The sequence below is a fragment of the Dromiciops gliroides genome, chromosome 3 (genome assembly GCF_019393635.1).
Source record: "Dromiciops gliroides isolate mDroGli1 chromosome 3, mDroGli1.pri, whole genome shotgun sequence".
NCBI lineage: Eukaryota > Metazoa > Chordata > Mammalia > Microbiotheria > Microbiotheriidae > Dromiciops > Dromiciops gliroides.
In genome coordinates, this window is record NC_057863.1 from 31,265,008 (window position 1) to 31,337,096 (window position 72,089).

At 42.9% G+C, this 72,089-nt stretch overlaps 1 protein-coding gene across 1 annotated transcript; it reads left to right on the forward strand.

Moving 5' to 3' along the window:
• Positions 1–1,698: 1,698 nt before the first annotated feature.
• On the forward strand, positions 1,699–43,015 carry SEC62 (SEC62 homolog, preprotein translocation factor). Its single transcript, XM_043991756.1, has 8 exons — positions 1,699–1,817; positions 21,863–21,971; positions 24,304–24,409; positions 27,909–28,119; positions 31,876–31,968; positions 32,594–32,654; positions 34,059–34,178; positions 41,378–43,015. Exons 1-8 carry the CDS (start codon positions 1,782–1,784, stop codon positions 41,860–41,862), a joined length of 1,221 nt encoding a protein of 406 aa, XP_043847691.1. The 5' UTR covers positions 1,699–1,781; the 3' UTR covers positions 41,863–43,015.
• The last annotated feature ends 29,074 nt before the right edge of the window (positions 43,016–72,089 follow it).

Consider the following 72,089-nt stretch of genomic DNA (forward strand, 5'->3'; position numbering starts at 1 on the left):
GAGAGACTAATGAGAGAGGGTGTCATTAGAGGTTTGAGGATAGATGAGAAGGTTGGAAGAGCCACTGTGGAGTGGGACAGTTGCCTAGCAGCCAAGAGAGCCCCAGTAGAAGTTGTATAGCATACATTTGTAGTAGACAGATGGAATGGTTAAGTAATTTTCAACACCTTCCTTAAGGAAGAGGTGTAGGAACAAAGGTGATGCACAGGTGGAAATGATACAAGGCTGAGGATTTAACTCACAGGGCAGATGTAAGACTCAAGATAATATGTGTAAAATACTTTGCGAACTTTATCGCCATACACATGTAGTAGTAGTAGTAGTAGTAGCAGCAGCAGCAGCAGTAGTAGCAGCAGCAGTAGTAGTAGTAGCAGCAGCAACAGCAATGCAGCAACACTAGTACTAGTAGTACCAGCAGTACTAGCAACAGCAGCAGTACTAGTAGTACTAGCAGTACCAGCACTAGCAATACTAGTACTTCTACTATTAGTACTAGTGGTGGTAGTAGTAGTAGTAGCAGCAGCAGCAGCAGCAGTAGTAGTAGTAGCAGCAGTAGTAGTAGTAGCAGTAGCAGCAGCAGTAGTAGTAGTAGTAGCAGCAGCAGCAACGCAGCAACACTAGTACTAGTAGTACCAGCAGTACTAGCAACAGCAGCAGTACTAGTAGTACTAGCACTAGCAATACTAGTACTACTACTATTAGTACTAGTGGTGGTAGTAGTAGTAGTAGTAGCAGCAGCAGTAGTAGTAGTAGCAGCAGCAGCAGCAACACTAGTACTAGTAGTACCAGCAGTACTAGCAACAGCAGCAGTACTAGTAGTACGAGCACTAGCAGTACTAGCACTAGCAATACTAGTACTACTACTATTAGTACTAGTGGCAGTAGTAGTAGTAGTAGCAGCAGCAGCAGCAGTAGTAGTAGTAGCAGCAGCAGTAGTAGTAGTAGCAGCAGCAGCAGCAATGCAGCAATACTAGCAACAGCAGCAGTACTAGTAGTACTAGCAGTACTAGCAGTACTAGCACTAGCAATGCTAGTACTACTACTATTAGTACTGGTGGCGGTAGTGGTGGTAGTAGTAGCAGCAGCAGCAGTAGCAGCAGTAGTAGCAGTAGCAGCAGTAGCAGTAGTAGTAGTAGCAGCAGTAGCAGCAGCAGTAGTAGTAGTAGTAGTAGTAGTAGTAGTAGTAGTAGTAGTAGTAGTAGTAGTAGTAGTAGTAGTAATTGCTGTTGTAGCCAGCCCGGGGACCTTTCCTTCCTGGCCTTTTCCTGACCCTACGGTTTAAGGTGGGGAGCCACGTCGGGGTCCAAAGCCCGCTCCTCCTCCCTCAGGCCTTTCCCTGTGGGGGCCCTGTCCAAGGTCTTTCAGTCCATAGCGCACGCCCCCGAGGGGCTCTGGCTTCATATTCTGGCCCAGCCACACAGGGCACTCTGGGCACGTGACTTTCCCGGCCTCAGTTTCCACCTCTGTAAAAGGAGGGGGCTGGGATGGACGGCCTCTAAGGGCTCCAGAGCCCGGGATGGGAAGCCGGGAGGGCTGCGGAGCCCGCGTCTGGCCGGACTACAGACGGCCATTGTCCGTACTATGGTACCCCGGCCCGCCCCTCCCCTCTGTTCTCTCCCTCCTTGCTCCTCCCCACTCCGACCCCTCCCCTCGCCTCCCTCCCTCCTCGCAGGTTACATAACCGGGCTCTCGGAGGAGCCGAGCTCTCGCGAGATCAATAGACTCGCCCCGCCCCCCTCTTCTCTCTCTCCACGTCAGAGGGAGCCGGAGGAGCGGCGAACATGGCGGAGCGCAGGAGGCACAAGAAGCGGATCCAGGTAGTGAGGCCGAGCCTTGGGCCGGGGCGGGGGCCGCGGGCTGGCCCGGGTGTCCGGGCGCTCGGGGGGGGATGAGGAGCGGGGGGAGGCCGGAGCCGGCGGGCGGGGCTGGGGGCCCGAGCGGGCTTCGGCCCGGGGCTGGGGGGGGCGGCTCTGTCTGTGTGTTGGGGGTGGGGGGGCGTGGGAGGGGGGCTGCGGGGGGGGGGGGCTGATGTGTGTATGGGGGGGCTGCAGGGTCGCGCCGGGGTGTGAGTGTAGTGCGCGGGCTGCGTCGGCCGGGCCCGGGGGTGGGGGGCTGCCCTGCGGGGGGGGGCAGCCTGCGGGGGGGCGCCGAGCCCCTCCAGCCCGGCGGGGGGCGGGTTTGGCGCCGCGGGGCGCCCTCTCTCCCCGCCACTGCCTGTCAGTCGCGGCATCCCCCCCAAACAATGAAAAGCACCCAGTGTGTGCGGGGCCGGGGCCGGGGCCGGGGCGCAGGAGCCGCGGAGCCCCCGCTTCGGACGCCTCCTGCCCGGGGCCGCCGGCTCGGGGCTTGCGGACGGTCACCGGGCTAGGAAGAGGGGCAGGCAGGACTGGAACCCAGGCCCTCGGGGTCCGCAGCCGCCTCGGGCCCTGGGCCTCCTTGGCCTTGGTCCGAGGAGTGCCTGGGCTTCAGCTCTGGCCCGAGGGGCTGGGGGGCGGCCAGACACCTGCCCGGCCCTTCGGCCCTCCGAGTGCCCCCCCCCACGCCCGGCCTCCTCCCTGGCGCCCCGCGGCGAAAAAGGAGAGCGGCGCCCCCCCCCCCCCCCCCGTGTTAGCGAAGCTGGCCCAGGCTCCGTCAGACGCTCGGGGATCAGCCTTGTTCTCTCTGACATGGAAAGCGGGTCTGTGCCAGCGACGAGTGCGACATTAACGGCCAGGGTCGCCCCTCGGCCCCGGGTCTCCATCTTCCCCTGGCTTTTAGAGGGACTAAAAGCGCTCTGTAACCAGATTAATTTGGAAATGAGTTCCTATTCAGCTGTGTTCATAGTATCAACCGGTGTGTAATGTATGTTGCTAGAGCCATCGGTATATATGCGGTAGTGTGTGCTTGTCTGTACATATCACAGAAATAGATGGGATTTCAGTTACAGGAGATTTGGTGGTCCGGAATTTTTTCCTTTTCGTTTTTATCTACTCCTTTTTGACATCGTGCCTTTTTCCGAATGGTTTGTTTGCAATTTTATTGCTCTATCTTCCTATCTGTGTGAAATATGCACATCATGAACTAAAATGGACTTTTTGATTTGATTTTTTTTTTGAATCACTAAAAAAAACTATGCAGATTGAAGACTGAGAAAAGCTTCTTGCAAAAAGTGAGACTTGAAGGAAAGCAATAGATGGAGAGAATTCCCTGCATGAGGGGCAGAGAGTGAAAATGCTGGAGGCCAGTGTGGCTGGGGCATAGAGTAGGTGGAGAGGAATAAGGTGCGACAAGACTGGAAAGTAGGAAGGATCCACATTATGGAAGGGGTGTCTGTGTGTGTGTGTGTGTGTGTATGTATGTGTATGTATTGGGGGGGAGTGAAGGAAAATGAATTTGACTTCTGAGTTGAGGATAAACTGGAGTGGGTGAGTTGAGCCTGGAAGATCACGCAGCCAACTATTACAATAGTTAGCAGAGGAGGGGGGGGTAATATATGAAAGATTAGGAAGGTAGAAATCTAACATAGGTAAAAACCTAACAAAGTTACAATAGGGGCCAGTAAAACGGTGGTGAAGTATGTTTATGTCGTCTCAACTTTGTCACAAAATGTTTGGTTGAGGCAGTGTTCTGTAAGATATGCCTGTATGTTTTTTTCTCAGGACTTAAGTGACATCTTCAGAAACTTGGGGAGGGAGTTTGTGGTTGGGGTTTTTCGTTGGTCTTGTCGAAAAGAGAAAAACAGCACAACTTTAAAAATTCATGTTTATTCCCGTGTGGGTGCTCAGAGCTGTTGTTTTGTGCTCCTAAATAAGTAGAATTATTTTTACAATTTCTTCTGTAGTAGCTCTTAATATTTTCAAATAATAGTCCTTTTTAAAATAGTTGCGGCTAGGTGGCGCAGTGGATAAAGCACCGGCCCTGGATTCAGGAGTTCCTGAGTTCAAATCCGGCCTCAAACACTTGACACTTACTAGCTGTGTGACCTTGGGCAAGTCACTTAACCCCCACTGTCCCGCAAAACAAAACAAAAACAAAATAAAATAGTTGTCCCAATAAGTTATCATCATTCCTACAGAACCCTGATATAAGGGCTTGTTCAGTTTCTCTGAACTTTGGCCATTTTAGTGATTATGTTCTTTTTATATAAAAGTCTTCCTTTTTACTTAAGTTTGGTTGTGCCAGCATGGTCATAAATTGTGCCAGTGTTTACTTTTTGGTTACCTTAACTGAGTGTTTTCTTTTTCTTTTTTAAACATAAAGAATCTAACAGCAGACAATTCAGTAAACAAACCATTAAATTTAAAACAAGTGTTAACACAGGTGTGGTGTAGGCAGTTTGCTTTGTACCCACTTTTTCACTTAGTAGTTCAGAGAAGAAGCAAGTAAATGTGTAGATGAAGTGATTACAAGTGTATGTAGCATACTGGCAAATGAAAACACATATATTAAGGTGGTAGCTCTCCTGGAAATTTTCTCCAACTGAGTTTCCCTTTCATCATCTGTAAAATGAAGTCAGGGTAAATTGTATTTTTTCTAGCTTTGAGATTCTGTTCATCTAAATTTCATTCCTGTGAGAATTAACTCAGTTTTCCAGATTCATAGGACCTTGAAGTCTTACCATCTTCATACACCATGGGCTTATGATTCCACAGCGGTTGTGTTGTTTGGAGATTTTAGAACTGGAACCACTGTGTCCTGCATATGGTGGGTGTGTGGTTGATAGATATGGTGAAATGAATTGGGGTTGTCATTATCTTCCCCACTCCACATTGAAAGAGTTGGCTGTAGTCAGAGACTTGAATTCAAATCCCACCTTTGATTCTTCATTAGCTCCAGTTCTCTCCTTAAACATCTTCCATTTCCTCATCTGTAAAATGGGATAATTATGCCTTTGTTACCTACCTCATGGGGTTATTATAAATCTCTAATAAGACAATGTTTGTAACATACTTTGCCACCCTAAAAGGACCACATAAATGTCAGTTGTTGTCATTGTTGTTACTGTTGTTGTTATTACTTTGTTTGGACCTATAATTTCATTAGTGTGGAAAGCTCCGAGGGAGGAAATTCCCTCTTAGAAGATTGGCGGTGTTTTGGAATTTTTTTGTCTTAAAGAGCTCCCTGGGGCACTGGGAGATTAAATGATTTGCCTTGGGTCACATATCCAATATGTGTTAGAGGCTGCTCTTCCTGATTTTATCTTTTTAATTTATGAACTTAATGGTCATCAGCAAACATGGATATTTCTGCCTACAAAGACAGAAAAAGAGGATTGTGTGTTAAACTGAAACTACCATGTGCAGTTTGGTTTTATAAAAGTGTATGTCAGTTTTAACATGATAGTACCATGATAGCCTTTCTTATCTTTCTCTTCCTCTGAACAGTTGCACTCCTTTGTGTATTTTTTGACATATATCATTGACATTCTTTTCTTTTCCTTTTTTTTGCATCAATGTCACTACTTCTCATTCCCTTGTAACACTTGTACATCCTTCAATAAAAGCCCTGCCTCAAAACAAATAATTATAGAGTCAAGAAAAACAGATTAGTATCATGTTTGTCTTGTCTGAAAATCTTCATTTCATTCTGTATCTACAGTCTGTCACCCCCTCCTCCAAAAGATTGGAAGCATACTTCTTCATCAGCCTTCTCAAGTTCTAATTGGTCATTGCATTGACCAGAAGGTTTTTTAAGTCTTTCAAAATTGTTGTCTTCAATATATAAATTGTCCTGGTTCTTCCTCACTTAAGTTTGTATCTATTCATACACATCTTCCCAGGTTTCTCTGAGTTAATCCCTTTCGTCATTTTTTATGTCTCAGTAATTTCCATTACTTTCATTTACCATTATTTGTTCAACCATTCCTCAAGGGATGGGTACCTGTGTTGTCCCTAGTTCTTTGTTGTGATAAAAAGTACTGCTATAAGTATTTCTGCAAGTTTGAATCCTTTCCCTCTCTGTTTGATCTCTTTGGGGTATAAACCTAGTAATTGTATTAGTAAGTCAAGGGAAATGTACAATTTAATGACTTGGGGTATATTTCCGAATTGCTTTCCAGAATAGACCAGTTCACAAATCCGTCTGCCTGTTCTCCCACAGGTCTTCCAACAATTGTCATTGTCCTTTTTTGTTACCTCTGCCGGTCTGACAGGTGTGAGGTAAAACCTCACTTGTTTTCATTTCCATTTCTCTTACCATTAGTTATTTGGAGCATTTTTCCTTATGCTTGTTGATAGCTTGCATTTCTTCTTTTCTTTCCTTGGTTTTTGTTTTGTTTTGTTTTTGAGAGTGCTTGTTCACTGTTTATTTGGAAAGTATGATTTTTAAGCTAAGGCCTAGAGAGACAAACAGTTAATTAGTGCAGGTGCAGGACAGTAACTCAATTTTCTCTACTCTTCTGTGCTTTTGAAACAACCAGCCTGGTGTTTTCAGTGCTGTTCCCTTTGCCCTTTCACCCCAAATTAGGATATTGATTGTGAATAGCTTCAGTTGTAACAGTTTATATTGTCCGATTTGTTTAAAACCACAAATATTTAAATCAGTAATCGGAATGATTTGAACTGACCAAAATTTATTCATATTTAATATTTTAACTGTACTATTAATAACTGACTCAATTATTTGTTCTCAAGTGAGGGCTTGATTCTGGATAAAGAGATTTGATGTGAGATAGTAGAGCTAGTCAGGTCAGTTTTTCTCCTACATTTGTATGCTTAATATGCTATTTGTAGAAATACAGTTCCTTAGATTATGGAGAGAAATTTCCTCTTTGCTTGAAATCTGTTAACTGATCCAACATTTGCTCCCATTGAATAGAAGATTTTCCTTACCTTGATCCTTTGTTGACATGTGGATCATAATTGATCCCTGCCTTCTTATCCTGAACAACTTTTCCCATCAGTGTCTACCCTATAGCCATCAGCCCTGCATCTTCTTTACACCATGCATCTTTCTGACTGCCTTAATTTGCACTTCTTATGTAGTACTTCATTGGTGATGGGTTACAGTCAACTCACACCCACCCTTTACCTCTCCATTGCCCTTTGTAGCCCTTTCTAGTTCTAAATAGAAGAAACTGAAATTTTCATGACATTAGTGTGTCTGTTAATCTATTTTATAAAAATATTCTAGAGAAGTTATATGTTTAGATCTTTAACAGATCTGAATTTGCAAATTCCCTTTTCTTTATTCAAAAAGCATCTTAACAGAAAATCTGACTTAAAAGTTCAGTTCAGAACTAAGGTCTATCCCAGGTGGGTGTCGGTGAAAGACAAGCAAGTTCCTTGGTGGGAAAATTTGGGCTCCTTCCTTACAGGGAGGTTTTGCAGCATGAATTTGAGTAACTAGGATTGCTTTCTTGGAGCAGTAATAGCTTAGAGTGGAAGCTGTTGCTTTTCTGCTTTCCCCTTTGATGTGTGCTCCTCCCAGGGCTGCTGGGAGGAGGCTGGCCCTTTTAAGAGGCAAGAAGGCTCCCTAAAGGACCAGGGAGACATACAAAATTCACTAAGACTTTACTGCCTGAGGCATGAAGAGGAAAAAAGGTAAGTCTGTTTTTGTCTCTGACTTGCTGAGCAACCCTGTGGTAGCTCAGAGCTGCCACGTGGCAAGATACCCTTTCCTCAGCTTCCAGCTGCTAGGTGCCTTGACTCATCTTGAGGAGGCTCTCTATAGTTCCTGTCCTCGAAGAACAGGAAGGGATTGACAAGTATGCCCTAGTCTGAGTCCCTAACTTTACATGCCCAAGGCTGGTAAAGGAAGTGGCTCTTATCACACAGCCATTTACTGGCCATCAGTCAGTAAGCAGTCAGTTAATGCCTACCATGTGTCAGACACAGGGGCTGGGCTCCCCAAATTATCTGATGGTGGATGCAGCATCTGGGACCCTGGCCTAGGGGCACAGGTAATTTTTTTTTCCTTTTTTTTTTTTTCCTTGGGGCAATGGGGGGTTAAGTGACTTGCCCAGGGTCACACAGCTAGTAAGTGTCAAGTGTCTGAGATCAGATTTGAACTCAGGTCCTCCTGAATCCAGGGCCGGTGCTTTATCCACTGCACCACCTAGCCACCCCGCAGGTAATTTTTAATAACAGTAATCTTCATTGTGGGCAATTAGGGCTTCGACTGCATGATTAAAACGGGGGGGGGGGCGGAGATAAAACATTCACCATTTGTTTCTTTTGGGAAAAAAAAAGCACAGTGCAGTATGTGTATCTTACTGTTTTCTTATTTCACCCTCCTCCACAAAGCATTTATTAAGTTCTTACTGTGTACCAGCCTTTCATAGTCTAATGGACTTAATCCTTACCCACATGTAGTACTTGGGCTAACTGGATATAGGAATACAGGAAATCTTCCATAGATCTTGATTGTCTGATTGGGAGATTGTCTAGGCTTTCCCTTCTGTCTTTCCTCCATTCAGCTACTTACCCTTTTTTAGGTACTGTACTTTACTATTTGACTATTTTGTACAATTTACTGTTCTTGTTCCAGAGAATGAAGACAATAAAGGAAAAGAGCTGGAATCGATTCGTCATGGTTGAAGAAATAAAAATAAATAAATAAAGACAGTGTTGTAGGCCACCAGATTAAATGTCAGGAGAACAACACTGTGTCTGAAACTTTGTAGGCACTTAGCACCTGCCTTTTTGCCTAACTGATAAGCTTCTGTCATGTGACGCAGAGCCAGTCACTTCACCGACCTGGCCTTGATTTCTTCACCTGTAAATTGAGGAGCTTAGACTAGGTGATATTTTAAGATCCTTTCCAGTTCTAATACTCTATGATTCAGTTTTAAAATGTTTTCTATGAATTCATTTAACAAGGCTGTTTCTATACCCCACTGGATATGTCAGCAGTAATTATACCAATCAATTAGACTGATCATGCTCCAAACCAGTCCTTATTTGAGAGATGTGTAACCTGAAGCTTAGACCCATCAAGCCGTGACTTGCCCAGGGTCACAGAGCTAGTCAGTGTCTGTGGCTGGATTTAAGGCCAAGTCTTCCTGATTTATTGATTTCCTGATTTCATGGCTACAAATCATGCAATACCTTAGTCTTCAAAGAATTATAAAGTAATCCAGTGGTGAGGTACTTGGTGGGCATTAGTAGCCTCTTGGAATCTTGTCTGTCATCCAAGAGCTCTTCTCTTATAGGAGAAGCTGCCAGATTGAAATGTGATTCTGATTGTGGTGCCTTGGCACTGTTTCTTTTCAGCTGATAGGGTTATCTTTATCTTTTATCTCTAGGACTTTTCCTTTTGGGATTTCCTTCAGGAGATGATTGGTCAATGGATTCTTTCTCTTTTCGCTTTACCCATTGGTTTAACTAGAACTGGGAAGTTTTCATTTACAATTTATTTTATAAATTAAAATTTATTTTTCCCTTATCAAGAATTCTTTCTCCCTTCCATCCTCCCCCTTCTTTCCCGCCCCCCCCCCCCCATAGTGGTAGAGAAGAGAAAAAGAAAATCCTTATAACAAATAGCTAAGTAAAACAAATTTTCATAATGGCCGTGTTCCAAAGTGTGTGATTAATCCCAAAATGCTAGTAGTCCATTATCTCTGTCAGGGGTTGGATAGCATTCTTCACCATCAGTGTTGATCATAGTTCTTAAGGGTTTCAAAATTGTTGGGTTTTAGGATGTTGATATTGTAATATATATTGTTCTGCTTCTGCTTGATTCACTCTGCCTCAGTCCATACAAATCTTCCCAGGTTTTTCTGAAACTGTCTCCTAGCCTCATTTTTTTCTTACAACATAATTTACTGTGTGACCCTGGGTAAGTCACAACCCCAATTGCCCCCCCACCCCATGAGACCTTTGTCAGAGAAACTTGCTGCAAATATTTTCCATAGTTAACTGTTTCCTTTCTAATCTTAGCTGCATTGGATTTGTAAAAACTTTTAAATTTGGGGGCAGCTAGATGGCGCAGTAGATAAAAAACACTGGCTCTGGATTCAGGAGGCCCTGAGTTCAAATGAGACCTCAGACACTTGACACTAGCTGTGTGACCCTGGGCAAGTCACTTAACTCTCATTGCCCCACCAAAAAAAAATAAAAAGAAAGAAAAGAAACTTTTAAATTTTTCTATATTTCCCTCCATCCTCTTCTCTCATACCTTTTCTTCTTTTTACTCCCTACCCCTTCTTATGTAGAATATATTTCTGAGCTACAACTGTAGTTCCAGCGGCATTTTTTGGACCTCAATGTAACCTTCAATTGGAAGTGATTTAATCTGATGTGATGACCTTCTAAAATGCAGATATCAAGAGAAGAATTTTAATAGAGTTCTATAAATGCCTTCCAAACAAGGAATATGCTTAATTAAAATTATATGCTTGTGGATTGATATCAGTATTACCTAGCTAAGTGGTGAAGTGGATAAAGCCTCAGGCCTGGAGTCAGAAAGATCTGAATTCAAATCCAGCCTCAGACACTAAAGAGCTGTGTGACCCTGGGCAAGTCACTTAACTCCTGTTTACCTCAGTTTCTCATCTGTGAAATGGGGACACACTAGAGAAGGAAATGGCAAAGCACTAAAGTATCTTTGCCAAGAGAAGCCTTGTCCATGGAATCACAAAGAGTTGGACACAACTAAATGACTGAACAATCTGTGAAATCTGATTATAGACTAGCATGAAAAGATGAACATTGCAGTTGATTTTGACAGCGGGAAACACTGAATATGAACTTTAGCCTCTACTTGCCTCGGTTTCCTCAAACTATAAAACAGGGATGATAATAATAGCACATACTCTGCAGGGTTAGTGTGAGGTTCAAGTAAAAGAATATTTGTTTAAAAAAAGAGGAGCACTTAGCGCAGTGCCTGGCACCTAATGGCCCTGTATACTTGCTTGTTTCCTTCCAGTCACTCTTCTTAAGAATGTTATTGGAGCAGTTGTCGGGGTCCTGGACTGGATTGTCTCCTCCTGCTCTGTCATTGTGACTTGGTCTCTCTGAGCCTCATGTGTGATTTCTTGAAATAGAGTGCCCAGGATTTTCAGAGAGACTGTTTATTCTTTTTTTGTTTGTTTTGTTTTGTTTTTTGCAGGGCAGTGAGGGTTAAGTGACTTGCCTAGGGTCACACAGCTAGAGTCAAGTGTCTGAGGCTGGATTTGAACTCAGGTCCTCCTGAATCCAAGGCCAGAGCTTTATGCACTGTGCCACCTAGCTGCCCCCGAGACGGTTTATTCTTAAATGGTCTCTTCTCCATCTTTTTTCCAAAGTCAGTGGTTTTTATGTTTTGCTTCATTTCTTCTCATTATTCGTGTGGTTGTGGGAAATACATTTTTTTCCCTTTGAGTTCTGTTTATACCAGTTGTGGAGTTATTCTCTTCATCAAGGTTGGATTTGGGCGTCTTTGCATTTTTTCCTCAGACGTAATACTGTTTCTCAGTTCTGTACCTTTTCATTGACTGCCCACAGTGCCTGGCATCCTTTCCCTTCCGTACCCTCACCTGTGGATTCTCTGGCTTCTTTAAGGACTCAGCGCAGATAGCACCTTCTACAGGAAGCCTTTCCCAACCCCCTCCCATGCACACACCCCTGTTAGGGTGGGAGCCGCTTGTGGACAGGACTGTGTTTTGGCCTTTCTTTGTGTCTTCAGGGCTTAGCACAGTGCCTGGAAGATGGTGACAGCCGGTTTTTATGGTGCTGTGTGTCTTCTGCTGGGTCGTCTAAACTTGTCTCTCTGCACCCATTGCTTCTCCCCATGCCATCCCTTCAGATACTTGAAGACAGCTCTCATGTCCCCTGGGTCTTTTCTCACATCAGGGACTTAGGGCCCTTCTCCAACCCTGGCCTCCTGGACACTTTCCAGTTTATCAATAGTTTTCTTGTCAGGGTCTGGGACTCTAGGGACAAATGGAGTTCAGGGGAGACCAAAGGCATCCATAGAGAAGTAAATGTGTGTACATAAATACACACACATATATACACATAAATACATATATGTATATAAACACAAACATACATATGTATTTGTGTGTGTATGTGTGTGTGTATATATAGATAGATATAGATATACATATAGATATAGGAAGGAATGCATTGACACCTGGATGATCATAATAAGCTTCTTTTAGGAGGTGGCCTTAAAAAAGCTAAGGGTTCTGAGGCAGAGATGAGAAACACAGACTATATAAAGGAAAAGAAATGGGATAGCAGAGTCTTAGCTTTAAGTTCTCTCCTGAGCAGGAACGTTCTGTCTCTCCAGAGAACCCATTCTACTTAATGATTAGCTGGAATTGTGAGTAAGCTTGCCACTTTTTAATCCATAGATCCTAGTTCTGCCCTCTGTGGCCAAGCAAAGCAAGGCTTATCCCTCATCTAGATGATGGTTTTTCAGACACATAAAGATAGGACTCATACCTGTCCTAGTGTTTCTTTTCACTGTAATATCTTTTTTTTTTCCTAACCCCAAGTCCTTCATCTGTTTTTCCCTGCCTTTTTCCACTACAGACCTCACTGTGAAATGGCTCCTGGGTTGTAGTGATAAGTAAGGACAAAAATGGGGAGCAGGGAGGGAATTACTTAGTACAGTAGAGATAACACTAGCTTTGGAGTAAGAGAACCTGAGTTCAGACCCCACTTGTGACTTTCACTACTTATAGAACTTACAACAAGTCAGCTTTCTCATCCATAAAATGGAGCTGAAGTAGAATGGCTACTGAGATCTTTTCCAACTCTAGATCAGTGTATCTAAAGGGGTCTACCAAGGGCAGTGACGTTTGTAGTAGCAAGACTCCCCCAAACTAATCAATCGACAAGCATACCAACACTTACTACATCCTAGGCACTATGTTAATTGTAGAGGATACAAAGAAAGGTAAAAATAATCCGTACCCTAAGGAGCTCCCGTTCTAATGGAGGAGACAAGGTGGTGGTGTATTTTTAAAGTACATACATGACATATATAGAGCAGGTGGAGAGTATCCTTAGAGAGGGAAGACTGGCTGCCAAAGGAGGAGGAGACTAAGAGAGTCCTCTTGCAGAAAGTGGCGTTGGAGCTGAATCTTGAAGGAAGCATGGGATTCTAAGGTACAAAGTGAGACGGGAAAGCCTTCCTGCCATGCGGTCAGCCTGTGCAAAGGCATGGAAAGAGTGCATGGAATAGCAGGTGGCCAGGATAGCTGGATGGTAAAGGGTGCACAAGGGAGTCAAGTAGAAAGATAGGAAAGGACCAGGTTGGGAAGAGCTTTAAATGTCAGAGAACTTTCTATTGGATAGGGCGGGTAATAGGGAGCCACTGGAGTTTATCGAGTAGCTGGGTGACATAGTCGGAGACTTAGGCTTTAGGAAAACCACCTTGGCAGTTCTATGGAGAATAGCTTGGAGTGGGGAGAACTTTGAGGCAGAGAGACCAATCAGAAGACTGTTGGAAGTCTTGGTGGAGAGGATCTGAACTAGACTGGTAGTTGTGTGTGGAGAAAAGCCTATTATACAAGAGATGATGTGGAGGTAAAATTATAAGATTTGACAACTGATGGGGAGGGTGAATGCTAGTCAAAAATCAAGGATGACATTGATAATATGAAGTTAAGTGACTGGAAGGATGGTTCTTGACATACAAAGGGAAATTTGGAAGAGAGGAAAGTTTATGGGGGGAAATGCCTTACAGGACATAAAGTTGGAAATAACCAAAAAGCAATTAGTGATTTGAAACTGGAACTCAGGGGAATGATTAGACATCTAGAACTGGGAACTCCAAAAGCTGATGAAATCACCAAGTGAGGTAGTATTAAGAGAGAAGAGAAAAGGACACAGGAAAAAGCCTTAGATGATACCCCTCAGCAGTGGATACCAGCCAAGGACTCTGAGAAGCATCAGTCAGACAGGAAAGAAGAGAACCGAGAGAGTAAGTATAAGTAGTACTGTGGGAAATCCAGAGAGAAGAGCTATCCAGAAGGATACCCCTCGGGGCAGCTAGGTGGCGCAGTGGATAGAGCACTGGCCCTGAATTCAGGAGGACCTGAGTTCAAATGTGGCCTCAGACCCTTGACACTTACTAGCTGTGTGACCCTGGGCAAGTCACTTAACCCCCATTGCCTCACTAAAAAACAAACCAAAAAAACCCCCCAAACCAAAAAACAACAACAACAGAAGGATGCCCCTCTAGAGTAGGATGAAAGCAAAGAGAATTCCAGGAAAGTACTCAGAAATTTAAGGAGAGGGAGAAATGACTTTAGTAATGAATTCTTTACAGGGAAGTGGCACATGGATTGACTTTTGAAGAAAGGGGTTTCAAGAGGCAGAAGTGAGGAAGGAGTGGAGCATGTATGTTGTAAGCGTGGAAGGTGGACCAGCATGAGTCTGAAGTTTAAGGAACGGTTTGATTTGTTTAGAAAATAAAATGCGTAAGAGGGAGAAATATGAAATAGATTGGAAAAGCAGATTGAGCCAGGACGTGAAGAGCCTTCAATGCCAATCTCGGCGGTTTGTATTTTGTTCTGGAGGCAGGAAATAGGGAGATACTTAGGTTTTTAGAGCAGGGGGAGTAATTTTGCCAGACCTGTGCTTTAGGCAAATAATTTTGGCAACTGTATGAAAGAGAGATTAGAGAAGGGAGAGACTAAGGAAGAGAGACCAGGTAAGTACAATAGTCTAGACATGAGGCGATATGATTTAAAGTAGGGAGGTAGTTATGTGCCAGGAAAATAGGTAAAACTTGGCACCTCATTTGAGACGTTTATTTATTGACTGACTCATGACAATAGAGAGCTCTGCTGTCTTCCTGAGGCACGTGTTCAGGATGTGACAGAGAACCACCCAAAACTTGTAAAACCAGATCATTACTATTAACTATTTCTGGTGATTCACATAAACAGTAACTATATTACTAGAAGGAATCTAGAAAGCATTGCATTGCTAAAGATGACTGACTCTTGGGCAAGAAAATAAATATCTTAGGGGCATAAGTGATGTTTTCATTATAGTTGTCTTACAGGCAAGGACTTCATAAGAAAGGAACAGATTTCCCTAAGAAGATGGTGTTATGGGATTTGGGTTTTCCCACTATGACTTAAATTAGATGAGTGATCCTGGCCTGGAATGAAGTTTTCCCAACCAGGGCTGGAAACAATATATTTGCCTGGGGTCTTGAAAATCTAATCAAAAGAATTTGAACTGAAAAGGGGAGGGTGGGGGGAGTGGCCTCTCTATTTCCACTAAGTTAGATGCTATTGAGGAAAGCTCATTGAAGAATAATAAAAGAGATGCCCAGAAATACATAAGATATAAAATCCAAAGAAGACACTAATATTGAAATTCATCCCCTCAGATGTCTATAAATAAGTGCCAAAAGAATGGATAATAAAAATTCAAATTCAGGGAGGCTAATTTGATCTTGTAGGTTTCAATCACTGAAACTTGCTCTGATAAGATCCATAATTGGAAGAGTATAACCTATAGCAATGTTGAAAATGGGTATCCTTGCTTTACTCCTGATCTTATTAGAAAGGCCTTTAACTTTTCTCTATTGCATATAGTGTTTGTTCTTAGTTTTTGATAGATATTAATTATATTAAGGAAAGGGGTTTGTTATAAATTTTTTCTTGAATTTTTGTCTTTTAAATAGTAATAGGTGTTAGATTTTGTAAAAAGCCCTTTTAGCATCCCTTGATAAAATCATGACGAGTTTTATTTTAATTTCTTGAATATTTTAATTTTTTCTACTTACATGTAAAATCTTTTAACATTCATTTTTTAAAATTTTGAGTTTCAAATTCTACCCCTCTATCCCCCTCATTGAGAAATTAAGCAGGTTGAGATAAGTTAGACATGTGCAAAACATTTCTATATTAGTCAAGTTGTGAAAGAAAACAGACCTCCCCACCCCACCCCCAAAAAAAAGAAAGAAAAATTTTTTAGGTATACTTCAATTTGCATTCAGCCTCCATCAGTATAATTTGGGCAAAACTTCTTATGTTGTGGGTTGTGACCCCATATCAGTGGTAACTGAATGTGTAGGTCACGAAAAATGTGGCAACAGTAAAAGATTATGTATACCTACTTTATATACCTATATACTGGGGTCAAGTAAAAATTTCTCAGGCAAAAAGGGGTTGCAAGTGGAAAAACGTTTAAGAAGCCCTGACATAAGGTTTTAAAATTTCTTGTTATTGGTCTATAGTCATCTATTTTTGTCTTTCCCTGGTATCAATATTATATTTGTTTTATAGAGATTGTGAAGGCCCTTTCTTTTCCTATCTTTGCAGATTATGTAATATTAGAATAATTTCCCTTGTTTCTTCGTCAAATGTAATGAATCCTTTTCATTTTGGGTTTTCCTCTTATTTAAAACCAGATCAGCTATTCCCCCCCCCAAAAAAAATCAGCTCCTAGTTTTTATCAGTTCATTCTTTTTTCTTTCTTAAAATTTTATTAATCTCATATGATTTTCTCTATTTCTCAATTTCTGCTTTGGCTGTTTAGTTACAGGTTTTTGATTTGATGTTTTTCCACTTTATTTTACTTATATGTCCAGTTCATTGATCTTTTTTTCCCCCTCTTTTGTTGATGAAAGCTTTTAAAGATAAATTTTCCCCTAAGAACTACTTTAGCTTTATCTCTCAAATTTTGGTATGTCTCATTGTTGTAATTTCCTCTGATGAAATCTTCTCTTTGTTTTCTTTGAACAACCAATTAGTCTGTAATTGTTTTAATTCTTTACTCAAAGGTTCTTTATTGAATATAATTTTTATTGTATTATGTAATTAGTAAATAATGCATTTGACATTTCTGCCTTTCTGCATTTTTTTAAAGTTTCTATGTTTCAATACATGGTCGTTTTTGTAAAGGTATCATGCATGATTGAGAAATACGTAAACTCTTGTTAGAGATCTATCATGTCTTAATTTTTTTCTTAAAAAGTTCTGTTCAAGTCTTTTATGTCTTTCTTGTTTAATCTTTCTGTTAGGTTTGTCTAGGTTTGAAAGGGGGTACATTAGTTTTACTGCTGTTTTTCCCTTTTTCCCTCTGCATTTCCTTTATGTATTTAGATATTATGCTATTCAATGCATAAAAAGTATTATTTTGTCACTTATAGTACATTTAAGCATAATGTTTCCTTTCTGTCTCTTTAATAGATCTTTATTTACTTGAGCTTTATCCAATATGATTTCTCCCTCATTTTTATTTGGGTTCATCCGAAACATGATAGATTCTGCTCTAGCTTCTCATTTTAAGTCTTTGTGAATCTTTATGTTCAAGTGTGTTTCTTGTAAATAACATTTTTTGGAGTCTGCTTTATAATCTGTGTTGCTGTCCTCTTCTGTTTTATGGGTCAGTTCATCCCATTCATGTTCATGATTTTGATTAACTATATTTTTCCCTGCATCTTGCCCTCTTGTTCATTTTTCTGGGTTTGGCCTCTCTAAATAAGAGAGGGGAAGTTAGCCTAACACTTTTGGTCCCTGAGGAGGGGAGGAAGAGAAAGGAATAAATATTTAGATAAGGCCTACCATCGTACTAAGTCCTTTAGGCATATTGTAGTTGCTTTTTTGTTGTTGTTTGTTTTTGTTTTTATCATAAAAGTATTTTATTATTTTCCAGTTACGCGTAAAGATAGTTTTCAACATTTGTTTTTATAAGATTTTGAGTTCCAAATTTTTCTCCTCCCCCCCCTTCCTTTACTCCTCCTCCCTCCCCAAGACAGAAAGCAATCTGATCCAGGTTATATATGTACAATGCCATTAAACATAAACATATTTCTGCATTAGTCGTGTTGTGAAGGAACAATTAGAACAATAGGGGAAAACCTCAAAAAAAGTAGAAACAGTGTGGTTCGATCTGCGTCCTGATTCCACAGTTCTTTTTTTCTGGATGTGGAGAGCACTTTCTATCATGAGTCCTTCAGAATTATGTTGGATCATTGCATTGCTGAGAAGAGTTAAGTCTATCACAGTTGATCCTCACACAATTAGTAGGCCTTTGCAGGAGCTTGAATATGAGAAGGAGAGAAAGAGTGAGTAATCCAGGCTGACTCCTAGTCTGCGAGCCTGAGCGATTGATTGGGAGGCTGGTGTAGCCCTTTTTTTTTTTTTTAGTGAGGCAATTGGGGTTAAGTGACTTGCCCAGGGTCACACAGCTAGTAAGTGTTAAGTGTCTGAGGCCGGATTTGAACTCAGGTCCTCCTGACTCCAGGGCCGGTGCTCTATCCACCGCACCACCTAGCTGCCCCTGGTGTTGCCCTCTACAGTCATAAGGAAGGTAAAAGGGGGGAGGGTTTGGGGGAAAGATAATAATTTGTTTTGGACATATTGAGATGTCTGAAAGGCTGTTGGAGAAGTGAGACTGGAGGTCAGCAGAGAGTTTGGACTAGATAGGTAAATGTGACAATCATCAGCATAAAGATGATAATGAAATTCATGGGAATTGATGAGAAAAAGGGAGAAGAGGGTCCAGAACGGAATCTTGAGGGACACCTGTAGTATCCAAAGAGTAGCCATTAAACAGTCTGGTGGCGCCCTGAAAGGGGGTCGGGATGATCTAGTGAATCAGGAATCTCTGCCTTGTTATTTGTATGTTATTTCCCCCATTAGACTGTGAGAGAGAACAGAGACTACCTTTTGTCTTTGTATCCCCAGTACTTAGTATCCCTAGCCTGACACATGGTAGTTCCTTAATATTTAATGAATGACTGATCTTGTGCTATATAACTTTTTAAAAATCTATTGGATAAAAGTGTGGATGAAATGTGTTGTCCATTGTACAAAAGAGACAGAACAAATGTGTTGACTGACAAGATCCAAAAAAAAAGTTGACAGGCTAGAACTGTGGGTCAAATCTTGTGAGAAGGGGGCAGCTAGGTGGCACAGTGGATAAAGCACCGGCCCTGGATTCAGGAGGACCTGAGTTCAAATCCAGCCTCAGACACTTGACACTTACTAGCTGTGTGACCCTGGGCAAGTCACTTAACCCCCATTGACCTGCAAAAAAAATTAATTAAAAAAAAATCTTATATGAAATGTAACATGGGCAAATGTACTGGGTTCAGAACATTAACTTCTAAAATTAGATGAGGAAGCAAGTAGTACATTTGAAAAAGGTTTGGGGGCAGCTAGGTGGTGCAGTGGATACAGCACCAGCCCTGTATTCAGGAGGACCTGAGTTCAAATCCAACCTCAGACACTTGACACTTACTGTGTGATCCTGGGCAAGTCACTTAACCCCAATTGCCTCACCAAAAAAAAAAAAGAGAGAGAGAAAAGAAAAAGATATAGAGGGTTGATGTGTGTTTGTGTGTGTGTGTGTGTGTGTGTGTGTGTGTATCACAACCAGTAGAGTTGTTCTTCCTTCATTCTTGAAGAAGACCAATAGCATCAGGAGGGTGATATCTTGACTTGTGTGTGAATTGGATATGAGTGGGTCAGAGATGGGCAAAGTCAGCCTCACTCCTCCAGAATCATCGAAGTCCAGTGGCAAGACAAAGGTCAAGACCACTTCTGATGGCCCAGGATGGTGTAGATGACTTTGGCCTTTCTAAATTAAGGTCTTTTTCCCAAGTCTGTCTGAGACCATGCCCATTCAATGACTGAGGACTTGGTAAGAGTTGAGATTAAAGATGAACCAATTTCCCTTCCCAAAGAAATAAATCTGGTAGAGTAAAACCGTCAGTTTCTGGACAGAAAAACAGTTGACGTTTACTCACATTCTTAGCCATCAAAAACCCAAGGACTGAGCGGGGCAGCTAGGTGGCACAGTGGATAAAGCATTGGCCCTGGATTCAGGAGGACCTGAGTTTAAATCTGGCCTCAGACACTTGACACGTACTAGCTGTGTGACCCTGGGCAAGTCACTTAACCCTCATCTCCCCCCCTCCCTCCCCCAGCCAAAAAAACCCCACCTAAGCACTGATCCAGACTGCTTTGGGTTTCAAGGTGGAATCGAGGGTACTAATGCAATATTAGGCTGAATTGAGAGGCATGGTGGTTAGATGGAGGTACAGTTGGAGCTAGCTGTTGGACTGTAGTTAAATCATAGTTTAAATTTGTTTAATTTTGAGGTTTACTATAGGGTTTCCTTCAATGTTTCTGTAGGTGATCTAAGTATTAACCTCATAGCAATAGAACAGAATCCTGGAGGCTTAAAGAATAGGACAAAGCCTTGAGATAGTCATTCTGGGGATGAGGTTGGTAAGCTATACTATCACCTAGGGTAGGAGAAAGAGAATTGTCTCCAGAAGACCGTATCCAGGAAGTGAGTCAGAGTACCAGTATCAAATGCTACAGAAAGGTCATGGGGGATGAATACGAAGAAAAGCCCATGGGATTTTGCAAATGAGGTGACCTTTGAGAAAAGTTTCAGTAGAATGCTCTGGTGGAAAGCCAAGTTGCAAAACTATTGAAGAATTATTGGGTGATAAGGAAGTAAAGTCAGTCAATATAGATTCTTCCTTCTAAACATTTAGCTGGGAAAGTGAAATGAGAGAGGACTCCAGCTTGACAGGATGGCAGAAAAAGTTTTTAAATCTCAAAATACATTACCCAATGACGAGGGGCCAACGACAATTAGCAACATCTCTCATATTACTTCTTGTGGTTCTTTTTTTTTTTTTTGGTGAAGCAATTGGGGTTAAGTGACTTGTTCAGGGTCACACAGCTAGTAATTGTTAAGTGTCTGAGGTCGGAGTTGAACTCAGGTCCTCCTGAATGCAGGGCTGGTGCTCTATCTACTGTACCACCTAGCTGCCCCTGACTGTTTACTTAAAAAAAATTTTTTTTAATTCAGTTTTGTTTTATTTTTATTTGCAGTTTACCTCCCTCTCCCACCTTTTGGCTAGGCAAGAATGTTAAAATCCATTACAAATAAATACACATACATGCAAAATGTCCACATTAGCTGTATCCAAAAAGATAAAATAAAAAGAAAGAGAAGAACAATGTAGCCTTCAGTCTGTACTCTTTGAGTCCAGCAGCTCTCTATCTCAAGGTGTGCAGTATGTTCCTTCTTGAGTCCTTTGGATTGTGATGGTCATTTTGTTAATTCAGAATTTCTAAATCTTTCCAAGTTGATTATCTTTACAATATTGCTGTTGTTTTATAAGTAGTTCTCCTGATTTCTGCTCACTTCACTTTGCATTGGTTCATAAAAGGCTTTTTCTAAGTTTTTCTGACACTGTTTCCTTCATCGTTTCTTAAAACCTGATGGTATTTCATCACCTTCATATGCCATAAACTTGTCCAGCCTTTGTCCAGTTGATTGGCATCCCTTCAGTTTATAATTTCTTTGCCCCTACTTACTTTTCATGAAGAGACATCTCTCCTTGAAGGTCTCCTCCCCTTGGTAGTGCTAGTTCTAGGGAAAGCATGAGAGGTCTATTTTTAGTATGAACAGTGTTATAGAGAGAGGTGCTTTTTGTTTCTTTTGTTTTGAAGTATTAGGATTCGCCGAGGAGAATTGAGATGGAGAGAAGGAATAGGATGGAATATTTAGATCACATTTTCCAAATCAGCTCTTCATAGTGTGATTGCACTGTTTATTTGAATGAAATTCCCATTTAGGAGCACCAATATTCATGGATGTTAAGATAGCTATGCCTATTTTTAACTGTAAATGCACACACCATATTATGTAAGTATGAATAATGATAATTGACTTGAGATTTTTAGGCTATAGATTAATTCCTGGAAACAGCTTCATATCATAATCAAATTTTAAAGTTTCAAAAGAGGGAATTGATGATGTGGTTCACAAAGAATTTACCTGGAAATGTTTACTCTCGTACTCCTGTCAGCACTCAACACTAAACCAAGTCCTGACTTAACTTTTTCATTATTTTATCACATTACCTAAAAGATGCTTAATGAGCTTTTGTAAGTGTAAGTTACAAGGTGTAAAGTTTCTTCCATGAATGATTACACTAAAATTAAAATTTCGTTTTGCAGGAAGTTGGTGAACCATCCAAAGAGGAAAAGGCAGTGGCCAAATATCTCCGCTTCAACTGTCCCACAAAGTCCACAAATATGATGGGTCACCGGGTGGATTATTTTATTGGTAGGATTACAACAAAACAAATCACATCAGTTCAGACCGTTTTAAAGATAGTTAAATTTTACTGTTTCTGAGGTGTCTTTATTTAAAGTGCTTTCTTTTACATTAATAAACAAATTTTGAACTTTTTTTCTTATACTACTTTTTATAAAACTTCAACTACTATATCAGCTAATTTGATGTGTTTGTGTCATAAATACATATAATATCTCTCACGTTTTTCTCTAGAGGAGAATTCAGTACTAGGCTTTCTGGAGTTCATTGTATTGATCTCATGATAAGGCCATCCTACCTCTACTATGTTTCCCCAGAATAGGGGGGGAGTGGGGGCTAGGTGGCGCAGTGGATAAAGCACTGGCCTTGGATTCAGGAGGACCTGAATTCAAATCCAGCCTCAGACACTTGACACTTACTAGCTGTGTGACCCTGGGCAAGTCACTTAAGCTTTATTGCCCTTAAAAAAAAAAAAGAATAGGGTCCAGGGATTGTGATACACAGGGCAATGCAGGGTGAACTGCGTTCTGGGTGTTTTATTTCTTACCTTTTAATAACAAGATACCCCAGGAGCAGCTAGGTGACACAGTGGATAGAGCACCAGCCCTGAATTCAGGAGGACCTGAGTTCAAATCTGGCCTCAGACACTTGATACTTACTAGCTGTGTGACCTTGGACAAGTCACTTAACCCTCATTGCCCTGCCAAAAACAAGGTACCCCTTCCTGGTCTAGAAAGAAGGAATCCCTTCCTTAAGTTGTATTTCCTTTCTGTAATTGATTCTGTCCCATAAATTCTGTTTCATTTTATGAGTCATTTAAAGCTCAGGAATGATGGGCATTTCAATTTAATTTTTTCTCTCAGCTACTTTGGGTTGCTTACAAAGCCTGCCTTTATAATGGTTCCATATTACTCAGTGATCCTTTGGTAAAATCCTTTAGCAAATAATGTTTATATAACAGAGTTTGTTTGTTTCCCTTCTTAGTTTGTTATCCAAGGTACCTTTTTCAGTTAGATCAAGTATAGAACATTGAACTTGGAATCAGACCATCTAGTTTTGATTCCTGGCCCTGACATGTCATAGCCATGTGACCCTAACAAGTCCCTAAGCTCACTAAGTGTTTACTTTCTCAGCTGTAATAAGGGGGTGTTAACTACCTATCTCAAAGGGATGTTGTAAAAAATCAAATCAGATAATATAATCAGTAAAGTTATATTATCTTGCTATAGATTTACTTATCAGCGCCTAGCAATATAAATTTTGATTTCTGACACCTCATAAGATATCTTGGGGTTTACAGGCTAGATTTCTTTTTTTTTTTTTTGGTGAGGCAATTGGGGTTAAGTGACTTGCCCAGGGTCACACAGCTAGTAAGTGTTAAGTGTCTGAGGCTGGATTTGAACTCAGGTACTCCCGACTCCAGGGCCGGTGCTCTATCCACTGCGCCACCTAGCTGCCCCTAGATCTCTTTTTTAAAGACTATGCCTTAAACCCAAATCACTCTGGCTCTCATTGATTGGCCAACTATAGCTCCCAGCCCAAGTCTAGTTTGGTCATTGTTTGGGCTCTGATGGCTCAAAATGAGTGTACATAGCAGTTGTTTCTGTTTTGGCCAGAAACCCTGAGCATCTTCCCCTCCTAGATTGATTTTTTTTTTTTTTGAGTTGGTAAAAGAGGTTATTCTTTGTCTCATTTCTTCTTACCCAGCCTCAGTCACTGAATGGGCATTGCCTCAGACAAACTGAGGCCTGGGAAAGACCTTAGCTTAAAAATGGCAAGGTCTTCCACTGCATCGAGGACCATTTCCAGTCATCCTGATATAGATCTTGCCACTGAACGCAGATGGTCCTGGAAGAGAGAGAGAGAGGTTGGTGACTTTTTGCACAGCCCTCCCTCACTTAAATCCAGTTCACTGCAAGTCATGATATCACCCCAGTGTCATGGTTGTCCTCAAGAATGAAGGACCAACAGCAACCAGCACTTAGCATGGTGCCTTGGTTATAGTAGATACTTAAAACACAGTGGTTTAATTAAATTAGTTCAGTATTTTAAATTCTACTTCTCCCTCATTTTAAAATAAGTAATAGAGAACTTATTTTCATTTATTAGTGCTCCTAAATCAGGGTTCATAAACATTCTTTATTTTTGATTAGAAAGTCCTTTGCTTTTGGAATGTGAGGTTGACTATATGCTATGACACAAGTCTACTAGCATGACCTTAGGGATTTGCTTAATAAAATTTGAATTTGATAAGTATTATGGATTCTCATTCTGTAGTGTTTGGTTTTCTTATAAATATTCATAAAAGAAGATAATGATCACCTTTTTTTATTCCTTTTAGCTTCAAAAGCAGTAGATTGCCTTTTGGACTCCAAATGGGCCAAGGCCAAGAAGGGAGAGGAGGCTTTGTTTACAACCCGAGAGTCTGTAGTTGACTATTGTAACAGGTATTGTTGACTTGTTTGTTCCAAACCTTGTAAATAGTGATTTCTTTTTTAGTGTTTTCTTTGTTCGCTTATTCATTTTCACAATAAAATGGGTATTTCTTATGAGATTTAAGCATAACAAAAGGAACAGTGCTACTGATTTTGCTATACTAGTAATGTAGATTAAATTGAAGGTTAATATTATTCACATTAACCAAATGGGACTTCAATAGGTGGCAGTGGTATTATTCGCTCACTGGCCAAGTACCTAAAATGCCCACACTGCCTGCTCCTGAAGCCATTTACTGCACTGCCCTATTGGGATAGCCAGTCAGCTGTTGTCCTGAAATCATAGCTTTCAAAACCGTGTTTTCTTTAACCAGTAACCTGTTCTTCCTCATCTCTAATTCTTGTTTTAGAATACCATAATTGTTTCACAGTCTGTAGTGCAAATGCCAGGTTCTCAGTTTGAAAAACCTTAATTGCCCATGGCTTATAGAGTTCATGAAACAATAACTTGTAACTGACCAAAGGTGAGCATCATTGTCCTTTTAATAATATTGTTAATGCAGACGAGAGAAATCGATGCTGGTTCCTTAGGGAGCTTCATTCAGGCTGCTGGGCAGAGGGTTTAGGAAAATCCCACCCCTCCCGCCCTCAGCAGTGTTTATATAGGGCTTTGGGGAAACCCAAGGTACCTCATGGGTTCTTTTTTTAAGTTTTTAGTCACAACTGAGCAGCTTTTGTGCCCTGGCTATAGGGACTAAGCTCTGAGTGTACGAGGAAAACGAAAGGCTCTCCTTGAGGACCTTATGTTGTACTGGGGAAATAGAGAATGGGAACAAGTCAGTAGATAAGGCATCATTGGAGCCAAGAAATAGCTTCCAAAATTTTTTCTTTCTTATGGTTTTTCCTATTGTATTATTTTTGCATGAATCAAATTGTGATATTTCCCCATTCTTCCCCCACAAAAGTAATTTCAAGTTGCTTCTGCCTTAAAAGGAAGCTCTCCTATTGTGCACAAAACATGTTTGTAACAAAATTTGTGTCAAATCTCTTGAATTCTGTTTCTTCATCAGTAAGAGAGCAAATAGAAGAAACCATTAGCCATTAGGAATTCTGCCTATCAGAGTCTATAATCCATTTTTATATCCTTCATTACAACACTTAAGCATAGTGATGTCATTATTGGTAATCATAGATTGAGCATTTGGCAAGTGGGTATATATTGCCAAATGTATTCAACAGAGTTTGAAGAGATGGTAGAGTGAAAAGCCTTTAGCAAGTTCACATTGATTTCGCCTTTCCACATTTGCCTTATTCAGTACTTCTGTCTGGTAGTACGGCGATCCCTTTCACATTTCTGGGGTTAGGGTCATAGCACCCTTGAAATCTATGAAATCCAAGTAAAATTTCTTGGCCCTCCCTTCATATCAGAGAAGTCATAATGTTTTCTTCATGGGGGCGTTTATGTAAAATTTGGGTTCATATTACATGATACTATACACTTATTTTGTGCGTTTCTGAGTTTCCAAAATTTTCTGTCATCTCCCAGCTTTCACATGTGATTTCTGCAAAACTCCCCCAAAATTCCCGTTTAATTTCTTATGCAAACTCACAATATATGGAAAATGAAATGGGGAAAGTCACAATGTGGAAAGGATAACTGTAGTAGAATGATCTTTAAGTAAATGTGCAGGTGAAAATTAATAAGCCCCAAAAAACAGTGATATGGATTGGTAATATTCTCTGGTGAGAAGGAACCTGCTACTTGAGAGGTAGCCTGCTTTACCAGTTGTTAGGAAGTTCTGCCTTATTCAGTTGAAACTTCTCTCTCTGTAACTGCTACATATCATCTTCACATGTCAGCCCTTGAGATCTTGAAGATAGCTATCATGTTACCCTTAAGTTTCCTCTAGGCTACACATTCTATTTCTTTCAGCAACATATGGCTTATCTCAAACCCCTTCACCCTCCTGGTCAGCTTCCCTGGAAGCTCTCCAGTTTAATCAGTGCCCTTCCTAACATGCAGTGCCAAGAGCTGAACATAGTTCTACAGAGGTCTGATGAGGACACAGTATAGTGTAGTCTTCACAACCCTAGTCCTGGTGTCTACACTTTTTCTAAGGTAGCCTTAGTCTTTTTGGGCAGCCACATTACACTCTTAATTCTCACTGAACACAGAAGCCATGAAAACTCCAGATCTTTTTTTTTTTTTAACTTTTTTTCCGGATCTTTTTTACATGAATTGCTGCCTAGCCATGCCTCCTAAGTCATGTACTCGTGAAGTTTACTTTTTTAACCCACATGTAAAAATTTACATTTACCTCAAATAGGTATCATTAAATTTGGCCTTATCCTTTACCCTGTCATACTTGGAATTCCTGTGTAGTGTGTAACCTGCCTTTATTAGTTTTGTATCATCTACAAATATGCCACCAAAGTGTTCAGTATCACCAGGCCAAGCACACACCCCTGGGAGACTCCAGTATAGGCCTCCTTCTAGATTGACTTGGAACCATTAATGACTAGTTTGGGGTCCACCCGTTCAACTAGCTCTGAACTCGCCTAACTATAATATTGTCCCCCTCCAAATTCTCTGGCTAAAATCTAGGTAAAATACATGGCAGTCCCTTCATATGCCATTCTCGTAACCATGTCCAAAAAGATAAGATTAGTCTGGTGTAACTCGTTCTTGCTAAGTCACAGTGACTTTGTGATCACTGCTGCTTTTTCTACATGGCCACTGACCACCCCTTCTGATAAGACAGCAGTGAATTTCAGCAGGAATCAAAGCCAAGCTTATTGACCTAAGTTTTTACGCTTCATCCTCTTTCCTTTTCTGAAAATTGTAATAGTCTGTGGCACCTCTTCTGTTATCCACAGTATATGAAGATCTCTGATGTTGGCTCCGGGATCTTCCAGGATCCTTAGAGGCAGTTGAGCTCAGCTGAGTGATTTGGATTCATCAGGACCTGCTAGATGCTCTCATGCTTTGTCCCCACTTGTCCTGGGATTCAGCTTCCTATTAGCCGTCCTTCTATTAGCCTTTCCAGTATAAAGAGCATCCTTTTTGGCAGAGGAAACAAGCAAAGTGAGGCTTCATTTTGCCTTCTTGGTCATAAGTAAACGTTACTTGTACACTCAGCCAGCACCATCCCTCTCCTGAAGGGGCTGGCAGTGATCCCAAAGTCTGTGTTGTCGGTGCCTACTTGAAACCCACAGTGTATCTCTACCCCTCTCCCGACCTGGACACAAATTTGAGAGAACAAGAAAAGAACAGGAGTGGGTCTGGTGGTACTTTGATGGTCTGGCTCTGGACACAAACGCCATCCTGTGAGGATATCTTAAAATCATGTAGACATTTATAAAGAAGGGTTGGCATCCTTTAGACACTTGGGGAGGGGTTAGGTGTTAAGGGATCTGCCTACTGAACTCTGCTATATAAATTAATCTTATAGTGATCAAGATATTTCATGTGATTATAAATCATTTAATGGCTGTTTTGTTTATTTTAAAGGCTTTTAAAGAAACAGTTCTTTCACCGAGCATTAAAAGTAATGAAAGTGAAACTTGACAAAGACACAAAGAAAGAAAAAGAGAAAGAAAAAGGAAAGGTAGAAAGTGGGAAAGAGGAAGAGAAAAGAAGCAAGAAAGAAAATCTAAAGGATGAAAAGACTAAGAAGGAGAAAGAGAAAAAGAGAGATGGTGAAAAGGAAGAGTCAAAAAAGGTGAGTCCTGCCAGAGGTGGCACAAGTCTGTCAGAACATTTCATTGTTGGTCATTGTCAGATTTGGGATTTACCAGTTACAGGGACTTCAAGATTGTGAATTAACACATCCTAGTGTCCATTTTAGACAGTGTTCTCTCACTTTTTAACATACATTTTTTGTTGGGTACCGGGCCATTATAATAGCACTGTTTTGTCTGTATTGACAGAGATAAACTGAACTGTTCCCTTAGGCTTCTCTTAGGAAGAATTCTTCCATTGACTAGTAGCTCTTAATGTTCCATTTCCTCTATTATCATAGTTATCTTAGAAGGGAAAGCACCAGTAGCTGAGGAAACTGAGAAATCTCCCTTCTGTACGGTAGCACTGGATGTGAATCTTGATGAAAGCCAGGGATTCTGTGAGACAACTGGGGCAAAAGCCCTCTCAGCCTGGCGTGGGGAGAGAGCAGGGGCGGATGCCTGGCAGGGGAGTGATCCCGCATGGGGAATGGGGAAGGGTGACGTGGCATGGCCAGAACAGACTTTTAGATTGGAGAATGGATTGGAGTTGGAGAGGTGTAAGGCAGAAGATCAGTTAGGAGGCTCTGGCAGTAGTCCACGTGAGAAGGGATGAAGTCTTGAAATAGCAGACGTCCAGTTGGAAATGTGTTGCAGACTGGAGCTCGTGAGACAGACATGGGCTAGGTATTGATCTGGGAATCATCTGCATAGAGATGATAACCAGGTGAGAAAGTATATAGGAAAAAGGGTCCAGAGCAGAGCCATGGGTCATCCCTGCTGTTAGTGAGGGGAGACTGAAAAGGAGCAGTCAGGAAGAAAGAGAGCTAGCGAGAGCAGCGTCCTGAAGACCCACAGTGGAGAGAGTATCCAGAAAGAGAGGGCGGCGAGAACTGAGGAGGGGCTGTCTGTTGGCCAGCCGGAGATCATTGGCAGCTTTGGAGAGAGCCCTTTCATTTGAGTAACAGATCAGAAGAGAGTGAGAAAGCAAGCCCAGGTAGTCAGGCTGGATAGCTCTCCCTTCCACCCTTAGTTCCATAGCACTTTAGAGTTAAGAAGCCTATATCTCACTTTTGTCTCAGAGCAGCTCCCAAGCAGACAGGCGGGCGACTATTAGTATCTTCATCTCACCCATCAAGAAACCAAGAGGCGACATGATGCCCAGAGACACTGACTGGTGGGCATGGAGTCCAGCACTCACCCTTCCAGACTCCAGGCCCGGGATGGCAGCAGGAGATGGCTCTTTCAAGGAATTGGGCTGAAAGGGGGAATAGAGATAGAGAACCTTTTACTCATGTTGATGGGTGAGAGACATAGGCATATTTGTGGACAACATGGAAGGAAATAGTAGATAAGGAGAGGCCGAAAATTAAAAAGAGGATGTGGTACTAGAGGGTTTTAAGAGATAGTGAGGCATGAGATCAACGTGGAGAGGGCTTGGTCTTGGAGAGAATGGCCACCTCTTGAGATACTCGAGTAAAGGAGCTAGGAGGAGGATGTCATGGGGTGTGGAACGAGAAGAGGAAGATGGTAACAAACAGTCGGTCGCCGTTTTCTCAGTAAAGTTTAAGATGAGGTCTTATCCGAGAAAATGGGGAGAAGAGGATGCTGTGTGAAACTTGGGAAAGAAGAGAGGCTAGGGCCGATTTGGCAGAGGAGCAGGAGAGCTGCCCTCCAGAACTCCTCCAGACAGACCTAGAAAGTGCACTTGCCTGCATCCTGATGGAGAATTCCAGAAAAGGTCACAGTGCAGATACCAGGGATGAGGTTAGGCCCTCGGGGAGCATCACCCAGAAGGAGGATGTGCACCAGGACAAGAGGAGGCCCCAAATCCATATTGGGGTACCATGATGGGGACAGATGCCAGTTGGCAGTTCTGTGTCACAGATTCAGGGTAGATTGAGAAGGGGAAATGCACCCAGAGGTGGTGTTCCTGGGTAGGAAGACCCTGGGCAGTGGGGCTCAGACCCCAAGAGTACAGCAGGACCTCGGCTCTAGCATCTACCCCAGCTTGTCCAAAGGGGAACCTACAGTTCTGCCACTCTGAGCCGACAGATCTTTGCATCTGTCCAATAGGGGCTGAGTCCAGGAGCAGTCTGCTTTTTCTCAGACCCAGGGATATCATGATCAGACTTTATTTTGGATCAGACCACTTTGGGAGCATGACACACTGTCATTACCCCCAAGAGACCTTCCTTCCAGAAGTGAGGCAGAGTTCAGCCCTGATCTCAAGTCCTAAGTTAAGAAGTAGACTAGGCGAATGAGCAGACAAGGAAGAAATCCTTCCTTAAAGAGATATGGTGGTTCAAGACAAGAATGACTACAAAACATCCATAGGCAGATCTTTAACAAAAACAAAAAACAGCAGGGGCACAGACTCAATTAGAATTCATAGAAGAGAGGAGTTTAAAAATTTCTATAACAAAATGAGAGTACTTGAGGAAAACATTGGAAGAAAAATGAGAGCGATGGGAAGAAAAAATTGGAAAAAGAATTAACAGCTTGGCCAAGCAACAAACTCTCTGAAAATTAGTATGGACCAAATAGAAGCCAGTGACTCCACAAGACAATGTGCAATATTAAAACAAAGTCAGAGGCTTAAAAAAAATAGAAGAAAATGTAAGCTCGCTCATAGCAAAAACAACTGACTTGGAAAACAGGGGTCTGGAAGTTAAATGACTTGTCCAAAGGTCCAGAGCTAGTTTGTAATGAACTTCTATTTTTGAGAAATTGGACATTCCTTTAGCCAAACATAATTTTTTATCATTCCATTTCCCCCTATGCCTTATTCCTCATCCGCCAATTCTTTTTTTGTTTGTTTGTTTTTGTTTTTATTTTTGTTTTTGGTGAGTCATTGGGGGTTAAGTGACTTGTCCAGGGTCACACAGCTAGTAAGGGTCAAGTGTCTGAAGCCAGATTTGAACTCAGGTCCTCCTGACTTCAGGGTCAGTGCTCTATCCATTGTGCCACCTACCTGCCCTTCCTCAACCAATTCTTAACCCTCATTGTGACCTCCAGACCTTTGGTTTCTTCCTCTGTCAAGTAAAGTTTTGGACTGAATACTCTATAAGGTTATTTCCAACAATAATATTCTGTGGCTTTAATACCTGCCCTCTCTTCTTCCCCCTCCCCCAACCCCAATAATCATAGTACGAACAAAAAACCGTAGAGGAGATCTGAGTGTGAATCCTGGCCCTGGCCTGTACTATGTGTGGCAAGCTCTTTGGAAAATGGAGATAATTCTTACATAACCACTGGTACTGTGAGGATCAAATGAGGTCTTATATGTGAAATAGTTTATATTGATAAACTATTCAAATGCAATTTATTACTGGTCTACTCATGGTCAATCATTTCATTATGTTTTGCAATATTTATCAAGGTCTTTTTGAAATTGCAGGAGCTTGGGGAAGAGGGGTGGTGGTGCGGTGTTGCATTTTGTTTCTTAAGTATACAACACCTTGGAAGTGTCCCATAAAAGACATAAAGGTATTTTGAATAAGTCATGGGTAGTTTTTTGTGGGTTTTGTTTTTGTTGTGTCATTTTTCAGAGTTTTAAACTCCTTAACATCATATAAGAAGTATAGCCAACATGCCATCGAAAACCACTAGTTTGGTGAATGTTTTGATTTCATTTGCAATGAGATTATACATTTTTCATGATTTTTCACCCTGTTTAACTCTGTGTGTGTGTGTGTGTGTGTGTGTGTGTGTGTGTGTGTGTGTGTGTGTGTACACACACATGTACATTTTTGTAGGAGGAAACACCAGGAACACCCAAAAAGAAAGAAACCAAGAAAAAATTCAAACTTGAACCACATGAAGATCAAGTGTTCCTGGATGGAAATGAGGTTAGTACATCTGGCCTACAAATAGAAACTGGTTGTCAGTAGAAATCATGGGATGGGAATGAAGCCATCATAAAGATTGGAAATATGACGATCTTCTTTAGATGATCAGTCATATATCTAAACAACTCAGTTTGATTATAATTCATTTTATCTTACATCTCAGCCACTGGCCACACTGTGAAAAGGGTTAGGCAAATCATTTAAAACCTAAACCTAGCCAGTGTAACTTACTTATTAGTAGGAAAAATTGGCACCAAGTTAACAATTTATTTTTTAGGTAGATTTTTATATTCCACAGATACATGTAATGTTCTAATACACTTTCTGTTGGCCTAAAATCTTGACATCATAATAAAAAATTTAGACTAGTTATTTGTGTTATTGTAAAGTGACTGACTTCTGTTTAGTCTTTTACTAAACAAGATAAATCAATTTTAATCAAAGTATATTGCTTTTTAGGCTAGAACTCAGTACATTGTTTGAAGTATTTAGTTAAATTTGGATCCTTGTTTCGTATTCCAAAATGATATAACTTCCCTAATATATATGCAGCATCTAAATTAAATTGACAAGATCTCTAACTTTCTGTTGTTATCTGGAAACATTTAACTGTTTCTTACTCTAGGTGTATGTGTGGATCTATGACCCTGTCCATTTTAAAACGTTTGCCATGGGACTGATTCTTGGTAAGTGAATAAAATAGCTTCAAGTATAGCCTTACAGAGATGGGGAAGAAATAGCTGAAATAACTGGGTCTTCCTTATGGATTTCTTATTAGGAATCTTATCTGAAAATGAACCTTTTAAAAGTATGCTGACATAGACTTAAAGTGTCTGAATCCCTTTCCAGGTGATGAACACAAATGACGAAAAAGTGTTTTTTCTTCAATTCTGAAATACTAAGTCACCTTCAATCTTGTAGCAAAACATTGTGTCTTATTTCTCTTTAAGTTATTGATGGCCAAAAATCCACTCTGCCGAAGGGCATCCATTGCCTAAACAATGATCTTAGTCACTCTCCAAAATTTCTAACATGGTAAAAACAAGCAGATGTCCAAAAAAGCAGGCTCTTTTCCAGTCTCCTCATAGCCACATGGGTGATGTTCCAGAAGAAGGAAGAGGAATTACTAATGATTCGTTGCCTGTATATTATCATTTCCTCTTTAATTACTTTATTTTTCCTTCTTTTTTTAAATGATTGTGTATTACTATGGGGAAAAACAAAGTTCTGAGATCACAAATAATGATTTTGTTTCAAGTTTCCTGATAACTGTTACTGTGATTTTTGAGGTCACTAGATTGTGTATTAATTGTCAAACCAGGGTTTGTGGTGGAGTTTTGCTTGCTTAAGGGTGTCATATTTAAATTGCTGGGATTATTTTTCATTTTCATCCTTTTTAGAAAGAGAGAAGAGCAGTGTCCCATGTTACATCAGGTGGAGCTTCAAGGTGTCAAAAGATAATGTCGGAATTTTATCTGCTACTTCATTTGCCAAACCTGAACTTAGACTTGAACCCTAAGCACTTAGTGCATTTTAATTGTTTGATTAATAGAACAGTTTACTCTTTTTGTTTGTTTGTTTTGTGGGGCAGCGAGGGTTAAGTGACTTGCCCAGGGTCATACAGCTAGTAAGTGTCAAGTGTCTGAGCCCAGATTTGAACTCAGGTCCTCCTGAATTCATGGCCAGTGCTTTATCCACTGTGCCACCTAGCTGCCCCCTACAGTTTACTCTTAAGTATAATATCAAATCAGTTTATAAGTAGAACATGGATTTTTTTTTTTTTTTTTTTTAGTGAGGCAGTTGGGGTTAAGTGACTTGCCCAGGGTCACACAGCTAGTAAGTGTTAAGTGTCTGAGGCCGGATTTGAACTCAGGTACTCCTGACTCCAGGGCCGGTGCTCTGTCCACTGCACCATCTAGCTGCCCCCAAACATGAAATATTTTAAAGCTTTTTTCCCCCACTAGCAATGTGTGTGTGTGTGTGTGTACATGTGTATGTATTACAACCTTTCTTTGTTAAGTCATGGTTAGTAAGTCAGTTCAATTTGAGTCCAAAAGTTCTCTAAGCATCTTTGTGCTTTCTCATTGCAGTGATTGCAGTAATAGCTGCAACCCTCTTCCCTCTGTGGCCAGCGGAGATGCGTGTAGGTGTTTATTACCTCAGTGTGGGAGCAGGCTGTTTTGTGGCCAGCATTCTTCTGCTTGCCATTGGTAAGTATGTTCTCCAGTACAAATGAGTTCAGTAAGGTGGGTATTCAGTAATTCAGACTAAATTCCAAGACCTTATTCTGGTTAGAAGCAGTAATTCTCGACTTTATCAGAGGTCAGTAATGTATGAGAATTTGGGGGAAATAAACATAACATAAACTGATTTTACTGTTCATTGTGGTCAGATTCCAGAGTTAACTATTCCTCCCTAAGTCTCCCCCCTTCCCCCAAAAAAAGAAAAAAACCCACATCCCTATAAAAAGCCCTTTACGGGCGCCTGACTGAATTTGGGCAAATATGAAGAAACTCGCTTTAATCTAGTTTCTTTGACTAGTTCTTATGGGATCATATATTTGGAGCTGGATGGGCGCTGTAGAATCATTTCATCCAACACCGTCATTTTACAAAGGAAGACGTTGAAACTCATACTGGTGAAGGGCCTTGCCCCAGGTCACACAGTAGTGAGGGGCAGAGCCTTCTGACTACGGCTCCAGCACTCTTGCCATCATGCCAGTGCCTGGCACAGAGCAGACCTTTAGGCCATGCTTGTTGAGGGAGAAGCTTACATTCTCACAGGAGAGGGCAGTATGTCAATAAGTAAGGAGAGGGTGATTTGGGAAAGGAGCGCAGTCAAGGAAGGCTTTGTGAAGGAAGGATGTGGCACCAAAGAGCATTCTGAGGGACACTGATGGCGCAGTGGATTAAACACCAGCCCTGGATTCAGGAGGACCTGAGTTCAAATCCGACATCAGACACTTGACACTTAGTAGCTGTGTGACCCTGGGCAAGTCACTTAACCCTCACTGCCCCTCAAAAGAAAAGAAAAGAGAAACGAAGAGCATTCTGAGAGGCAGAACAAGGATGTGGGGAGAGGATGGGTTTTCAGATGCAGGCAGCGGAATATCAGGTTTAGAGATGCTCCGATAGTCAGATTTGACTGGATTAGACCGTGTGAGTAGCCACGATGTGAAAGAAGACTGGAAAGGTAAATTGTATACAAGTTAAAGAGAGCTGTAAGGGTGGTGAGTCTGCGTTTTGTCCTTGAGCCAGGGAAGTGATGTGGTCACACCCTTCGCCTTATGGAGATGGTTTTGGCAACTGGAGGACAGATTGGATGGTTAGAGGCTGGGCACAGTCTTGTAGGAGACTGTGACAGTTGTGCTGGTGAAAGGGGATCGTGGCTGTGTGAATGGAGAGAGCGGGTGGGTGTGAGAGCTGTGTCACTTGTAGAATCAGTGACACTCGGCCACGTACTGGATATGGAGGAAGATGGGGAATGGACCGTTGATCGATAGTTATGAATGTGGGAAACTGGGTAGTGCCCCCCACAGAACTGGGAAAGCTTGGAAGAAAGGCAAGTTGGAGATGTGAGGGTAGGGAAAATGACAAAGGACAGAGGGTTAGAGATGGGAGAAGAAAGAAGTTCTGAGAAGGCGCCGTCAGACGGGAAAGCCGAGGTAAAAGTGAGCGTCCGAGAGGAGGATGACTGGTAATAGTGGGAGCTGCCAAGAATCCAAGAGAGATGGTTGGGAAGAGGCCATCCCAGAGCTAGTCACTGAGGGAGCGGGCCCTTCTACACACTGACCATGGGTTAAGAACCTTGACTGCAAGCTGTCCAGAGGCCTGCGGGAGGGTGAATCGGGCAAGAAGTGTAGACAGCTTTATCTTGGCACTTAGCTGTAAAGGGGCGAGAGAGGAGAGGACTCAGGCACCACAGCATCACTTGGGGATGTTTTTAAAGGATGGAGGAGATCGAGGCACGTTTGTAGACAAGAGGGAAGGAGCCGTTATTGAAGATCAGCGAGGGAGGTGATTGGAGAGGAGAGCACACAGAAAGACTTGCTTTGTCAGGACAAAAGTGCTTCCTGTTCCTTGGAGACGGGAGCAGGTGAGAAGACGAGGGAGGACAGACCAGGATTCTGGAGTTGGGGCCGGGGCGGTGCGGCCGGGTTGGCTGTGTCACACAGACGAGTTCATGGACTGCAGGAGTGGGAAGAAAAGAAGGCTGGGAATGGGGGTCGTGGGGAGCGCCACCATCACCAGAGAAGAGAAGAAGGATGAGTGTGTAGGGGCCCAGTCAGTGTGGTCTCCTGCCCTCCTTCCCCACGGAATAGAGAGTCCAGTGTAAAGGGCACGGGACACTCGAGGCAAATATATCCAGTGTAGTGTTCAGACTGTTAAGAGAAGGGCGTGAGGTCTGAGCTCGGTGCAGGAGCATTGGTGATTGAAGTCTCCTTGAATGTTTTACCTGACAAAGAAATGGCAGGGGGAAGTGTAGGGGGAAGCATTGTGGGGAGGACCTCAGAGGTCATTGGCCCAACCTCTTCATAGTATGGATGAAGAAACAGGCCTGATGTCAGGCCGGAGACGACTCCATATCCTTTGACTTCTTGTCATTTGTTTTTTACTTTGCCTTGCTTTGCTTGTGGTTAGAATCTTTTTTCATTGGTTAAATGTAAGCATTTTGCTAAAGTTGCTTAGGCTTTTACTGTTTCCAGGAGCATTTATTGCCACTGAAACAGTTTTGTAAAGTTTCCAGGTTAATAATAATTATAGTTGTTATAGTATATGATTCTAATTGCATGCTGTTCTATATATAGTATGACCATTGTATATAGTTAATAATGATAATTAATAACATATTCTCTAAACATTTTCTTCTACTGATTTACCCCAGAACTATAAATGCATCTGTTTGTATTCCGTTTGGGGGATGGCATGATTTGACCTGTGCTGCAGCTGTCTTAAATGTTCTTCATTTAGTACATTCTTAGTACTCAGGTCACAATGCTAGGAAATAAGAGGAATTTGAAGATGAAATGTATTTGGGCCCTGTCCTCACGGAGCTTACATTCTAATGAAGAAAATAGGACCTAAAGGCATGATTACAGTGAGAGAAGTACAAGCAAAGTTCTGCGAGGGTTTACCAGAGTGAGAAATTATTTGTGAGTGGTTCAGGGAGGGCTTTCCAGCCAAGTTAAAGCTGAGCCTTTAATAATAAATAATAATTAGATGAAGCTGAGGGAAGGACATTCCCAGTAGAAGGGATAACATGAATAAACCCAGAACTAGAGATCTTCAGTGAATAGCAAGTATCCCACTTAGGAAAGGCCTAAGATGTATAAAGAGTTGTAGAAAAACTGGAAAAGTAGGTTGGTGTCAAATTGTAGAGGGCTTTGAATTTGAGAATAAGAAATTTAGTCTTCATTTATATTCTTTGATAGCTCAGAGCCATTGAGAGTTTGGGTAGGAGGGGGCAAAGCATCACAGCTCATCAAGGCAGTAGATTCTACAAACATTAAATATCATCTCTGTGCCAGGGATTGGAATGAAAAAATAGACCTTGCCCTAAAAGGAGCTTTGAGTCTGATTGAGATCATAGACAACTTCTCATGGGGGACATGGCACCTCAAGTTGAATCTCAAAGGAAGAGGAAGATTTAAGAAAGCCGGAATAAGATGGGAACGTGTTCTAGTAAAATGAATCTGCCTGTGTGAATTCAGAAGGTTGGATCATGGAATGGGAGGCAGGCAGATCAATTTGGCTTGAATGTAGAGTGTAAGGGAGTGAGTATAAAAATAAGGCTAGGTAGGTGGACTGGAGCCAAATTCTAGAGGGCCTACTCAGGACCAGAAGGCCATCCCAAGACCAGCCAGGTGAAAGGGGTTAGCCTTGATAGGTGCTCACCCTGAGGTGGTTTGACCGCAGACTGAGTCAGGATTCGGCCCAAAATGGATAGGGCAGCGAAAGAAGCTTTTTCTTCCCTGAGTTGTGGGTGGATGGATAGTGAGGGCATTAGCCCTAATCACCAGGAGCTTCTGGGTCCAGGGGATTTCAATTTAGGATACGTTACACTGGATAGAGTCCTTATACATATTTTGTTGTTGTTGTTGTTTGCTATTCCTCTTTATAAGCACACCCTAGAAATTGTATATTTGTAGTATGTGCCTGATGGTGAAGGCCTGAGGAAATAAGTCCTTGATTCAGATTACCTGGAGATGGGAGGATGATCCGAAAAGAGGGAGCACAGTCCTAATTATTTGATTGTGGACAGACGATTAAGCGTTGGCCTTATTGTTATTTGTCCTTTGTTCTTGAAGAGGAACAAGACATCGAGGTGATGTCTTGATTTGCAGTGAATTGGATTTAAGTAAGGGAGGGATGTACAAGGGCACCAGCCTCACTCTCTTCCAGAGCCATCTGGATCCAGTGGCAAAATATACATCAGGATGGCTAGAGATGGCCCCAGATGTTTAAGGCAATTGAGGTTAAGTGACTTGCCTAGGCTTGAAGGGATTAAAACTTGAGTATTGAATTTTGAGAGTAAGGGTTCCTCATACTTCAAGATTTTGGTTTACAGAGCATGTTCTAGGGACAGGTTTTTCCCCATTGAGTGATGGTGTTTAAAGCTGAATTGGTTGTTGGGGGAGGGGAGAAAGGGGGAGCATCACTTGCTTAAAGATGTAAAACCTAAAAGGACAGTGGTCTGCTCCTCAAAGGTGTTCTTGTCCTGAAGGGCATTGTCCCACTCAGAGTTTGAAGAGAAGTGAGACTACTTGTATTAATGGTGAGCTTCTCTCTTTTCCCGTCTTGGAGTGCTCATAGTTCAGTTAACTTTTACCTCAGGCAGTCTTTTCCACACTGAGACCTATCTTCTGGTAACCCTCTTATTTCCATCTCATCTTTCTCCCAGTTCTTGCTTGTTTGCCCCAGAAGAATGTCTCGTATCTGTTTCCCTCTATTACATTTGTGACCAGCCTCCCTCCCTCCTTGCCCCGCTCCTAATTATGACTGCAAAGCAGAAGAAAAGTTCTAGGGAGACAACCGTACCAAGGAAAGGAAAGGCCTAACTTTTGTAAAATAGGGCATTGTCAAGGACCAGGGCCATCGGCTTCCCACATCTTTGTAAGTGTCCAGAAGCTCCTTCAGACGTCCCACAACAGACTCCATCTATTTCTTCTCCCTCTCTTAAGCCTGCTTTTCCTTACGTAGCAGGATTCAAATAAAATAAAAATGATGCTGATTTTACTGTTTGTTTTGTTTAATTATTATTTCAGTAATACTGGTTATTTAATAGTGTTTATCTTTGTAAATGTCATTTATGAATTAAAGAGGCATCTGTGGGCTAGCTTAAACAGCAAGACTGATTATCTTTTCTGTGGCAAAAGCTGTTCTGTGTTCCAAACAGCCCCTAACCCTGAAGATCACAACCTACTTATAAAATTGAGGACTTGACTGGGTCTCCTTCTAGGAAATAGAACATGTTGTCCTGCCGGTATATCAGGTTTGAGTTTATTTCATAGGGCTCAAAAATTAAGATGTGCTCATTACATGTGTATGTGAGTGTCACTATTTTAAATAACAGGAGTAACAATAATAGTTACTGCTTATATAGTGTCCTTTAGTTTTCTAAAATGTGATGGCAATTTCCATGGAAAACCATTTTATAAAATATGCCAAGGGACAGCAAGTACCAGAGGATTTAAGAAAGCAGAGGTACAATGGGAATATTGGCTTTCATGAAGTGGAAAGATTTGGTGAATTGAATTGGAGTCAGGTTGGTAAAAAAAAGAGGCAGTTCGGTTTGGCCTGAATGTGGAGGCAAGGAATGATTTTCAGTTTCATTCAGATCCCTTTGAAATTGTTCTAGAATCGCATTCATGGTATCACTGTCTTAGAGGAATAGTTCAGGCAGGAGAAGAGAAGAATGTGCAGCTTTTAGAAATCCCTCGTTTTTCTTCAATCCATGGATGGGATTTCCTGTCAAACAGAGTCAGTCCACATGGGCCTCTCCCATTTCCTACCATCTTCAGCTCTTACAAATGATGTACAAGGCCTCAAAAAGTGAAGCTGTGCTTATGTGGAAATGGAAATCGGTCCTTTTGACCAGCCCGTGAATATTTCACTTGTGAAGTCAGCTGTGTCACTCCCTTTGGCCATTCATCCAAAGTACAGCAAAAGTAAACCTATAAAAGAGCTTTTTTCATGGTGCTATGTCTGTCATAATCAGGTAGGCTTCCAACCTTTACCTATGGGTTTGGCTCTTGATTCAACTCTGTGCTATACAGAACCAGGGAATAGTGAAGGGATACTATATTTAAAATCACTATACTCAGGGAAGGACACTGGGCCTGTGGAGCCTGTGCTAATACGGCTTAAGCTAGAAAATGAAGGGGAGAGGGCCTGGTGATGTGCTGGGCAGCAGCTGCCCGAGGGCCAGTCCAGCTGAGCTTGCGAGTGTTTTCATAAGAGCCTTTCACCCATAGCCCATGTCAAAGATCTACTTAGGGAGACATAAAGAGCTGAATTCTATGCTAGTGAAAAGAGTACCGCACTGATGGTCTTTGAAGTAGCAAAACGAGTAAGAAAGAGGGAGGAAAACAGAGAGGGGAGGAGGGGGAGAAAGAGGGAGCTTCTGTGTGTGAGAGGCAGACTCAGTGGAAAGGGGAGAGAACACCAGGCTTAGGGTCAAGAGATCCAGCTTTGAACCCCAGCCCTGCCTGATACCAGCTCTTTGACTCTGGGCAAGTCATTTAACATCTCTACCTGGGTTCCTATTTCTAATCACAAAGGTGATATGCTGTGTTTTATAAACCTTAAAGTGCAGTGTAACGATGGAGTATTGAAGCCATTATCCAAATGTGAAGAATTGGAAATCACTCCAAGGATTTGACTTGTCTTTCTTCAGGAGCGCCATTTCACTTATGGTCAGTGAGGTTAAAAAGTTCAGAAAAGTAAAAGCTTAACTATCAAAGAGAAAATCAGCAGAGATGCAGTTACCTGGAATAGGAAAATTGATCTTTCACCAAGAGTTTTGTTTTGATGATAATATTCAGGGGCCTCTTTACCTAAGGCAGAAGCCATCTTGGCATTGGGATGCAAGGTAAAGAACAGTGCACACTTTGTCAAAAATGATCCATTTATCTGATTAATTCCTTGGTTTTTAATCCAAAAGTCTCATTGTTACTCCTTTGGAATTTCTAAATGTCCCCTGACAGCAGCAGCTTTTCTGCAAATGTCATGCAGCCGTTGTGTCCTCAGACTTGGAGTAAAGTGAATCACCACTTAGTACCTTTGGTGGTGTGGCTGCAGGGTGTGTTTGTTGGGGGAGGGAGGGGGTCATCCATAATTATTTTACATCAAACCTGGGTGACAGCATGAGTGCTTGAAACATTAAACTTGGGGGATTTCTCTTCTCACAGCTCGGTGCATACTCTTCCTTATCATTTGGCTCATTACTGGAGGAAGACACCATTTCTGGTTCCTACCGAATCTGACTGCGGACGTGGGCTTCATTGACTCCTTCAGGCCTCTCTACACACATGAATACAAAGGACCAAAAGCAGACTTAAAGAAAGATGAGAAAACTGAGGCCAAAAAACAACAGAAATCCGACAGTGAGGAAAAATCAGACAGTGAGAAAAAGGAAGACGATGATGGGAAAGTGGGAACTCTAGGAAATAATGGGACAGAGGGCTCAGGTGGAGAGCGTCATTCCGATACAGACAGTGACAGGCGGGAGGATGACCGATCCCAGCACAGTAGTGGAAATGGGAATGATTTTGAAATGATTACAAAAGAGGAACTTGAACAGCAAACAGATGGAGATTGTGAAGAGGAGGAGGAGGAAGAGGGAGATGAAGAAGAAGAAGAAGAAACGACTAGACCTTCATCTGAAAAATCATAAACATACTCTATTTGGGGACTGATTGTGTGCAAGTGGTTGGATTTTCTATGTTGGCTGATCACCAAAACCTGCGTATAGTGTTTGGAGTAGTCTTTAAATCAGTTTGCTGAGATCTGTTTGATGTCCAGGCGATTCTATTCAGTTCTTTATTTTATAGGCTACTAACTCTTTTGGTACAATCTTAAGTCACTAATCTACATATTTAACAATTTTATCCATTTAACAAATATTCTGGCAGTAAGTAGCTTTTACTCCTTTTTGATAGTTGTCAAAGACGTAGTTTCCTCAGTGGCATTTAGAGTAATGGCATTTTTGAGTGCTGTAGAGCTTCTTACTGTTAGACATGACAGAAGAGATGAAAGGGAAAGACCAAAATTTTAGGTGACGCACAGGTAGCTATTTATGAATAACTTTAGGACGAAATTACTCTTGAAACTTAAGCGATATTTCTTAATTTTCATAAAATTGTACCAGAAAATTTCTTTAGGACTCAGAGTTAGCAGTTATTTGCTTAAGATAGGCCAGTCAGTGATGATGCAACACGATTTTGTTTAGCTCCCAGTTCTGTCCTTTAACTACCAACTTAGGAAATCCAGACTCATTTGTACACTGGGTTGTGAGAGCAATGGTTTTCTCCAGCAGAGGAAAAGGAACAGCATAGGTTGAAAAATGGTGGCTGTTCTTTCCCTTCCCATCCATCTCCTCCATCGCAATGAGAAAGCATTCTGTACATAATTTACAAATAAAACAAACCTTTTATTTTAATTGTTACTTCTTATTTAGACATTTTCTCAGCACTTCAATTTGTACAAAATTAAGACCATTTAAAGGTATGTTTTTAGAGAACCGCAAGTCCTGATACCCCACAGAACATCTGTGTGTGTACATATGTGTGTGTGAGTGTGGGTGTGGGTGTGGTGAGTATGTGTGGTGTATCGATCTCTCCACAGCAGCTGCAGCTCGGTGCCAACATTCCATGTGTTTGAGCAGACTTACAGCAGCTGTTTTGCACGCCTTTGTGTTCGTTGATTTATCTTAAATTTCGACATTCAGAAACTGGAGTACTGTATTAACAGATTAGGAGGCACTGCTGTGAAAGAGAATTTCCTGTTCTAAAGTACCAATTAAAATAAAGAACATAAAAATGACCATATGACAGGCAGTGGGCTCTAATTGATTGCTGTTTTGGAGCAGTTTGAATTTTGATTTCTGCTTTTGTCTCACATCCTTATTTACTGTTTTTTGGATGATACATTGTGTTTAGTTATATAAACATTTAAGAGACTTGACATCATTCCTCTGAAGTTGAAGTAATGAAAACTGGTTGGATTCTTTCCCCAAGCCGCTGTGAGAAGTTCTACTTAATTACTGCTTTGCAATTGGGATGGTTTATTTGCAGATCTTTATTTTTATTCTTTACCTTCCATTCAAGTATTATGACTGAAGATGTTGAATGTTTTCCTAATTGTGCAAATAGACATTTTTGTGTATGTTGGTAATAAGCATTTCACAGATGTAGTCCGACCGCTTCATCCTAATATTCCTTACGTGTGAGCAGAAACATGGTATCTGATCTATTTCATGCATCTCTCTTGATGCTGCCGTCGGTCATTTTAAGAACATCCCCCTGGCAAATGTTGATTGATTTTAGTGCCTGAATGTTTTCTTGCTGTTGACATTGGTGGAGCTCAGTTTCTCATTTCTTTAGTTAGGCACAGTTTCAGCTGCCCAGTATTCTCTCTCTCCCAAATCGGCCACAACTCTGATAATTACTCTCAAACACAAACAGCAATTCTGCCTTGCTTCCAATAATTCCCAATAAAAGTTAGGTAACATTCTACTGCGCACCTCAGGTTTTGTCTAATTCTGAGGTAGGCACTCACATCAGTAATTTGTATTTGGGTATAAAAGTGATGCTAACATGATGTAATTTCTCAGAAATGATAAACTATTACTTAATCCTTATCACTAATAAATACACAGGCACTTCAAACTGTAACTTTGACCTGTCGCTATTTGTAATATCTGTGTTGTGTCTAGTCTTCTAAAACCATTTGAGGAGTAGCAGCTAGGAAAATTTGAACTTTGTTGGTGTTTGTGGATTCTTATCGTAAACTAATACCTGGTTTCACAAATATTTGACCACTGGAAGACAATTTGGGGGATCTAACCATAGAAAGTGATTTTTAGGGTTTACAGCTCAGCGTCTCAATTCCTGTTCAAAGATGATACGTTTAAAGGAGTGAGTACGTGAAAATAAAGGGGCTGTTAATATTATACGCTGGAAGAGTAAATGATTTTCCTTATGGGCCAAAAAATAAATAACCTAGCTCTGTTGCCACAAAAGATTGCTTCCCTTGGTCTCTTCAACTTGAAGATTGGAGTTGATGGGTTTTAAAAATACAACCTCTGGCTATAAAGCCCTAAGTAGAAAAATGAGTAGACAGAAATTTTGAGTTTATTTTGGAATGGGTGCCAATGATGTATCTAAAGTTAAGCTTTAAACCAAGGGAGGATCCAGATAGTTAAGACACTCAAGACAATAATGAATATGCTTATTGTGCAAATAATCCTGAAATCAATGTATTTAATATATTGGGTTGTTGGGTTTTTTTTTTCTTTTCCCTCCCACTGATTTTGACTTCTGATTATCAAACACAATGCCTGTCTCTGTTTGGACAATTTTAATAATTGGAATAATTTATATTTAGTGGCATACTATTCAGAAAATTACTATATTAAAATTTCTTCATTGCAATAAAATTAAGCAGTGGTGATGGGTTTCGGTGGTTTTATTTTCTTTATTACATTCATCTAAAAATATAAATTATATCTACATCAGCTTTTTTACTGATGACTATTTTCAGTAAAAATTGTCATGTTTTGCAAATCTCATTTCCTTTTACCAATTGTGCTTAAAATAAATAGGAAGTATTAGAAACAGAAAAACTGAAGAAATTCTACAAACACTACTAGGTGCAATGATAGCTTTCTCAGCAGGATAGAGTTCAATATCGAATTATAAGTATTTCTCCACCACTCAGTAAGAAAGTACATCCATAACCAAATCCTGCCTGTGTACAATAAATGACCCGTATTTGTAATGGTCCTTTTTCAACCGCTGTGTTGCTGCTGCGGTTCAGGAGGGGTCCTACTCCTGAGTAAATACCCTGGCCAGAGAAAAAGAGGCCTTTGACAAGAGCAAAACTTAGCCCAAGGATCATTCCCTGTACAGCATCTGATCCCTCAGCCGCATGTGGCACCAATACTGGGAGGCCCAGTCCAGCTTGTTCCAGGTCATGAGGTAACCCTCCGGGGTGCAGCTTGGACCTAGATTCCCTTTAGCAAACTCCTACAGTTGGAAGAAATCGGCCCCTAGTGAATGGCAGGCAGGAATGTTGACAGTCTGTGCCAGTGTGCTTCCACATCCTAGAAGGTGATTGTCTGGTTTTACTGATACCACCTACAGAGCTAACTCCAGCTTTATTGATAGCTTCCCTCTCCACACTCACTTCACAGTTCAGCCTGGAAGCTCTTTAGAACCTGATCACTTTAACTCCCTCTCCCAGATTCCAGGGAGACTAGTAACCAAGGAGAACCACAGGGCAGCTCTGCCCAGACCAGCTCTTGCTGCCATTCTGCTTGTCGACAATGAATCGGGAGAGAATGGAGAAGCTGGTCGATTTCCAAGAGTCCCTCTCCTCTTTCCAAGAGTTCATCTCCTCTTTAGCCAATTAGCTGCTTTACTTGAATCGAATTCCAAGAACAGCAAACACACACATAGCCAAATGTAAGTACAGAAACACACTAAAATTGGATAATCCCTGTGACGGGGTGGGAAGCGTGTAAGTACCCGTTCTGTGGAGTTTCCTCACCTGGGATTCCTTCCATTAGTGCAAGAACATTACTAGACTATATAAAGAAAAGCAGAATTCAGATCATAGCTAATGAACTTTTTTTTTTCCTGGAGAACAACTTCCTCTCAGTAGAGGAGTGGGAGCAATATGTTTGAAGTGTTGCATAGCTTAGTTTTGTTTAGTATGTGTTACCAGGGTCTGATTGTCAGGGCACTAAAGTTTACTAGGTTATGTGTGTGGGCTCCAGGGATTTTAACCGAGATAATTGGTGCCAGACGTGAAATAAAATATCATTCTCCTTGGGAAAAACAAAACAAAACAAGGCAACAAGTTAAGACCCTCGTGGTCATCATCTTCCAAGGTGCGTGGCTCTTATTCTCCCCTAAAAAGATACACAGATTATTGGCGTGGCACAGATGCATGCTGCAATCCTGAAATTAGGGTTGACATTTTCCAGGTCTTTCAACTAGACCACTGTTGTCCACTTAATCATTTCAGCTTTTGTCACCAAACATCCTTTGAGGTTTGAAATTTCATGTCATGTCATGTGTGTGTGACTCAAGCATTTGAAAGGGACCTCAGATACCACCCAGTCCAGTTTGCAACCTGCTGGGTTCCCCCTTCCAAATCAGGGACAGTAGAAAAGAGCCAAATTCAGGATCAGAGGGCCAGGTTCTAATCCTGTCTCTGCCACTTCCTCCTTGCACACACCAAGGCAAAACAACCGTTCTGGGCCTCAGTTTCCTTATCTGTAAAATGGGGGGGGCTGAGCTCGCTCTCTAAGCTCTCTCCCAGCTCTAAATCTATGATGGTGCACGTGCATTCTTTGGCCCCCCCATGAAGCCCTCTAATGAAGACAGACATTTCTTGAGGCAGCTCACCCCTAGAGGACAGGACTGATCCTTAGGGGATTTTTCTTCCCACCCACTTCTTGCTCCTACTTCTTCCCTGGGGTCTGAGCAAGAAGAGTCTGGCATTAATAACTGACATTAATATAGTGGTTTCCAACAATGCTGTGATATAAGTCTTACAGGGAACATACCATTAACCTTAGGTGAGGAAACTAATAAGGCTCAGTTTAAGATGTGCCCATGGCCCACACAGAGTCAGGTGGGATTTGAACCCAGGTCTGCCTGATGCCCTATCTGGCAATTGCCCTTTCCATGACAGCCCTTCAGATACTTAGACATAGTCCTGTCCCCAGGTCTTTGGCCCACACCCTTCGACACTGACGCAAGAGAAGACCTGGAGAAAATTGATGGTTTGTCTGGATCCTTCTCAAATGCGTATCCTCGCCACTACTTTACAGGTTCGCTACATTGGAGATTGCCTCGACCTTTCCAAAATGGGGATTGCTATAAGGGCTGTCAGTACCTGTCTTCACCCTTGACAGCTGATAGGCTTATAGCTGTTCTATCAGTCATAGCCCAAATTGAGCCAGTATAACCAATTCTCATTCCAGCAACTTGTGTCAAACCAAATTAGAGACCTGAGATATCTTTCCCTCCCAGCAGCGATTTTGATGAGCGCCAGGTTTCACCCCCTTACTGAACTGGAGTAATAAAAGTTGTATTGTTGGGCACAGGTGGATAAAGCGCCAGCCTTGGATTCAAGAGGACCTGAGTTCAAATCCCACCTCAGACACTTGACACTTATTAGCTGTGTGACTCTGGGCAAGTCACTTAACCCTCATTGCCCCACCAAAAAGAGAAAAGGTTGTATTGTCCTAGATGAATCATGCTTTTCTACCCTGACAAAGGCTGCTGCCGGCTCTAATGTTTTGGGTTTTTTTTTTTTCTTGCATGTTATTTCTTTCCAGTAAGTCTCAGGTATATAATTAGTCGGAAATGGCATGTGAAAACAATGGAGACAGTAGAGTAGAGATACCATGCGCTTTGGGGTCTGAGAAGCTAGGGTCCAAATCTCTCCAAATCTTACTCCTTTGGGCAAGTGGAAGGAGAACTGGCCTTTGCACCCAGCCGACCTGGGCTCCGATGATTACCGCCAGTGTGCCACTGGACCTCCGTGTCCTCTATGAAATGAAAGGAGTGGGGTCGGATGGCCTCTGGGGTCCTTTTCCAGCTCCAAATTCATGATCCTAGGCAAAGGTCAGTAGGTCTCTCTAAGAAATTGTCGTGTACAACTGAATAAGCAGGCAGCCAGCCCTACAGTCTGTTACGCCTGACCTGAGGACATGGACTTTGGGTTAAATCGCATCTCAACCCAAGGCATTGTAACCAAGTGGTCCAGAATTACTTGTTCCACAGACACAGACTCTTGGGTTAATTGTCAGGCTTCACAAAGACTTCCTCATCTCCATCATAAACACGAAGTAAAAAAAGCCCTAAATTAAAACAAAACAACTGTCTCTAAGTCTACTTTTTATTCATTCCACAAATAACTGAGCATTTTTGCTCAGGACTGTGCTGGGTGTGAGAATGATCCAAAGGAATAAACCCATGGCCCCCTGGGAATAATATAAGGTCTACACACTCGAAAAATGGACCATCAGCCTGAGGGCTCCCAAGGTGGGGAGAAGTCAATGAAGGGCAATAAGTTACAAAGGGGGAAAGACACGGAGGGTAAGTGAGGAGGGAAGGGCATCCTGGGTAGGGGAAAATAGGAACCTTTGCTGTCCTAGAGCTGCTACTTGGCTCCTGTCAGGGAGTCTAGCCATGTGTCTTTCTTGGAAATAATTGAAAGTATGTCAAAAATCAATCTGTAGGGTACCATGAAGCAGAACAGTGGACTGGAGTGGAGCTTTCCAGTTAATAGATTGTACAGGAGGGCTGTCTGAATGCAAGACTGTCATTTGTTCTCAGGTAAATGGCCCACAACTGTCGTCAGCTCCCCCCAAACAAGCTAGCTCATTTGACTTGGGGTCTGGGTTCATAGCATCATCATGTTACTGACTGTGCGACATTGCAAGAGTCACTTCAGCTCGGGGAGACTCCCTTTCCTCATTTGTAAGATGACAGCGACCCTGCCCAACCTACCCCGCAGGGCTCTTCGGTGAGTTAAATACAACCTTCAAAGCAGTACATCTGTCAAATGAGGTAACTTGTGGCGTGCTCTGCAGACCTTAAAGTTCTTCATCCATCCTAGCTATTATGTCAATAGAATGGCAGGATCTTTGGTGCTGAAAGACGCTTCTAGTGGCCATCTGGCCCAGTCTCCCTTTCACGTTTACAAAGGAAGAAGCCGAGACCTAGAAGCAAAATTACACAGTAGCTCAGCTGGGACTGCCCCCTAGGACCCCTAACTCTGACTAATGCTTCCCACTACATATCATCATTATTGTTAGAAATAGACCATGTGGGGCAGCTAGGTGGTTAAAGCACCGGCCCTGGATTCAGGAGGACCTGAGTTCAAATCCGGCCTCAGACACTTAACACTTACTAGCTGTGTGACCCTGGGCAAGTCACTTAACCCCAATTGCCTCACTAAAAAAAAAAAAAAAAAAAGAACTAGATCATGTTCTGAAATGGTTGATGTGACCAAGAACAAGTAGTGTCAGCAGCTGTCGGTCTCGGAGTCACCTCGATTATCAGCCCTTTCCCATCATTTAAACAGCAAGCGTTTAACCTGTGATGCACCACACATTGTGCTAAGACCTGGGGCACAAAGTCCCTTTCCACGAGGAACTCATGTTCCCTGCATCTCTACTGGCTCATTCCATTTCCCTAAGAATGTGTTGGGGTCTCTCCAGTCCTATAAAACCTCTTGGTCCATCCTTCTACCCCACCCAGGTACCAGCCTCACCCTTCCATTTCATAGCCAAACTGGGGGGGGGGGGGGGCGGGGGATCTGTAAATAATGCCTCCTCTTCCTATCCAACCTTAATGATCTGATGTTACACCTCAATGAGTCTACTGAAACTATCCTCTAAATACTACCTAAGCATCTTCTCATTGACAATTAACTTTTCTTTTTTTAATCCCTAAGCTCTCTGGTGCAGGTGACACAACTCATCATCCCCCTTATAGATATAATCCTCCTTTGGTTTTCAAAATAACATTTCCCTCCTTCCCCAACTTTTCCCTTAAGGTTGGGAATCCCAGTCAGATGGTACTTGTCTCCCTATGGCTAACAAACTACCACCTCTTCCTGTCCTAATCCTCTTGGTTCACTCACTAGCTGCCTAAGCAAAGACCCTGCTCCTTCCTCAGTGCTAGGCCTCCTGAATTCCTGTCCTGCCCTGTGACTTATGGGACTGCCATTCCATCATTAGCAGATCTCCCTTCACTTTAGAACTCTTTCATATACTTTCTGTCTTCTTTTGCTTATGGACCCCCCCCCCAAAAGACACTGCATCCCTGGCTATGACCCCCACACACACACACCTCTGACCCTTGTGCTGCCTACTTCACTGTCGTGGTCTTGGCTCTTTATTGCCACCGCTCACCAACCTCTTATTTGAGGCTCACACCATCCGCCTACATCACCCTGTCCAGTGCCCTCATTGAAGCTCTCTCCTAACCCTAACTTGGTCTCCTTCCTTTCTAAAGTTCAGTCCTCTCAAACCCAAGGACTTCAATGAATACACTTATGTCCTGTGGCCTTTCAGCTCACCAGATTTCTCAGCTCCTATGACTTAGCTGCACGCAGAGATGGTTATGGTTTTGACAACATCATCCATAATTTCTCCTTATTTCATTTCTCTTGAGCCTGTTCCTTGTCCTTATATAAACCTTAAGTCACTCCAGCCCTCCTCACTCTCCCAGCAGCACTAGCATGAATGAGAAAACAGTTGTAATGGACTCATTGTCAAGCACTGTGGCTCAACCCTGCTCTGGCCTCACTTTTCTCCCTTCCGTCTTGACCCGGTGATTGACGGGCGCTCTAACTGTCCACTGTCTTCTACCTTCAGATCCTTGCCCCTTTGTCTTATTACCCATAATTGGTCAAACACTGGGGGAAGCTGGAGAACACCCACGGTCTGCCTTCTCCCCTCCCGTGAAAAGCTGATGACTGCTTCCAGAGTCGCTCCGCTGTGCTGGTTGGGTCTACGACAGGCGGTCGTCTCTGATTTCAACCAGGTCCTCCCCGCTTTGGGCCAAGCTTTGTGTTCTCTTCTCTCACTACCCCACACGCTCGCCCCTCGGTCCCAGCACAGGACCGGGCTTCCTTTTTTCTCACCTACCACATACCTCCGAATCCCCAGGACTAGGTGGCCCCCAGACCCTTGATTCTCCAAGAACTTGCTCTCTCCGGATACCCTTTCACCAATTTTCCACCTCTCCCTGTCTGCCGGCTCCTCGGCCGTTTACAAACAGCCGATTTCTATCATCATCCTTTTAAAAAAATGTTTTAATCTTCAACTGACTTTGCCTCCTCATGTCATCCTGTATCTCTCCCCCCTTCATAACTGTGCTTCTGGGAGGAAAAAACTTACTGTTTTCCTCTACTTGCTGCTTTCTTCCCATTTATTTCTCAAACCCTTGTAAATCAAGCTCCCAACTCCAGCCCTCGGCATCTCTCCCATTGACTCGTTTCCCATTCGCACAGGGACTATCTTATTAACCCCACTCACCTTAACCGTTACAATGGCATATGCATTTGCCTTCCTGCTCCAATTCCTCCCCACAGCTGCTGGAGGAGCACACCCAAAGCATGCCTCCAACAACATCACCCCCTATTCCAGCAGCTCCTCCATTTAATATTTAGAGACTTTCACCGTCTGGCTCCAGCCCACCCTTCCGGACTGATGACCTAGCGTTCTCCCTCAACTACTCTATAATAGGCTATGTCCCACCTGCCGGAAGCCTTTTCTTATTCCTCCTTTTCAGTATTACTCTGTCCTCAAATCTTTACATTATTTCCCACTGCCAAGTAAGCTCTATTTTAAAAAAAACCAGCCTGAATCCACTTCACAAGGTAATCACTTCATAGATGCTCATTATATTGAAATGAATTCTGATGTCTCTTGTTGGAACCCGACCCCTTTCCTTTTCCTGTTCTCTCTCTACCTGGCTCCCTCCCTTGGCAGTTTTGTTCACCCCTGAAGCGTCAATCATGACCTGATTAGGTCATTTAACTCCTAAAGCTGTCTCTCAAACTCTGAGCTCTCTTTTTAGTTTCAGACCCGCGTCACCAGGCCCCCGGGTCACCTTCTCTGGACATCCCCCCATCTCCCTCTCCCTCTCCCTCTCTCTCTCTCTCTCTCTCTCTCTCTCTCTCTCTCTCTCTCTCTCTCTCTCTCTCTCTCTCTCTCACACACACACACACACCCACACACACACACACACACACACACACACACTTAGCTCTTTCTTTGAACCTCCCTAAGCACTGATCCCAGAAAGGGGTTGGGGGAGGGGGCACTTCAGGGTTAAGTGACTAGAGTCACATAGTCAAGATGTGTCACATTGTGTTGAATGAAGCCAGCTTTTTGTCCGCTGTGACTCACTGCTTCCCTAATATAATTATTATGGTTTGCATTTTTTGTGGTCCCCAGTCCATTTTTATTGAGACCTACTGATTGGATACAGTCAGTTATTATTAGAACTATTGAAATATGTTAATACTTTGTGGGGACAATGGAACAGAACGCTTGAGGTCAGTGCCATTTTGGAAGATCTGAAATGGACCTTCGATGTGCTTTTGGCCAACATAAGGGCCCTTATTAGAATTTCCTCATGGGAAACTTTGGTTCACAGCCCCAGCATCACCCCGATAGGATGAGGACCCACTCACCTCATGATGTGGTTGGCCCTTTTTGTTGCTGTCCCTTAGGCCACAAGATGTTGTTCCCTTCTCTTTTTTTTTTTTTTTAAGTGAGGCAATTGGGGTTAAGTGACTTGCCCAGGGTCACACAGCTAGTAAGTGTCTGAGGCCGGATTTGAACTCAGGTCCTCCTGACTCCAGGGCCGGTGCTCTATCCACCGCGCCACCTAGCTGCCCCTCACTTCTCTTTTTGGCATTTTACATTCAGCAGCCAAAACAGCCACGCATGAATTGATGGGTTAGTTTAAAGACTGCACCAGAAAAGGAAGCTTGGCTACCTATGGTGACTTATGTGCACTCCCATCGTCTGCGATGGTGAGCAGAGGTGTTTCTCCTGGTTTCTATGAGGAGTATCGTTCCCTAAGATCATTGGTTTGCTGTGGTTGGCGTGATCAAAATTAGTTTTGTTTCTCCCTGGTGAAAACCTCTGTATCCCTGCATACCATTAGATCAGGTCGTGCAGCTTGACCACAACAGGCTTGATCGCAGGCCACTAGGGAATACTAGCTACTCCTTTGAAAGAGCATGGGGGGGGGGGCACCTAGGTGGTGCAGAGGATAGAGCACCAGCCTGGATTCGGGAGGATCTGAGTTCAAATCCGGCCTTAGACACTTACTAGCTGTGTGACCCTGGGCAAGTCACTTAACCCCAATTGCCTCACTTTAAAAAAGAAGCGATAAGAGTTCTCCAAGAATGTCCGTCATTAAAGCAAAATCTTTGAAAAAAAAGAGAGCATGGGCTAGAGTCAAAATTCCAACAATGACAAAAAAAACCAAACACACACAAGGATCAGCATCCCAGAGGAGAAAGCAAGTCATTATGATCATGGCCATTTAATGGAGGGCCACCTTTTAGGAGTAGAAACATGGAGAAATAGACAGATAGGAGTGGACAAGGCATGAAACTGGGATTACGGAAGAGCAGCCGATTTAGGATTAGGCTATTCTAGAAAATGCTTATCTTGGAGAGCAAGTGGGAATGGGGGGGCGGGGGTAGCCAGAGGGAAGCTACAGGGTCAGGGCAGGAATTTTTACACAAATGAGCATCTCGCTTCTCCCCCAATTCCTCTTAGCCTGATGTACTGAAATAATTGTTTTAGACATTTGGGGACCATTTAGTTTAAATTTTTTCAAAGTAGGAAAACTGTACAATTAAGATCATTTCCTTTAAGAGAAACATTAAAAGCATTCTTACCAGAAACGGCTATAAAACAAGAAAAAAATAAATGAGCAAGAATGTCCACCACCCCAAGGGAAAAAAAGCTAGTGAAGTTGGTCTTGTACTCTCAGCCTTTAAAACATGGCAAGTAGTTACCATCAAAAGTATGTCACACTAGGCAAATTAAGAACTAGATGAGTGGAATTGAATAGTTATAAACACCAAATACATGTATACAAAAGGTTAGTGTCTGACAAACATATAGAAAATAAAAACTGAGGAAAGGAATCATTTAACAAATGTACTTGGGAAAACAGGTCAACAATTTAATGGGAAACGGATTTAAACCTATATACAACATATATCAGTGAGTTCCACCTAGAAGGAAGCCTTACAGATTAAAAATGGTATTATAGGGGAAGCTACGTGATACAGTGGATAAAGCATTGGCCCTGGATTCAGGAGGACCTGAGTTCAAATACAGCCTCAGATACTTGACACTAGCTTAAACCTCATTGTCCTGCCCAAAAAAAATGGTATTATAAAAGATGGAAGATATAAAAAGAAATGTTGAAAACTATCTTTACATGTAACTGGAAATTTTTTTAAAATACTTTTATGTTAAAAAAAGAAAAAAGATGGAAGAAAATGGAAAAAATAGATTTACTCCAATTACACAGGGAAAATTATTTTTTCAACAAATAGAATGATTAGGTATATGATAAATATTTAAAGAATTTTGATTTTGCTTAATCAAATACAACAAAAATAGTTTTAAAATGAGAGCAATGTTTATACAAATATGTATAAGAAACTTAAAAATCCATAGGGGTAACTCATAGTCTATAATGAATAAATGGTCAAAGGATATTAGACAGTTTTCAAAAGGTGAAATACAGATTGTTAACATGTGAAAAAATGTTCATCTTTACCCAAAATAGGGCAAATAAAAATAAATGTAAAGTGCTAATACACATCAAAAATCATTAAGAGCCACAAGATAATGGTGGCACTGGGTGGAGAAGAGGGTGGATCATTTGTTGCTGGTGGAATTGCAAATGTGTAGAAGCTTTATGGGAAACAAATCTGGTAATACAAAGTGAAAAATGCATGTATCGTTTGATCTAATAATTCTATTGTGGGGAATATGCCTTAAATTGTTCTTAAAAACAGAAAATGCCGCCTGTTCCGATCTTCACAGCGGCATTACATGCAGATGTAAGAGATGGGAAAGAGCCAAAATGTGCCATGATGAGGGAATGGTTCAGTAACAGCAAAAATAACAGCTAACATTTATATAGCAATTGCTCTGTGCCAGGCACCTTGCTCAGGGCATTACAATTATTATCCCATTTTATCCTCACAACTCTGGAAAGTGGTTATTCCCATTTTACAGAGGGTGAAACCGAGGCAGAGAGAGGTGAAGTGACTTGCCCAGGGTCACACAGCTAGCAAGTGTCTGAGCTTGGATTTGAACTTGGGTCTCCCTGACTCTGGGCTCAGCACTCTATCCACTGTTCCATCTAGCTGTATATAAGATCAACAAGTATGAGGAATATAAATGTAATCCCACGATATGACACTTTTCACCTATTTTACCAGTCTTAGGCAACCAAGAGAGACAGAAATGTGGAGTACCAGTGCAGGGCAGTCATACAAAGAGCAAAGAGTTTGGGCCCTGGCCAAGCGCTTTGACAGGACTTTTTCACAGGGCCAGACACAGCACCTTAGGCGACTTAGGAGAAGTGGAGAGGGGAGCTGGGCATGTGGGAAGTCCAGGGGGCTTCTCAGAAGAATGTCCATTAAAAGTCCCATAGAGGGGGCAGCTAGATGGCACAGTGGTTAAAGCGTTGGCCCTGGATTCAGGAGTACCTGAGTTCAAATCCGGCCTCAGACACTTAACACTTACTAGCTGTGTGACCCTGGGCAAGTCGCTTAACCCCCATTGCCCCGCAAAAAAAAAAAAAAAAAAAAAAAGTCCCATAGAGTCTGTTTGACTTGGCAAACAGCAGTGCGCCCGGAGGGGATTATCACCACTGGCCCCACAAGGTAGTGATGGGAAAAGTCTTTCCCCTCACCTCTTGTGACGCTTGAGACCTCGACCGCTGGGACAGCACTCCTCTGCTGATGGCTTCCCGGTGAGTCTGTTCCCATGGCAAGTGAAGGACAAGACTAAAGAGAGCAGGGGGACTTGGAGATTCAGCCTTCGCCAGGAGTCTGTGTTCAGCTGCTTTGTGGTTTATGCCATTATATTTTTACTTTTGATTCCACTTCAGTAAATACATTTAACCTGTTCTGAATGATGAATTCACTGGGGCTGTGCAGAGAAAGGAGCATGATTGGGGAGCCAAGTGAGTGGGGAGGGGGCACATAAGCAGAGAGAGTGATGAGTTATTTGGGGACATTACCCATTGAATGGAGATTCACCTTAACCTACAATCTGTAATCCACACCTGTGGAGCTGAAACAGAACCAGACACTGCTGTTGATGCTCAGTCATTAGTGGGTTGGTCAGGCACTTTTTGCCCATGCTTAGGTGGAAGTAAGCTGGTGTAGGCAAAGCTTCAAGCTCCCCCTGGTGGCTTGCACAGATACCATCTCTATGGCCATTGTTGTAAGCCACACCCCTCAGTGCAAAAAAGGCTTTTGTTCACCCAGCATTAAATGTAAGGGGATGGTTTTGCACAAAAATCTGGAAAGATCTTTATGAAACAAACAGGAAAGAACAAGAAAAAGCAGAAGAGAGGGGCAGCTAGGTGGCGCAGTGGATAAAGCACCGGCCCTGGATTCAAGAGGACCCCAGTTCAAATCTGGCGTCAGACAGTTGACACTTACTAGCTATGTGACCCTGGGCAAGTCACCTAATCCTCATTGCCCCACAAAAAAAAAGTTTTTTAAAGATGAGAAAAAGTAGAATATAAAACACATTAACCATGGCCACACAAGAGGAAAAGCAAACAAGAAATAAGGGACAAAGAGTCCCGATGGATAATTGGAGGGTGCGGCTTACAGGCAGCTTTGATGTTTTTATGCATTTAGAGGGAACAATTGAAATGTAAACGGTGACTAAGCACATTTAATGGCATGGGTTGGCAGTATATTTTTGAGGCTCAAATGGATCTGTGATCTGATTGACTTGGAAGTTCCCTCCAATGATGTGACTTGCACTGTCTGCAGGTCACAGTCATGCCTGCCCAGTCCGTGCAGCTCTTCACCACACCCTCCCTTTCGGTGCATACAGAAGACCCGGCCTGCACATTAGAGGACTTCCTCAAATTTCCCCATCAGCCGGAGTGCTGTCAGTGAAGTGCTGCGGCTCGCACCTGTCATCTTCCACCCTCAACAAGTGACCAGCCCATCTTCTCTTCCTATCATACATTTCCTTGGTGGCATCTTTTTAAAAAATTTCTGTATTAGTCATATTGTGAAAGAAGAATCTGAACAAAAGAGGGAAACCTCAAAAAATAAAAAATAGAAATAGAAACAGTTTGGTTCAGTCTGCATCCAGATTCCACAGCTCTTTTTTCTGGATGTGGAGAGCATTTTCCATCATGAGTCTTTTGGAATTATCTTGGATCATTGTATTGCTGAGAAGAGTTAAATCTATCACAGTTGATCCTCACACAGTGTTATTGATACTGTGTACAATGTTCTCCTGGTTCTGCTCATTTCACTCAGCATCAGTTCATGTAAGTTTTTCCAGGTTTTTCTGAAATCTGCCTGCTCATCGTTTCTTACAGCACAGTAGTATTCCATTACGTTCATATACCACAACTTGTTTAGCCATTCCCCAGTTGCTGGGCATCCTCTCAATTTCCAATTCTTTGCCACCACAAAAAGAGCAGCTATAAATATTTTTGTACATGTGGGCCCTTTTCCCTTTTTTATGATCTTTTTGGGATAAAGTGGTATTGCTGGGTAAAAGGGTATGCACAGTTTTATAGCCCTTTGGGCATAGTTCTAAATTGCTCTCCAGAACATTTTTTACTCTTTTTACTACTTATAGCTAAGATATACAGGGAACTAAGTCAAATATATAACACCAAAATCCATTCCCCTACAGATCATTTGATCAAAGGACAAATGACTAAAAAGAATTGCAAAATATTAGCAGCCATCTAAAAGATCGCTCCAAATCACAAAAAAGAAAAACAATACAACTCATAGGTTTCACTTCCCACACTGCAAATTCACAGAGATGATAAAAGATGGGAATAGCCAGTGTTGCAATGGTTGTAGATCGAGGGGCACATGGGTGCACTGCTTGTGAGTAGGGCATCGAATCCGTGCCACCAGAGTGGAAAGCACTGGAATTGTGAGGTGAGCTTGGGAGAGGGGGTTCCTGAGAAGGAACTTAAGCACTCAAAGATCACAAGTTGGGCAGTTATTACAAGCAGAGATGCAAACACGTGTGGCTCCTTCCCCCTACATTCCCAAGGGCACACGATGACAGCGGTGGCTCAGGTATACAGCAAGCTGGGAACCCCTATGGAGACCCCAGATCTCCTGGCCTCTGTTCTTAGGGCTGACTGTGGTCGCTAGGCACATTCACAGAGACAGAGTGGGGCTCTACGAGCAGTCAGCCACCCCCTTTATCAACCGCAAGGATACTGTGATTAGTAAAGTTTGCTAACCTTGCATACCTGAGTGAGACGAAGTTTGCTAAAGTGAGTTTTGCCAACCCTACATTCATAACCCTAAAAGTCGATGACCATGCCAATTGACAGATCCATCAGAACTTCACTGTGTATAGGTGGGTCAATCAGTGGGCAAATGTGCAACTAAGGCTGAGCAATAGGCCAATCCTTACAGAAATTTTGCTAAGAAAATGATTAAAATGTCCATATGATTTGACCTACAGATTCCACTGCTAGACCTATATCCTATTCTTTCTTCCTTCCTTCCTTCCTTCCTTTCTTTTCTTTTCTTTTCTTTTTTTTCTTTCTTTCTTTTTGCAGGGCAATGAGGGTTAAGTGACTTGCCCAGGGTCACACAGCTAGTAAGTGTCAAGTGTCTGAGTCCGGATTTGAACTCAGGTACTCCTGACTCCAGGGCCGGTGTTCTTTCCACTGCGCCACCTAGCTGCCCCTCCACAAGCATATTAACAAAATAGACTAAGGAGAACATTAACAAACTAAATGTACATTTAATAAATTATAATGAACAGTTAACCTAAAATGAGCACAAAAGAGGGATATTAAAAATCAAAGAAGAAATAGGTAAATTGGAAACAAACAAAAAAATCCAACCCAGAGGTGACAAAGCTAAAAGCTGGTTCTTCGAAAAGACTTTAAAAATTGCTAACATTTTAGCTAATCTGATTTTTAAAAAGAGACCAAAGCATTTGTCTCCCCTCCCACCACTATCACCAAGTTCACTTCCAAATACAACGTGGTTGCTGGCTGAGTGGCTCTGCTCAGTGTCTGGGCTGTAGGGTTGATTGCCCACTGGGCTAAGCAGTCAGGTCTCAAGATTGTGCTGGCCAGTGCTGGTGTGAATTGCAGTTCTTGTACCTTATGCTGTCTCACAAGATCCTGAACCAAACGGAGGGAGATATCCTTGTCCCAGACATGGGATTTCTAGACTGTGTGCCCATCAGCTGCACGGCAGCTCTGGGTGGGAAGGCCCCCTTCAAATGGAGACAACGTCAAAGATTGATTCGGCACCCTCTTCCACCTCAGTAGCCAATCCAAAGACCCCTCTTCACTACACAGTAAGGAGACAGGACACTATTATAGAATACTCAAGCATCCCCTGAAGTCCACAGGAAGAACATACTGAACATGCCCCTAAGGACTGGGCTCTCGTTGGCCAGCCTCCATTGTTGTTCAGTCATGTCCCACTCTTGGTGACCCCGTGGGCTGTAGCATACTCATAATATCCATGGGGTTTTCTTGTCAAAGAATGTAGAGTGCTTTGCCATTTCCTTTTCTGGTTCATTTTACAGATGAGGAAACTGAGACAAACAGGGTTAACCAGGGTCACACAGCCAGTCAGTGTTTGAGGTTGGATTTGAACTTGGGTCTTCCTGACCCCAGACCCAGCACTCTAGCCAAAGAGCCACCTAGCTGCTTCCTGGTCTCCATTACCCCAAACAAAATCACAGACCTTTTGAGAGTTGCCAAGGACCTCAGTGGCTGTCGAGCATAGACCTCCAAGAAGAGGAAACACACCAGGTCTCCAGGCAGCACACAGCCCCCTCGTGCTGCCTCTGAACAGCTCCGGGTCTTAGGAAGTGTGCCCTGACATCAAGCCTCGATTTCCCTTCTTGTAAACAGCAAATACAAAACAGAACACGCTTTGTGTAAATCGCTCCTGCCTCTGCCTTCTGTGGCCAGAGAGGTCGGATTCCTCCCCCAGATACCTAAACATCACTGTGCTTGTGCGGCTCTGGACACTCCAGACGGTTCTCTTGGGGGCTGCTTCATGCTGCCAACATCCCACACCCTTTCCCAAACAACTGCTATAATAACCATGCTTGGCTTGTTTGGGTCATGTCTACATCTCTTTACCCCAACACCACAGAGACATTCAATAACAGAGAGGGGGAGATGAAGTAATAGCTAGCTGGCCTTAATATAGTGCTTTAAGGTTCCTTGTTATCTCATTGGATCCTCCGAAGGTTAATGCTAACATTATTCCCATTTTACAGAGGAGGAAACCGAGACTAAGGATATTGAAATGATTTGCCCATCGTCACAAAGCCAGTAAGTGCCTGAGGCAAGATTTGCATTCAGACCTCTATTCACTGAGCTACGGACAGAGACACATACTCCTTTATGAAGTCACAGTCACCTGTGGTTTTTCCCTAAGTTCTTTTTGGTCTCAGCTTTGCCCATTAGCAAACACACTTAGATAAAGCTTCTAAGAGAGATCACACATTGGTCTTTAATGTTTAATTACCCTCAAAACAGCCTGCCCATGAAAGTTATGACCAGAGATAAGGAGGAATCTATTATAAAAATGATATTGTATTTGGGTTACAGTTTATGGGTCGTTTGTGGAATTCAGACAGACAAAATAGTATCCAGATACTCCTGCTGGGAGTTTACAAGGTAGGTTAGTAGGGTAAATGACTCTAAGAAGTAAATCATTTACTTGGCCTCTTGGAACAATATTGAATAACAGGTGACACCTGTCTAGCAGCCTCGCGGGTTAGTCCTTTGCTGCAAAGGTTTCCCTGTTGATTATGGATACATTAAAAAAAAAACTGACCATTAATTATACTTGTCACTTTGAAAAATTGCCCAAGAGTCCGGGGGCATCATCACCTTCTACACTTACATCTTTCTGTTGGTTCATTTCCTTCTTATGGAAAAAGTTCTGGGTTCAGTTTAATTCATTTCTACATGACAGGATGTTCAAGCAGATCTTGGACTATTTCCCTGAAGGCAAAAGAAACAAAAAGAATCCGAAATTCATTCAGATTCTCTATTTCTTACAAAATAAAACTGGAAAGAAAAAAAAAAAACAGAAAAAAACCCCAATGCCTCACAGATCCAATGTATTTGGAAATACATTAGAAGTGAATTATTTAATTCTCAGTGCTGTACCTTTATTTAGTTTGGTTTGTCATTCTTTCCACACTGACCCTCTTTTGAACTTTACTACTTATGTTCCTTACTATTGTGCCTTGTACAGCATGTACGTGCTGACACCGGAATGGGATGATGAAAATGAACGTCTCTGCTCTCAAGCCACACAACATCGTAGACTCAGATTTGGAAGGAACCACAGATGCCATCCAGTCCGTCACTTATGAACCTGACTGAGTTGAAAATACCTAGGTCCATGTATGATCAAGACATAAAAGTATGAGGCCATAAAGTGGAAAGCCCCCTAATATGAATATAGACCCGCAAATGCCCTTGAGAACTCAGCCAATAAACCATACTGATCTGGTTGGACCATTGCCACAGACTGAACTGGTGCCCACAATCACCCCCACATAACTGATCCCTTGAAACTTAAAGACCATGTTCCTAATTAGATGTTGCCAATACTAAATATGCATAATACACAAGCCACATGGAAATCAACCAGTTTATCAATAAGCATGAAGTCAGTCCATGCAAGCTTCTCATGCAGAAAGCAACTGAGTCATCATTTATCTTTCTAGTTATTTGGTAGGTGCTAAATTTCTACTCTGCCGCACAATTTCTACCAATTTCTCTTCATAACATTCATATCATTGTGTCATGGAAAAAGGGTGGATTCTGTAAACAAAGGTGACCAAGATAAGATCAACAACTGCCCTATATGCCTATGTTCTCATCTATACAAAATCTAAGACTGGAATTCACATGCATCATGATCATCCTCAGTGAGAGTATTATAAGGAGAAAATAAACTTTTAAATTTCTTTTTGTTTTTGTTTTTTGGTGGGGCAATGAGGGTTAAGTGACTTGCCCAGGGTCACACAGTCTGAGTGTCAAGTGTCTGAGGCCAAATTTGAACTCAGGTCCTCCTGAATCTAAGGCTGGCGCTTTATCCACTGCACCACCTAGCTGCCCCCAAAATAAACTTTTGTAAGTGATATTCCACAATGGGCCACATCTTTACCATCATGCAATTGGCTGAAATATAGAAAATATAAGCTCCCACTGTGCTTACTGCTTACTGATTATTTTTAAAGTATTTCATCAGGTAGAGAAAAACAATGCCTTAAGGGCATCCTTTCCAACAAGGAGTCTTCATATCCATCCACCAAAATCATGCAAGGTTGCTTGAAAGCTGTAACAATATAATCTTGTTCTGTAATCCACTGGTCATAGACATCAGGAAAGGTATAGAACAGAGAGATCTGTACACTTGTTAAAGATGTTTCACCATTTTAATGGAAGAGATCCAGCACAAAGTCCAATTGAAGAGAGATTCCCTGTGAATGATGAGGTTCTGCAAATGTTCCTGTTTGCAAATGACACTGTAGAGGGGCAGCTAGATGGCGCAGTGGTTAAAGCACCAGCCCTGGATTCAGGAGGACCTGAGTTCAAATCCGGCCTCAGACACTTAACACTTAGTAGCTGGGTGACCCTGGGCAAGTCACTTAACCCCCATTGCCTGAAAAAACAAACAAACAAACAACAATAACAACAAATGACACTGTGTGGGTTCCACCAAGTCCTGAAAGACCACAGAGCCTCCTGGAAGAAATCAAACTCCAAAGAGTTTGGCCTGACCATCCACACAAGAAAGGCCAAATGGATGAAAAATGCCTCTTTTTCATATTATGACATGCATATGGATGTCTAAGTTACAACATTTGTACTGGGACAGACAGGATAAATCTGGTTGTAATTTACATCATTAATAGGACCATCTAAGTAAAGGAGATTATGAGTCCACTTAAATAAACATGAAGTAAAATTTTATACTGAATTTATATCCAAATAATTGACTTCACAAGTACAAGATTGGGGAAGGAATGTGTAGACCAAAATTTGTCTGAAAAAGACCTAGCAGTTTGAATATATTGGAGTCTCAACATGAGTGGACAATGGGATACATAACCAAGAAACAAATGTGATTTTTGGCTGCATTGAGAAAAAAATGGCATCCCACTAGAAAGAGGAGATAGTCTCACTGTGTTTTGTCCTGTCAGACTGTGTGCAGAGCACCGGTAGTCTGTTTAGGACACCACATTTCAGAAGGCCAGAGGGCAACCAGAAAAACAAAGGGCCACATGAGGAATGATTCTATTTGACCACAAAGCCACATGTTTACTCTTCACGTAAAATGCTTTTTAAAAAAAAATGTTATTTTATTTTCAGGTTGACATTCTTCCCCTCTTCCTTCCCTCCTCCCATCAATAAAGCAAGGAGGAAAAACATGATAAACACATATAGCCAAGTGAACCAAATGCCAGCACTGACCACACTCCGAACACATCAGCTCTCTTTGGTGGCGTGATTTATCACGCATCCTCTGGAATTCTGGTCGGTCCTTGTGTTGATCAGAGTGTTGATCTGTCTTTACAGCTTTGCTGCAGTTGTGTGTCCGTGTGTTCTCCAGGTTCTGTTCACTTCATTTTGCATAAATTCACAGAAGTCTTTTCTCTGAAACCATCCCCTTCACCATTTTCGCAGTACAACAGTATTCCATCACATTCATATACTATGACTTGTTTATCAGTCAATCCTCAATTGACGGATGCTCCATTAGTTTCCAATTCTTTGCCCCCCTACACACACACACACACACACACACACACACACACACACACACACACACACGAGCTGCTATAAATAATTTTGTATTGTGATGTTTAAAATCTATATTGTGTGATCGCCTTAAATTAGAAGCTTCAGCACCAGTCTTTGGGCCTTAAACATTTATTAAAACATACAGGTATTGAGGGCAGCTAGGTGGCGCAGTGGATAGAGCACTGGCCTTGGATTCAGGAGGACCTGAGTTCAAGTCTAGCCTCAGGCACTTGACACTTACTAGCTGTGTGACCCTGGGCAAGTCACTTAACCCTCATTGCCCTGCAAAAAAACAAACAAACAAAAAAAAAAACATACAGGTATTAACATGGAGTTCAGAAAGTTAAGAAAAGGCCTATCTCCAATGGAGTTCCAGCCTGGTTGGGTTCTTCCTCAAGTCCTCCTCCATGAGCCTGCTTTAATCAGGAACTCTTTAGCAAACTGATTGTGGAAGCTTTTTATAGGTCTGGAATAGAGGCGGTCCTTACACACTGCTTCAAGCTGGTTGGTTGGCATCCTCCAAATCCATTAAGGGCTAGCCAGGTGTGCTTACAATCTAGTTAACTTTGAAGTAGGCTAATCAGCAGTCAATCACTCTCACTTGATTCAGTCAGTTTGGATTAATCTCCAGGTGGGTCTTTGAGTATCTGCTAAATCCCATTATTTTATCACAGTATATATGGGTCCTTTTCCTCATTCTTTGATCTCCTTGGCAGCCAAGTGGCATAGGATGGAGCACCAGACCTGGAGTAAGGAACTTTAGTCTCTTTTCAGTTGTGCCTGACTCTTTGTGACCCACTGGAGTATCTTCCAGTATCTTGGCAAAGATACTGGAACTGTTTTCCATTTCCTCCTCTAGCTCATTTTACAGATGAGGAAACTGAGGCAAACAGGGTGAAGAGACTTACCCGGGGTCACCCAGCTAGTGTCTGAGACCATATTTGAACTCAGCCCAGTGTTCTAGCCACTCTATCCAGCCCTGGAGTGAGGAAAACCTGAATTCAAATCCAGCCTCAGACACTGAGCAAGTCACTGTGAAATCAGGCTTGGTGATGTGAGGATCAAATGTGACAGCACAGTGTCTAGCACCTCATAGTCACTAAATTAATGTTCCTTTTCCTTCTTTGGGGTAAAGACCCAGTATGGTATTTCTGGGTCATAGGGTGTGTATGGAGCAGTTAGGTGGCATAGTGGGCTGGGCCTAGAATGAGGAAGATTCATCTTCCCGAGTTCAGATCTGCTTTCAGACACTTATTAGCTGTTTTGCCCTGGGCAAGTCACTTAACCCTGTTCCCCTCAGTTTCCTCATCTGTAAGATGATCTGGAGAAGCAAATGGCAAACCACTCTAGTACCTCTGCCAAGAAAACCCCACACCACGTCACAGAGAGTCAGACATGACTGAAATGACGGAACAACAAGAAGGGACGTATAGTTTGTGAGCTTTGGGGACACGGATCCACTTGCTTTCAAGAATGCCCGGACCTGTTGAGAGCTCCACCCACGGTGCATTCACAGACTTGTTTTCCCAAAGCCCTTCCAGCACTCGCCATTTTCTGTTTTTGTCAACCGTGCCCATCTGCCGAGCTCAAGGCGTAGCTCAAAGTTGTTTCCACGGGCATTTCTCCAATTATTGGTGATTCAGAACATTTTTCATATGGTGATGGGTAGCTTGGCTTTTCTCCTCTGGAAACTGCCCATTCATGTCTTTTAACCAGTCATCAGTAGGAGAACTTGATGTTTAGTGCCAACATAGAGACCTAACCAAGAGAAGGACTGAGCTGCCTCAGGAGGTGATAGGTTCCCCCTTACCAGAGCGCTTCACACAAAGACCGGGGGAACATTTGGCTATGAGGTGGGGTCCTGGTCTAGATAGCAGTAGTCCCTCTCAGCTCTGAGATTCCGATCCTCCCCGCACAGCACAAGTTTGCATAGCATGGAGTTCCTACTCTCACAGAGCTTAGAAGCTAAGAGAAGCTATTCTGAAAAATATATGGAAGTTCCTTGAAGAATTACTAGACACAACCTCCCGGGCCTCAGTTTCTTCATCTGTAAGATGAGAAGTTTGGACGAGATGGCCTCAAAGATCCTTTCGACCTCCTGATCTGTGATCATGTCTTGGAGCTTGAATAAAATCATGAAGGTATAGAGGCAATGTATCCTTGGGGACCTGCCAAGTAATGATGCTAGGGAAACCATCATCCTTCCTCAGAGCAGACAGGAAGCTGCTCTTTCTTCGGATGTTCCAACTCCCTTCTCTAAAGAGAGCTTCTCAAAATTGTTTCTTAGTTCCGACTGTGGTCAGCAGACCTTCTCCCTTTCTCCTCTCTCCCAAACCCTTCTCCCACCACGCAGCTTTATAAATGTGCACTTGTTTCCCTGATAGGCAGAAACCCAGAGAGTTCTACTGTGGAAAGGAGACCAGCCCACCCTTTCAGCCTACATAGCAGTCAGCTGGCCATAGTATGTAGACAAACATCACACACTCTGTTCAATTCACTGCCATCTTCATTCTTGCTCCAAGTGAAGCCCTTAAAAAAGTATGGCTAGGGGTACAGCTAGGTGACTCAGTGGATAAAGCACTAGCCCTGGATTCAGGAGTACCTGAGTTCAAATCTGGCCTCATACACTTGATACTTACTAGCTGTGTGACCCTGGGCAAGTCACTTAACCCTCACTGCCCTGCTTTAAAAAGAAAAAAAGAAATATGGCTAGAAGGCAGCATGGGAAGGAGAGTAATGTGAAATGAATTTAGAAAGATAAATCAAACCAGGCTGCCCCACAAATAATTTTTTAAAAGAAAGTCTTGGGGGGAGGGGTGTGCAGCTAGGTAGCACAGTGGATAAAGCACCAGCCCTGGATTCAGGAGGACCTGAGTTCAAATCCAACCTCAGACACTTGACACTTACTAGCTGTGTGACCTTGGGTAAGTCACTTAACCCTCACTGCCCCACCAAAAAAAGGAAGTCTGCTCTCAAGGATCTTACAAACCATTTACATGAGAAGACAAAACACAAAAGGAAGCTGAAAAGGAGGGGCAGGGAGAGGGCAGGTATGATGTTCATGGACTCAAAGTCTGGCAGAGCTGTCGATGAAAAATGAGGAGTTGGTGGAAAGTTTTAAAATTTTTTAAATTTCTTTTATTCCAAACTTAGCGAATAAAACAAGCATTTCCATAACATAGAGTCAGTAGCTAGTTCTGAGCCCTAGGTAAAAAAAGGCTTTTGCCCTCAGCCCAGCAATCAGAGGGCAGAGGCAGCACAGAGGAGCAAAGCTGGGTGAATTTCCTGGATGATGATGGTGTTTCAGGTAATGAGCTTGTGCTGGGGGAGGCGTGTGAACTCAAAATCAAGCAGCCGCTGATGGAAAATGGAAAGTTTGGAAAGTTTCAGCGTGCACTCTACTTAAAAAGCTAGTCTTGATTTTTTTGCTGTGGTTCCAGACCTGTAATTTTACCGTTGTGGGGAATTTGCCAGTGAAGAATCTCCCACCACAAATGCTGATCAGCAACTCATAGCTGCCTAGGTCAAGGAATGGTTAAAGCGACTTACCCAGGGGTAACACAGACAGTGGATCAGAGGCAGATTTTTTTTTTAATTTAATAAAAAATTTGACTTCTATCCCTCCCACTGCATCCCTAGAATGAGACCAAAAACCAACCAAGCAAACCCAACCCTGTTATACACACATGCATGTAACACATATGTGCTGTAAGCAAAACAAATTCCTGCATTGACCATGTCCAAAAAATATGCCTGAATGTGTACTCCAAGAAGCTCTATCAGCAGGTGAGTAACATGTTTCCTCATCGGGAATGCTATAGAATTGTGGCTGGTCATTGCATTGACCAGATCCCCAGGCCATTCAGAGTGCATTGCCTTTTCAATATTTTTATTGTTATCTAAATTGCTCTTCTGGTTCTTCTCCCTTCATTCTTTTATTTTCTTTTTCTTTTTTCTTTTTTTGTGGGACAATGAGGGTGAACTGACTTGCTCAGCGTCACAGAGCTAGTGTCAAGTGTCTGAGGCAGCATTTGAACTCAGGTCCTCCTGAATCCAGGGCCAGTACTTTATCCACTGTGCCACCTAGCTGCCCTTTTCCCTTCACTCTTCATCAGTTCAGACAAGCCTTCCCAGGTTTCTGACACCATACCCTTCATCATTTCTCTTAGCACAACAGTATTCCGTCACATTCATATACCATAACTTGTTCAGCCATTCCCCAGGTAAAGAGCAGTCCCTCAGCTGTCACCATGAAATGAGCCACTACAAGTATTTTTGTACATGTGTGTCTTTTTCCTTTCTTTGATCCCTTTGGGGTATAGACTAAAGAAGGGCATCTCAGGGACAGAATTTGAACCCAGGTCTTTGGGACTGCAAAGTCAGCTCTCTCTGTTCCCTTCACCTTATCTCCTCTCATGCAGGGGGTGGAGGAGGAAGAGGAAGGCAGTGGCTTCTTCCCTAGTTTCACTCATATTTCAGATGAAAGTAGCAGATAGCAGGGAGGACTCCGTGCCCTGAGACCAAGGCCGTCACTTGCCCTTGAAGGAACAAACCAAGAGCTGATGCTCACAATGAATTTTGTTCTGATTGCAGAAGCGGGCACCACTTTCTGCATTGGCGTGTTATCAGTGTCTGCTTCCCTCTTTCCCAGGTTTCAAGTGCTTTGAAAATGAGTTCAGGGGCAGCTAGATGGCGCAGTGGATAGAGCACCGGCCCTGGAGTCAGGAGTACCTGAGTTCCAATCCGAACTCAGACACTTAACACTTACTAGCTGGGTGACCCTGGACAAGTCACTTAACCCCAATTGCCTCACTAAAAAAAAAGAAAAAAAAAAAAAAAGAAAATGAGTTCAGAAAGGAAGTGATTTAACCTTAGCCTTATTCATAGGAGAGCTCGCATGAGTGCATAGCATCGATTTGGTACCTGAGGAAACAGAACGAATGAGGCTGGTTTATTGAATGTTACCTATGCCCACAACTGCACACCTGTCTAAAGGAAAAAAGAACCCGCCCCGTCGGTTCCAGGAACAACAGATACCACCTGGTCCTTTCCATTTCAGTTCTATTCTGGGTAGTTCAGAGTTGCACAAGAAGACACCGATCCCTGCTCCGTGCAGAGCCCCGCCCTGAGGATGATGGGAGACGGTCCCCGACAGAAGTGGGAGAAGCATCAGGGGTCATCTTGTCCATGCCCCTCATTTCACGGCTGAGGAAACCGAGCCCCAGAGAGCTTAGTTACCCCAGATCACAGAGGTGCTGAGTGGCCGAGCTCGGGCCGGAGGCCTCTGGCTGCCGATCGAGGGGGTGGGGGGGTAGGAGGATGGGGGGGGGGGGGACTCCACACACGGGAAGGATCGGCTGTTCTGCTTGGCCCTAGAAGACGGGACTAAGAACGAAAGAAATGAAGGAACTGGATTCTCTTGATTCTCCTTCCACACGCGTTCCCCTTTCTGTACTCGAGTCGGGGCCTCTGGCTCTGATGTGTTTGGGCTCAGTCAGATTGTCTGGCTCTCTCCTCCCCACGCAGAAGGCCCCCTCCCCTCTCCCTGCCCAAGTGCACGCTGCCCCCCCTCCCCCGCCTAGAGTGCGCCCCCTGCTCCCCTTGGGATGCCTTCACTGCCCTCCCCCTTCCAGGAAAGGCTTAGCCCCTTTCTCCTTCCCACACAAGGAAGGTCTCTCCTACCCCCCCCCCCAAGCACTGCCTTTACTCTATAAGTACCCTGCGTTTCCTAATCTGTGTGCACAGCTCCCAGGAGGCAGCGGCTGGTTCACGTCTGCCTTGGTACCCCGGGCACAGTGCCCCAAACGTAACAGGCCCCCGACAAAGGCTTACTTGACTGAACGGGCTTGAAGCGGCAATGGCTAAGGAAAGGCGATTCAAACCGACCCCAAGGGTCTCCCTGTCTCTGGAAGTCTGGACAGAACTAAAGAGAGGCGGGCTGCTCTGATGCAGTCAGGAAGAACTGGGTTCAAATCCAGCCCCTCTGCCTTGTACCGGGCGCGTGACCCTGGGCCGGGCCTTTCACAGGGATGCCGTGAGGACAAGATACACGAAGGTGTTGTGCACCCTTCAGAGCATGATATCAACGCCCGCCACTATCGCGGGGATGCCGGCACGTGGGCCAAAGCTTGGTATCAAGATTGCCAGCTTGCCGTGCCCACGTGACAAGTCAGCAGAAGGGTTCGCGGTTTTTTCCAGCCAAGGAAACAAGAACTAAGTCTGGGATGGACGATGTAAACGTCTGGCGGGGCTCCACCTGCTGGTTATTTCTTGCTCCTGCATGTTGGCTGGGGCACGGCCGCCACCTACTTCACTGCTCAGACTCTTCACTGCTCAGACTTCGCGCCTCCGCTTTGGACCCAACCGTGATTCAGTCCTGGAAGAGCCCGACTCTCATGAGAGGGGCTAGGCCCCCTTTCTTCATCCTCTTTGGCTCCTTACATGCTTCCCCCCCCCCCGCCCCCAGCATCCTTCTGGGAGAAAGAACTTCTCAGTGCTGAAGTGTCGGCTGCTGCCGAGGGTCTCCTCCAAAGAGGGGTGGGGGGGAGGCGGAAGGGCACCCGGGGCCACAGAGGACCTGAGAACTGCATCTGCATGTTACAGCCCTTAGGACCGGAGAAGAGGAGCCACCCAGTGGCTGAGGCAGGAATAGACTCTGGCTCTGCTCTCCCGAGAACTTCGTGCAGCACCAGGTGCCCTAGGTAGCACCAGGGGGTCTGGCCATCCTGTTTCCCCAAGGTGGTCCGACCCTGGGCACAGGCTCCTCACTCCCCAGTCTCCATTCCGGGCTTTGGTGTCAGCGCAGTTGAAGAGTGAGTGGTTGGCTTTCTTTTCTCCCCCATTCTCAGAAGCATAAAGAACTTCAGGAAGAGAGACCCTTGCAGCTTAGCCATTGGCTTTGTCCCTTCCTGCTCAGAAGTATTTGTGAAGCTTTCTTGGATCACGTTTAAATAGCAAAGGCAGTTAATGGTGAGTTCATTGGCCAAAGGATTTCGATAACAATTCTCCATTTCTCAAGCTAATACTGCACACAACCAAGGAGGTGCAGATTAAGCCTGGCTTTTGTTTCCCATCAAAATCATAGATGCAGAGGATGAAGAGTTGACAGAGATGCAGAGAAATTCCCTCCCCGAGAATTCCTCCCCTGATGAAATCCCAGGTACCCAAAACCCATCTGCTCTAAGACTTCAGGCATAGCTGATTCTGTCCATGGGGGTATTCTTTCCTGGGGAGCAGATCACAACCCCTCTCCTGGGGTAGAAAGGGCATCAGACCACAGACAGGGGTCCGTGTTAGCTCTCAACTACCTCTGTGCCCTTGGGCAAGTGCCTTCTCTTTACACCTCAGTTTCCTCATCTGTAAAAAGGGGGAGTTTGATTCCATGATCCCTAAAGTCCTGTCTCTCCCCCCCCCTTAATCTAGGATCACATGACCCTAGTAAGTGATTTTTGACAGCTGCTATCATTGAAAAATTCATCCCCTGGGGTGGACTTGGTGAGGACAGACACACTTCCTCCCCAATCCCTTACAACAGACCTTCCCTGCTTGGTTGAATGTTCTAGAATTTGTGCCCCCTGGCATACACTTTGAGGATTTTCCTGCCACGGTGAGGCAGCCCAGGAGGATTTAGCTGGAAGAGCATCTATTTGTTCAGTCCTGGAGTCCAAAATGATTCCTCTGGGAGCCTGAGCTGGGTTTCCCCTGAGGAACCACAGACACCTACTTAGGAATGTGAACACTCTTCTCCAGGGCACTCTGGAGTGCCCAGCTCCGGCTGACGTGGCCCTGGCTGACGTGGCCTGGTAGAGAGCACTCAACAGATTTTCTGCTCTGTGGCCCTAAGAAAGTTAGCTTTTGTGGACTATGGTCATTCTCTGCTCAGGGAGATGAGATGAGGGGGTCAGATTAGACAAGAGTGCTAAATTCTCATCTAAGGCACACAGTTACTGACAGAAAAATGGCATCACTGCGGGGCAGCTAGATGGCGAAGTGGATAGAGCACCGGCCCTGGAAGTCAGGAGTACCTGAGTTCAAATCTGGCCTCAGATACTTAACACTTACTAGCTGTGTGACCCTGGGCAAGTCATTTAACCCCCATTGCCTCACTAAAAAAAACAAAAAAACAAAAAAATGGCATCACTGTGAGGTTGACAACACTGTGGACATACAGCACTACATCCTCACCATATCCGTCTCTGAGAGGTGGCGTCTCCTCCTAAGGGTGAGGAGCCAGACTCACAAGTTTAGGGACTTGTCCATGTAGTCCCTGTGACACAAACACAGA

Coding starts and splice junctions, on each gene's coding strand:
- SEC62 (XM_043991756.1), top strand. CDS start 1,782: ATGGCGGAGCGCAGGAGGCACAAGAAGCGGATCCAG. Junction 31,969..32,593: donor TGTTCCTGGATGGAAATGAG/GTTAGTACATCT, acceptor TTCTTACTCTAG/GTGTATGTGTGGATCTATGA. Junction 32,655..34,058: donor TGCCATGGGACTGATTCTTG/GTAAGTGAATAA, acceptor TTCTCATTGCAG/TGATTGCAGTAATAGCTGCA.